At 40.4% G+C, this 72,089-nt stretch overlaps 2 protein-coding genes and 1 pseudogene across 3 annotated transcripts in view; all 3 read right to left on the bottom strand.

The window, feature by feature from the left end:
* Positions 1 to 30,498: 30,498 nt before the first annotated feature.
* Ggh (gamma-glutamyl hydrolase) lies at positions 30,499 to 50,584 on the bottom strand (the record flags this gene model as incomplete). The annotated part of the gene is made up of 8 exons (XM_051160862.1): positions 30,499 to 30,851; positions 32,052 to 32,189; positions 36,613 to 36,703; positions 36,798 to 36,904; positions 40,335 to 40,473; positions 41,836 to 41,920; positions 45,095 to 45,145; positions 50,475 to 50,584. Coding segments are annotated over 8 exons (843 nt in total), but the record flags the coding sequence as incomplete, so codon positions are not given.
* On the bottom strand, positions 33,180 to 34,406 carry LOC127202112 (suppressor of cytokine signaling 6-like; annotated as a pseudogene).
* A 14,877-nt stretch (positions 50,585 to 65,461) lies between the features above and the next one.
* Positions 65,462 to 72,089, bottom strand: part of Ttpa (alpha tocopherol transfer protein) — a 21,897-nt gene continuing 15,269 nt past the window's right edge. For both annotated transcript variants that reach the window (XM_051160808.1, XM_051160800.1), the window contains exons 4-5: positions 70,253 to 70,363; positions 65,462 to 66,148 (exon numbers count right to left, since the gene is read on the bottom strand). In XM_051160808.1, the coding sequence (XP_051016765.1) occupies positions 65,975 to 66,148; positions 70,253 to 70,363 (285 nt within the window). In that variant the 3' untranslated portion in view covers positions 65,462 to 65,974. The remainder of the gene's footprint in view (positions 66,149 to 70,252; positions 70,364 to 72,089) is intronic.

Raw genomic sequence — 72,089 nt, 5'->3', positions numbered from 1 at the left:
TTTTCCCATTATTCCCCTCCCCTATGACTGTTCCTGAGGGGGATTATGTCCCCCTATATATTCTCATAGGGTATCAAGTCTCTTCTTGGCTACTTGCTGTCCTTCCTCTGAGTGTCACCACGAAAGCCTTCACTTACCAGGAAACTGGGACAGAGGGGAAGGCATCCTATTGGGACTCTAAATGAGAGACGCATGGGAGAACAGCAAAATAAAAGGATCCAGAGGGTCCTAGAAATCTACAAGTAGAACAATATGATAGGCAGATTTGGGCCCAGGGGTCCCGCTCAAACTAAGGCACCAGCCAAGGACAATACAGGAGGTAAACTTTAAACCCCTTCCCAGATCTAGCCAATGGTCAGAATATTCTCCACAGTTGAGTGGAGAGTGTGATACGACTTTCTCGCGTACTCTGGTGCCTCACATTTGACCATGTCCCCTGGAGGGGGAGACCATATCCTTTTCCTAAGCTCATTGCCCATACAACAAACTATAGAGAGCTGCGAGATGCTGCGCCCCGATGTGGTGCCAGTTTTCGCCTTCCGCCACCCCGACGGCGAGCGCTCTCGGGAATGTGTGAGACCTTATTATGCAGAGTGTGGTGCTGGGGCCCTTAATAAAAAGGGAAGGGGGAGATGTTGGGAGCAAAGAGACCCCTGGTTGAGCCGGACTCCAGCTGGCCTCAAGCCTACTGTGGAAAAAACTTATCAAACATTCTGCCTGGCCCTGAGAAAAAGAACATTCAGCGTACCGTGACTTCTGAGAAACCACAGACATTCTGCCAGGCCCTGAGAAAAGGAACATTCAGCGTACCGTGACTTCTGAGAGAAGCCACCTATTTCCTCCCCTCCCCACACATTATCTCAGGGTTCTTACCCCAGAAGATTCTGTACTTTCCCACTGCATTCCTTCCTACCCCCGCCCTTTCAGAAGCTTACTATAAATTTGGATACCCCCGTACAATAAACGGCCCTCGATAAGCAAAGTTTTTCCTGGGCTCGTGTCTCTCTCGCCTATTCTTTATTCACAGGTCGCGACCCTCCTCGCCACTCCACGAATAACTGAACCCGCGGGTTGGGGACAGGTGACAAACATGGGTCCGGTTTCATTTTTTTGCACATAGACCTCCAGTTAGACCAACACCATTTGTTGAAGATGCTATCCTTTTTCCATTGAATGGATTTGGCTTCTTTGTCAAAAATCAAGTGACCATATGTGTGTGGATTCATATCTGGGTCTTCGATTCGATTCCACTGATCAACCAGCCTGTTGCTGTGCCAGTACCATGCTGTTTTAATTACTATTGCTTTATAGTACAGTTTGAAATCAGGTATGGAAATTTCTCCGGAGCACCTTTTATTGTACAAGATTGTTTTAGCTATTCTGGGTTTTTTGTTTTTTCATATGAAGTTCAGAATTGAACTTTCAATGTCTTTAAAAAATTGTGTAGGTATTTTGATAGGGATTGCATTGAATCTGTAGATTGCTTTTGGTAGGATGGCCATTTTTACTTTGTTAATTCTCCCGATCCATGAGCAAGGAAGATCATGCCATCTTCTCAGGTCATCTTCAATCTCTTTCTTCAGAGTTTTGAAATTCTTTTCATACAAGTCCTTCACTTGCTTAGTTAGGGTAACTCCTAGATATTTTATATTGCTTGTGGCTAATGTGAAGGGTGTGGTTTTCCTAATTTCTTCCTCTGCAAGCTTGTCATTTGTGTATAGGAAAGCTACAGACTTTTTTGAGTTAATTTTGTATCCAGCCAATTTGCTGAAGGTGTTTATCAGCTTTAGGAGTTCTCTGGTGGAGTTTTGAGGGTCACTTATGTACACTATCATATCATCTGCAAATAGGGATAATTTGACTTCCTCCTTTCCCATTTGGATACCCTTGATCTCCTTTTGTTGTCTTATTGCTCTGGCTAGAACTTCCAGTACTATATTGAAGAGACATGGAGAGAGTGGGCAGCCTTGCCTTGTTCCCGATTTTAGAGGAATTTCCTTGAGTATCTCACCATTTACTTTGATTTTGGCTATTGGCTTGCTGTATATAGCCTTTATTATGTTGAGGAAAGTGCCTTGTATCCCTGATCTCTCTAAAACTTTAAACATGAATGGGTGTTGAATTTTATCAAATGCTTTCTCTGCATCCAAGGAGATAATCATGTGGTTTTTTATTTTCAGTTTGTTTATATGGTGGATTACATTGATGGATTTCCGTATATTAAACCATCCCTGCATGCCTGGAATGAAGCCTACTTGGTTATGATAAATGATATCTTTGATGTGTTCCTGTATTCTGTTTGCAAGTATTTTATTTAGTATTTTTGCATCTATGTTCATAAGAGAAATTGGTCTGAAATTCTCTTTCTTTGTTGAGTCTTTGTGAGGTTTAGGTATCAATGAGACTATGGCCTCATAGAATGAATTTGGTAATTTTCCATCCATTTCTATCTTTTGGAGTAGCTTGAAGAGTATCCGTATTAGCTCGCCCTTGAAGGTCTGGTAGAATTCTGCACTGAAACCATCTGGCCCTGGGCTTTTTTTGGTTGGGAGACCATCGATGATTGCTTCTATTTCTGTAGGGGAAATGGGACTATTTAGCTAGTTTATTTGTTCTTCATTCAACTTTGGCAAGTGAAATTAATCAAGAAAATCATCCATTTCCCTTAGATTTTCAAATTTTGTGGCGTATATGCCTTCAAAGTAGGATCTTATGATTCTTTGAATTTCTTCAGTGTCTGTTGTTATGTCTCCCTTTTCATTTCTGATTTTGTTGATTTCAATACTGTCTCTCTGCCTTTTAGTTAGTTTGGCTAATGGTCTGTCTATCTTGTTGATTTTCTCAAAGAACCAGCTTTTGGTTTTGTTGATTCTTTGGACTGTTTTCTTAGTTTCTAATTTGTTAATTTCAGCCCTGAGTTTGATTATTTCCAGGCGTCTACTCCTCTTGGGTGTTTCTGCTTCTTTTTTTTCTAGGGCTTCCAGTTGTGTTGTTAAGATGCTTATGTGCGATGTTTCCAATTTCTTTTTAAAGGCACTTAGTGCTATGAATTTTCCTCTTAGCACTGCTTTCAATGTATCCCACAAATTTGGGTATGTTGTTTCTTCATTTTCATTGAATTTCAGAAACTCTTTGATTTCTTTCTTTATTTCTTCCCTGACCCAGGTGTCATTTAGCAGAGAGTTGTTTAGTTTCCACGTACGTGTAGGCTTTTTGTTATTTCTGTTGTTGTTGAATTGCAGCCTAAGAGCATGGTGATCTGATAGGATACAAGGTATTATTTCAATCCTCTTGTATCTATTGAGGCTTGCTTTGTGACCTACGATGTGATCAATTTTGGAGAAGGTTCCATGGGGTGCAGAGAAGAAGGTGTATTCTTTCTTGTTTGGGAGAAAGGTTCTATAGATATCTGTTAGATCCATTTGACCCATGGCATTGGTTAATGATGTTATTTCTCGGCTTAGTTTCTGTTTCAATGACTTATCCTTCAGTGAGAGTGGGGTGTTGAAGTCTCCCACTATTATTGTGTGGGGATTGATGTGTGGTTTAAGCTTTTTTAGGAGATCTTTTACAAATGTGGGTGCCCTTGTAATGGGAGCATAGATGTTCAGAATTGTGATGTCATCTTGGTTGACTTTACCTTTGATGAGTATGAAGTGTCCTTCCTCATCCCTTTTGATTAATTTTTGTTGAAAGTCTATTTTGTTCGATACTAAAATGGCTACACCTGCTTGCTTCTTGTGACCATTTGCTTGGAATATTTTTTCCACCCTTTTACCCTGAGGTAATGCCTTTCATTATGGGTGAGATGTGTTTCTTGAATGCAGAAGAATGTTGGATCTTGTTTATGTACCCACTCAGTTAGTCTGTGTCTTTTTATTGGAGAATTGAGGCCATTGATGTTGAGAGATATTAATGACCAGTGACTGTTAAGAGTCTTAATTTTGATGTTGTTTCCAGTCGAGCGTTTGTGTAGTTGTGTTTTTGCCATGTGATAGCTATCTATTTCCTGGGTAGTTTTGGTTGCAGCTTGACCCTTTGGAATGGAGTTTTCCTTCTAGTACCTTCTGTAAAGCTGGATTTGTGGATAGGTATTGTTTGAATTTGTTTTTGTCATGGAATATTTTGTTTTTGGAGATCCATTTTTATTCTTCATAGGTTGATACCCAATTGTGCCAACACCCTACCTTGTAGCATTTGTTTTTTCTCCATGTGTGTTCTTCAGTATCTTCATCAAAATTCGCTGATTGTAAATGCATTGACTTATTTCTAATCTTGGCAAGAGTTCAAAGAAAAAAGCCTCATATGTTATCTGTGTAAATAACAGTTAATTTAGCCATTATGGAGAAAAATGTGGAGCTTCCTCAAAAATTAAAAATAAAAATATTATACTAGTCAGCAATCTTACATCTTGGAACGTATCCAAAATAATTAAAATTAATGTCAAAGTCCCTGTGCTTTGTGAAGTTACTGCAGTACAGTTCCCAGGAGCCAACATATGGCATCATCCCAAGTGTTGATCAGGACATAAATAAATACACAAAATTTAGTATATATGAAAAATGTAATAATATTCCATTATTGAAAAATGAAATCCAGTCACTTGTGACAATATCCTGAAGGATGTTATGCTAACTGTAAAAAGCCAGATGCAAAATACAAAGACATGGACAGTCTCAGGAATGGTGATGGACAAGTTCTCTAGAAGAATGAAATTGATAGAATGTGTGCATAATTTATAAAATAGGATTTAGTAGAATGACATTCAGCTAACAGATAGGGACTGGACAGTGGCTTACTGTAGGGTTTGGGAGCCCAGTAGTTACTCAGTCCAGAAAGTTGAATGTCTCAGCTATTCTAAAAGGCTTAAATGATTCCTGGAAAGCTCCTGGACTGTGGCCTGTGTTGGAAAGGTGCAGAAGTTAAGAGTTTGATGCCAGTATGGGACAGACATGCTCATAGAAGGGAGTGAGAGCAGACAGGTAAGCATACAGCTTCTTCCTTAGACCCTTTTTAACTGGGCTGCCTGCCAGTAGGTACAAACTAGTGTGGGCGGGTCTCTTCAGTAAATTAATCCTTCCTGGAAACACCCTCGTGAACCCACCTAGAGGTGTATCTCTCAATTGATACCAAATCATGTCAAGTGGCAATCAAGATTAATGTTACTGAAATCTTTAAAATGTCAAACTCACAAAAGCAGAAACTAGAATATGGATTATTAGAAGTAGAGATATCAGAGCAGAAAATGTGGAGATTTCTTTTAAATGGTAGAAAGTGTATCTTAGGAAGGAGAAATAAATTTTTTTAGGTTTATTGTATGGCTGAGTGACTACAGATAACAATAATATGTATTTTGAAATATGTATTTTGAAAGAGCTAAAAGAGTGAATATTAAATTTCATGCCACAGACAGGTAAATGAAGGATGTATGTAATTAATTTGACTTAGTTATTCCATATTTTATACACATATGAAAAATCACATTGTATTTCTGTCTTAGTCAGTGTACTCTTGCTGACTGTAACAATGGCAACTCTTATAAATGAAGGTATTTAATTGAGACTAGTATAAAGGATCAGAGGTTGAGTCCATTATCTTCATGGCTGGGAGGATGGCAGAATGCAAGCAGACATGGTGCTGCAGAAGTAGCTGAGACTTCTGCACTTCTATATATAGGGAGCAGGATAAGAGAGAACCACTGGACTCTCTTTCAAAATTTCGAGCTTTTGAAATCTCAAAGCCCACCCCCCAGTGACAAGCTTCCTCCAACAGAGCTACACCTACCCCAAAAAAGACAAACCTCCTAATGCTTCCAAATAGTGCCATTCTCCAACAAATAAGCATTAAAATATATGGGCCTATAGAGACCATTCTTATTTAAACCACTACATAATCCATGTAGACTCCATAAATGATAGAATTATCATTTGCAAGTTATAATTGATATTAATAATTTTTAAAAAGAGTTTATTTTGATACCTTGTGAAAATGGTGCCTTCCAAAGAAGAAAGCCACACCAAACGCAATCAGAATAGTTACAGAAGGACTTAAGGTCACACACAACTCTTGTGAAAACTATTGGTAACCTTGAAAATGAGATATAGGAGGTAAAAAACATCTAAGTCCAATGAAATATATCTGCAAGAATATGGTGGTAGTAAATTTTCAAATAATATGTATAATAACACTTTCAAAAGTTTACTTGTAAAATAGAGAGAATGTAGGCAACAGGATTTGGGTTTGGTTTAGTTTGGTTAGTTAATTAGTTGGTTAGTTAGTTAGTTAGATATGTAGACTTGGCTGGCCTCAAACTCAGATATCCACCTGCCTCTGCCTCCCTAGTGCTGGGATTAAAGGCCTAAACGACCACTACCCAGCAGTCAACAGGATTCTTAACAGTTGGAGATGATGGCTGGGTGCAGTGGCAGAAGCCTGTAATCCCAGCACTGGGGGAGGCAATGGCAGGTAGATCTCTGTGAGTTCGAGGCCAGCCTGATCTATAATGGGAGTCCAGGAGAGCCAAGGCTACACAGAGAAACCTTATCTCGAAAAACAAACAAACAAATAAACACAAAATTGGAGATGATACACTAAATATAATGGATCACACTGATTCTGAATCTAAGGAGAGATGGTAGTACAGGAAAATCATATGCTAGTGCGGTGCTGTATGTTGCAATATATGAAAGCTGAGAGGAAAGGCAGGGAATGCAGTGAGTGTGCAGGTAAAGGCTTGCAGGCATTCCTTCTTTACTTTCTGATTCATCTCAATAGATAGAAGCAAGAGCATCTTTTTTTATTGTCACTTCCTGGTTTTTTAATATATATTTTATTAATTTATTCATGTTACATCTCAATCGTTATCCCATCCCTTGTATCCTCCCATTCCTCCCTCCCTCCCATTTTCCCCTTACTCCCCTCCTCTATGACTGTAAGTGAGGGGGACCTCCTCCCCATGTATATGCTCATAGGGTATCAAGTGTCCCCTACCCAGATCTATCCAATGGACAGGACATTCTCCACAGTTGAGTGGAGAATGGGGACTGACTTTCACAAGAACTCTGGTGCCCCATATTTCACCACATCCCCTGGATGGGGAGGCCTGGTGGCACTCAGAGGAAGGATAGCAGGCTACCAAGAGCATCTTCTTAAAAGAGGAAAAAAGAACAAGGGCTGGAGCTTTGGGAAAATGAGTAGGAGATAATTTACTAGGGCGTAGAAAACACTCAATGTACTAGCAATATACATTTAGAGTGTTCAGCATCATTGAAGCCCCCCTATTACAGGCCCCACCTGCTCTCCCTCCAGAAGAACATGTAATGCAATAACTGGTTGGCTTTCAGATACTGTATTATGCAGGAAACAGAGAACTTGAGGTGTTTCAACATTACAGCTTCTCCATTCATTTTTTTGCTAACTTCTGAGTTTAGAAGCTAAATGGCTACATGAGATGACTGCGGACTCACACCTATAATCCCATTACTCCAGAGGCTAAGGCAGGAGGAGTACAAATGCAACCCACAAGCTATCCTGGGCTGCATAGTAACTCCCAGGTGTGGGGTGAGACCCTGTCTCAAACAACAAATGAATCAATGTATGAACAAAGCAATGAACAAATGATATCCTTCATTTTTAACACAACCATCCATTCGTCTTCTAAGGATCATGGTTGTACACCCACATTTTTGAATTCTCTATGATTCTTTGCTCTGAGAAGTCTGTTTACACAGATAAATGGAATGCTTAGCCATTTGTATGCCTAGTGGGATAGATATCTCTTGAAGAAACTAAATAAAAGGAGGATTGGGGGAATTACAGAAGTCAAAGGCCTGGCTTTGGAATCTGCTGAAGATTTGGAATGAGGAGAAAGCTCCCACAAAACAACTCATAGTCTCACAAGTGTCAGGTCATGGAATATAACCACTCAGGAACAGACTAGTTGAAAGGAACTAAGCTGACATGAAGTTAAGTGCAGCTTGGGGTTCTGAGTAAGATGCAGAACTCAACATAAGTTTCTCATCTATCATAGAAAAAAGCAGCTGGGGTAAATGATCAAATAAATCTATTGATGATTACAATTATGCACTATTGTGTAACAGAATACCTTGAAATGCTTCTTGATTTAGAGGGAGAAGAACACATCAACAATTTAATTTTAAATGTTTTTCACTTATAAATACACACACATATATGTATGTATGTATGTATGTATGTATGTATGTATGTATGAATGCATATGCATGTGGCAGTTGTACATAGGAACCTAACAAGCTTACAGAGAAGATAAGAATGTCAATACAAATGTATATAATACTAATACTTTGATTGGGTAGATTCATTGTCCTTAGTCATCATAGAAACGAAAATCAAAACAACTCTGAGATTCCATCTTATACGCATCAGATTGGCTAAGATCAAAAACTCAAGTGACAACACATGCTAGCGAGGATGTGGAGAAAGGGAAACACTCCTCCATTGCTAGTAGGAGTGCAAACTTGTACAACCACTTTGGAAATCAATCTGGCACTTTCTTAGAAAACTGGGAATAGGACTACCTCAAGACCCCAGCTATTCCACTCCTTGGAATATACCCAAAAGATGTTCCACCACACAAGGACATATGTTCAACCATGTTCATAGCGGCCTTATTTGTAATACTCAACATCTGGAAACAACCTAGATGTCCCTCAGTCGAAGAATGGATAAAGAAACTGTGGTACATTTACACTATGGAATACTACTTAGCTATTAAGAGCAAGGAAATCTTGAAATTTACAGGCAAATTGATGGAACTAGAAATGGTCATCCTGAGTGAGATAACCCCGACCCAGAAAGATACACATTGTATATACTCACTTATAATTGGATACTAGCCCAACAGGGATGTGCCCTGAAAGTCTTCACTTAGCAGGAGATTGGGATAGATGCTGGGACTTCCTAATGGTACTATAGGTGAGAGAGGTAAGGGAGAATGGGGAAATAGAAATATCCAGAGGGCCCTAGAAACCTACAAGAAGACCATTAAGGCTGGCAGATCTGGACCCAGGGGGCTCTGCTCAAACTACTGTACCAACCAAGGACAATGCATGCAGTAAACCTAGAACCCCTATTAAGGTCTAGCCAAGGGACAGCACATTCTCTACAGTTGTGTGGAGAGTAGGGACTGACTCTGACATGAACTCTGGTGCCCCCTATTTGACCATTTCCTCTTGGTGGGGAGGCCTAGTGGCACTCAGAAGAAGGGTAAGCAGACTACCAGGATGAGACCTGATAGGCTGTGATCATATGGTGGAAGAGGAAGTCCCCTTCTGTCACAGACCTAGGAGAAGGGAATAGGGTGAAAAAGGGAAGGAGGGGGGAACGGGAAGATACAAGTGAGGGGATAACAATTGAGATGTAATCTGAATAAATTACTTAAATAAAAAAAAAAAGAAAAAGAATTTTTGTGTGATATCTCTAATTTCTCTATGAAATAAAATTATATTAAAATAAAATGTTTAATTTTTTATAAAAAGTAAAATAAATAAATTTCATGTCATAATGTTAATAAATACTACAGCAAAAAAACAAGTCAATATAATCAATATTAGCTGTCAGGCTTTGGAATGTAAACACATTCAAATGCCCCAGCCAGAGGCCTGGAAATCTGGAGGTTTCTTGAGGCCCTAGTTAGAAGGCATGAGGCCTGCACTAGTGAGACCTTGAGATTTTCTCATTAGCTCAGCATCAATTCTTTCTCTGAAGTACTCTTCAACAGTAGGGCACCTTTCACACTTTGCTGGGTACCTGGAGGCTCTAAGGAACTTTCCAGGCCTTTCTGTCTGGAAGCAAAGACAAAGGCCCAGGTCAAGTGCATTAGCAGAGCAGCAACTCTCCCCAGCACCTGAGGCCATAGTTAAGTAGCTGCTCTGAGAAGACACACACCAGAAACTGAGAGCCTGCAACCCTAAGTTGGTTCATTACATCATGTCAGTATGCAAATGACTCAGTGCTCCCTTAATGAAACCTGAATTCCTTATTTGTGCTAAAGACTCAGCACACAAGTTTATTATATTATAATATATTATAGCATATAACAAATAATAATAGACTATGTATATGTGCATGTACACTCATATGTATTGTGACAATAAGATGATAATTACAATAAAGGATATTATATATTTATGTATAAAATGAATATATGATAAAAGACCAGTCCTTTGACATCATAAATAGCTCAATAAAATGAACAAGTATAAAATCCACAGACAGAAATCAATAGAATGCTGGTAAGACAGCTCCTACCCCTCTATTCTGAATAAAACCTGTTGTAAATGTCTTGAGAGGTCTCATTTTCATGAGCTCAAGGAAAGTAATTTAAAACTTTATGTTGAGTAAAGTAAGTTTCATTGAGAAATAGCATTGATAATAAAATAACCCATTGCAGTGAAATACAGATATGAGATGTTTCACAAAATTAAAAGTATAAAAATTATATATTGTCCTATCAAAAAGATACATTTGTTTTGTGGGTATGGCAGCAGGCATGGACCCCAGAAGCACTCAGGAAACTGAGACAGGTAGGTCGAATGCTTGCAGTCAACCTAACTATAGGGGAAGATTCAACCAGGCACAAAATTACGAATAAATCATAAAAATGTGAGGTTTTTTTCTCAGCTTAAAGTACAAGTCCATTGAATATCTATTAAAATCCTTTCTGCCTTTAGAGACTTGGAAAGGGTGGAGTTTGATAAAACCATTGGAAACCTGACCTTACCACATCACAACGGGTTTCCTTACTCTTATTCTGTTTTGTTATGTTTGGGGTGTGTTAAACGCAATTGGCAGTCAGTTCTTGTTTCATATTCATAACCCATTTCTCTAGTGTCAATATAACATATTCTTCCCTTCCTTAATTATACATAAATGCTTCCCCAAGAATGAACTAAATTATTTTAAGTACTTAGAATATTTTAATTTGTTTTTATTTTAATTTGTGCTTAATCATATGTTAGTATAGTATCTTTATAATACAGACTCCAATTCTATTGCGTGTGTATATATGTATATATATATGTATATATAATTTTGAGACACTCAAAACACCACAAGCTATTGATATCGTTCCTGGATCCTCACCGTGACTAAATGGTAAGATCCTATTGCGAAGACACCACTCACCTTGGACTTGGAACATAAAAAAAAAAAACCATGAACAACCAGGAAACTCTCCTCTGCTGAGGAGCATACACAATTGCCAGAAAGTGCTAAGGAGGAACTCTGCTCCCTGGCCTGCATGGCTTCCTTTCTTATATAATTCAGGACCACTAGCCCAGGGATCAACCATCAATCTATAAGTTCTTCATAGACATGGACAAAGGCCAATCTTGGCAAATATGATGTAAGCAGTTTCTAAACTGTGATCACCCCATCCCAGGTGACTATAGTTTGTGTCAAGTTGACAAAACTAAACACCAATATATATTTATATATTTATAGGGGAAGAAGAGATGAACTTGAGAGGAGGCTGTGGGAGGCATGAGAAAAGTTGGACAATGAAAAGGGTGTGGATATGTTGAAAATGTGTTGTATTTATGTATGAAAATAATTTTAGAAGCAGAATACCACAAGACAGTAAAAGGTCTCATTTCAGTTTTGCTCATTGGCTGCCTAGTGTCCTCCCTGATGACCTGGCTCCACTCCACCCCCAACACTGAGAGGAACTACAATATGTTTCTCTCATTTTGAGAGCTGTAAATAAGGTAACTTTAAATGAAATTATTTTTCTATCTACTGTTCTCCGCTTACCTAAATAAAAGTAGAAATCTTTATTTACTTAATTTATTCAGATTACATCTCAATTGTTATCCCATCCCTTGTATCCTCCCGTTCCTCCTTCCATCTTGTTCTCACCCTATTCCCCTCCCCTATGTCTGTGACTGAAGGGGACCTCCTCCCACTCTATATGATCATAGGCTATCACGTCTCATCTTGGTAGCCTGCTATCCTTCCTCTGAATGCTACTGGGCCTCCCCATCAAGGGGACATGGTCAAATATGGGGCACCAGAGTTGGTGTGATACAAGTAGAACTTACATTAAAACAATAGCTAGTGGGCAGAGAGTCTGCATCCAGATGGACAAGTTTATGATAGTTCTGTCTCAACATTTTGAGGGGGACACAGCCTCCAAAAGACCTAACAGTGACACAGAGGCAGTTCATTGGTACAAAGTAGAATAGTTGCCTTGAGTGGCCAAAGCTCCTGTGGGCTTGCTCTGGGAAGATCTGGGTCTCAGGCTAGGCACACATATGAGTATGTGCCTGCAGCATAGAGGCCAGGCCTGCCGAGCTCATCCACAGCAGCAGGAGTCTCTAAAGGATTGCCTGAAACATTGGAGCAGGAAAGAGTCATGATATCACAAAAGCTTCTGTAATGCTCTCTGACACTCTAGAGGTGAGCACTCCCAGCAGAGGAAGCATTGCAGATCTTCTCCTTAAGAGTGAGGTCCTTCCATCTGGAAAGAATGTGCAGGTGTATCAAGGCATCCTGAGGTTGTCTGAGAGGCTCAGCCCAAGAAGATGCAATGGCAGCAGTGTGTAACAGATCTCACCTTGCAAATGACTAACAGAGCCATGATGACAAGAAGATGCAAAAACGTTTGCTCTTATAGGCATTTACATCCTTAAAAAGTGTCATTATTCTACCATCCTTCCCATACACATAGGAGGGGACTAAAGTCCAATCATGATTGAATTGCTCCTCAAAACTCCTTTCCCTCCCTTCCTCCAAGTCTAATACCCAGGCTCATTCACAGCTCTATAGAAGACGACCTATTTGCCTTCTCTTTCTCTCATATCCCTATCTCCAACGGTGACACAGAACTGACCTTCCAACCTTCCTTCCCCTAATTCCTCCATTATCTCAGCATCCGAAACCAGCAGGCATTCCCTGACAGCATGGCTGCATAAAAGCAACACAGGAGGAGTTGTTTTGTATCTATATTCAGCAGTTACAAGGATAAAAAGAAAGAAAAGCATCTTCAGAATGAAACCTATGTTGGGTGAGGTGGCACACACATGGATCTCAGCAGGAGCAGGCATGCCTCAGTGAGTGCCACACCAACTGAAGCTACATAGCATGACTTTGTCTCAAAAAGACAAAGCCTTCACTTACCAGGAAACTGGGAAAGAGGGGAGGACATCCTATTTGGACTCTAGATGAGAGAAACATAGGAGAATAGCAAAGTAGAAGGATCCAGAGGGTCCTAGAAACCTACAAGTAGAACATTATGATAGGCAGATTTGGGCCCAGGGGTCCCACTCAAACTAAGGCACCAGCCAAGGACAATACAGGCAGTAAACTTTAAACCCCTACCCAGATCTAGCCAATGGTCAGAACATTCTCCACAATTGAGTGGAGAGTGGGATATGACTTTCTCACGTATTCTGGTGCCTCACATTTGACCATGTCCCCTGGAGGGGGAGACCTGGTGGCACTCAGAGGAAGGACAGCAGGTTATCGAGAAGAGACTTGATACCTATACAGGGGGAGGTAATCCCCCTCAGGAACAGTCATAGGGGAGAGGAATAAGGGTAAAATGGGAGGGAGGGAAGAATGGGAGGATACAAGGGATGGGATAACCATTGAGATATAACAAGAATAAATTAATTAAAAAATTTTTTAAAAAGACAAAACAAACAAATATACAACATAACATTTTTGTGTGCTTTTATACATGGGTCTTGGCAAATCATCATCCTACAGGGCCTTAACATTTGGATGTATTTGTTTCATATTTTGTATATATAGAAAAACATTGAAACAAATAATGTCCAAAGTGCCTTTAAGTCCCTGGCCTTCAAGGACAGGGAAACAGATAGGCTTACTGCCTAAGTTGTTCCTCTCCCTCCTCTCCTCCAAATCCAATTGCCTAGTCTCATCCTTTCTTGGTAGCAGGCCACTTGCTGTGGACTCACCTCCCTACCTGCTTCTTCTCCTGTGGGTCACACAGATCTTCCCCTCCAATCTTTGTCCCCCGTACTCCTTGCTTCATCCCAGTCCCCATCTCCAGCCAGCATTCTCTGGGAACCCAAAGGCCACTGGGTAGGGGAAACTGCAGATCTTCTCCAAATCTAAATCCCTGAGTCACATTCAACCCATCTCCATTGCAGACCAGCTGCTGGGGCTTCACCTCTTTGCCTCATCTCCAGCAAATCAGATAGATACTCTCTTTGAACCTCCCTCCCAACTCACAACCATCCCATTACCCAACCCCAGCAGGCATTTTCTAGAAACTCACCATCCAAGCTTGCCAGAGAAGCAAGGAAGCCAGCAAAGCAGCTAGGCTAGTTTCAGATCTTTACTCTTCTTCTTCATGTCCATATCCAGTGCCCCGTTTCATCCCCACTACTTGCTGAGGCCTTGCCTCACTATTAGCACCCCACCCCCACTTCTTAGGATACTGAGCAGATCCTGGTGGAATACCTTGTTTTCCTTCTTTCTGTGGATCACCTCGGACCACCCACTCTTAGCCCATCCCCATTCTTAAGTATCAGGTCCCAATACCTGGAAACGCACTTGACCCAGAAACCCAAGTGGCCAACCTATCAGGATACCAGAAGAATGCTATGTCAGGCAAGACACAGTCACCATACTTTCCTAAAACCAGAGAGGTCAACAGAAACCAAGGAAGAAAACACCTACCAGACAAGAAAAAGCCAAGGTATCAGCAACTAGAATTAAAATCTTCTGAAACCCAAATGGCAACATAAAACCTCAATCAATAACAATCATAAAAATATGTCTCTGGCAGGAGTCATGTTGCATCTCCTAGAAAAAGTGCATGTGCACGAGTGTTCTGTGAGTGACCTCCTCGAGGCAGGGCCCTTGGGGAAGACCAGCCAAGTACCAGAGGGAATGATAGCCAGAACAACTGCATCAATCCTCAGGAGATGGGTCTATGAGTCTTGCTTACTTAAAGGTTAAGTAAAGCCATGATTGAGTAAGACCTTTGAAAAAGATTCCTTAGTAGGTGGCCTTAAAAATTGATAGGAACATATGATGGAAAAAGAAAGGGCTTAAGAATGTCAACTGCTTCTTCTGAGGACATAAGTATGCCAATTCATTGGACTAAGGGAAAGTTCAAAAACAGCTAAGAGAAGATAGGGCCTAAAGAAATAGAGCCTATAGGTCAACAGTAAAGAGTTCATCCTCAGGATAAGTTAGTTCATTTTTAGGACAAACTAGTAAGTAAATTTCCTGTGCTCATAAAAAGAAATATAAGTTGGATAAATTCATGCTTGCTTTAAATAAGAGCTTATATATAAAAGGGAAAAATGGTAGCCTGCTATCCTTCCCCTGAATGCTACCAGGTCTCCCCATTCAGGGGACTTGGTCAAATATGAGGCATCAGAGTATGTGTGAAAGTCATACCCCACTCTCCACTCAACTGTGGGGAATGTCCTGTCCATAGGCTACCAAGAAGAGACTTGATACCCTATGAGCATATACATGGGGAGGAAGGCCCCCTCAGTTACAGTCATAGGGGAGGGGAGTAAGGGGAAAATGGGAGGGAGGGAGGAATGGGAGGATGCAAGGGAGGGGATAACCACTGAGATGTTATATGAATAAATTAATAAAATTAAAATAGAAAAAAAGGAAAAAATGGTATGGATTGATTAAAAATGTTAACTGTTCATTTTTGTTCAATGGAAAAGCTTTATAGGATAAGACCATACTGTAAATTAGACAGCTAAAAATGGTGTATAAGACAACTTAAAACCTATTGTGAGCATATCAAATTAGACTGTGATAACATACAAATGTTATATTGCTATTAAAGTTTTCACTTGGATTTTAATTGCTTTTACTTTGTTTGAAAAAACATGTCTGCTACCAGCCTGCACACAAATCAGACTGGTTGTGCCTGCTGAGATATTATCATTTAGCTTGATATATTTAGGTATGCCTAGATCTGACATAATCATTTGTATTATAATACTATACTACCTAGATATGAGTAAAGTTTAATCCCTGACAACAAAGGAACAAGAGAAACTTAAAAGTGCTTATTGAGAATTTTGGGTAAATCTGATACTGATTATCTTTGAATGCTTTAAAATTTTGTATAAATAAAGATGGTTCAAGCTATTTGGGGCCCACTTGCTTGAACTCCATCATGGTCAGAGTCTTCCTTTCTGCCAGCTCCACACCTCCATCTCAGGTTACTGAACTGACCTGATACAGAGTCCAGCATGTCTCCACTAGAGCCCAACAATAGTCAATGCAGTTGAAGCACAAGGAAAAGACCTTAAGACAGTCTTTGTGGATATGATACAGGTCCTTAGAGAGGAAAGTACCACAACCTTAGAGAAGTCTATCAGAGCACATACAAAGAGTGGAAGGAGATGAAGAAAATGTTGCAGGGCTTGAAAGTGAAAATAGTATCAATAAAGAAACAGAAACTTAAGTAAATGGGGAAATGAAAAATCTAGGAACTTGAACAGCAATCTCAGAGACCAGTCTCACCAACAGAATACAAGAAATGGAAGAAAGAATCTCAGGAATGATAGAAGAAATGGACACCTTAGGTAAAGAAAATTTTAACTCTACAATTATCCTTGCAAAAAACATCCAGGAAATCTGGGACACTATGAAAAGGCAAAAATCTAAGAATAATAAGAATAGAGAAATGAAAAGAAACAAAGGTCAAAGATGCAGAAAATCATGGGAGAAAATTTCACTAACATAAAGAAGGAGATGCCTATCAAGGTACATGAGCATACAGAACACCAAATAGACTCAACCAGAAAAGAAAGTCCCCTAGATACACAATAACCAATGCATTGAGCATACAGAACAAAGAAAGATTATCAAAAGCTGCAAGGAGAAAAGACAAAGCAACATACAAAGACTTACCTATTAGACTAACACAGGACTTCTAAATGGAGACTTTAGGGAATAGCGTGAAAGTGGGAGGGAAGGGGGAACAGGAGGATACAAGGAATGGGATAATAATTGAGATGTAATCTGAATAAATTAATTAAATAAAAAATAAAATTAAAAAATAAAGAAAAATGAATTAAACAAAACAAAACAACAACAAAAAAGAAGAAGAAGGAGGAGGAGGAGGAGGAGGAGGAGGAGGAGGAGGCAGAAGGACCATGATAGATATTCTATAGATTCTAATGTTCTGGTTCAGAAATAGTCAAATACTGACTACCATTCAAACACCAGACTCAGATTGATGGAAGTTTATTTGAATGCTGAACAAGAAATGACCAGTCAGGGCCACAGCCTGTAAACTCAGACTATGACATTGGAAACAAGAACTGACCAGTCAGGGCCATGATCAGAACTCAGATATTAGACTGTGAAATTGGTCGGTCTGCTTCTAAGGCAGGCTTTTTATAAGAAAAACTGTAACCAGGTAACCAGGTGGGAAGCAAGGAGCAGGACAACACTGCATCATTTTGATTAGCTAAACACAAGAAGAATCGATTTTGTTCTGAGCACAATGTACCCAGATGGCTAAACAAAGCATTTTAAGATGATTGGCTTAGATTTAGGGTAGGGGAGCACTTAGGGCTTTCCAGCTCTCTGGGAATAAGAAACATAGGAGGATGAGTAAGGAAACTTGAAGGATATTGCAGCCTTAACTCTAATATGACATCATTTATCTTTAACCCCAGTGGAACATGCATTTATCATCTATTGTTTTCTTCTAAGCATCAAGCATTGAGCACTCCTGGGTTCAGGTACTTAGGTACTGAGAACTTGAACTTAATTTCACCTTATAATCAAAATGGAGAGTTGGAGTCAAAATGATTTCTAATATGTTAAGAGCTGGTGTTGGCAAAGGAGCTACAGTCATGCTAGGAACTAAAGTAGATCTTAATGGAGGAGCTGTAGAGTTTAAGCAGGTTACAACACCAAGAGAACACTAAGATGCCAGCCCAGTCTACTATACCCAGCAAAACTTTCTATCACTATAGATAGATAAAAATAAGACATTCCACGATAAACCCAATTTTAAGCAACACCTATCTACAGTTCTGGACATACAGAAGGTAGTAGACCTAAAGAGGTGAACAACACCCAAGAAAATACAATAAATATCCCCAGACCAACAAACCAAAAGACAGGAAACATAAAGAGAGAGAGAGAGAGAGAGAGAGAGAGAGAGAGAGAGAGAGAGAGAGAGAGAGACCAACAAACAAAAAGACAGGAAACACAAAGAAAGAGAGAGAGAGAGAGAGAGAGAGAGAGAGAGAGAGAGAGAGAGAGAGAGAAAACAACAACAAAATAACAAAAATCAACAACACTGCTCATTAATACCTCTCATTATCAACTATGTCAATTCCCCAATAAAAAGATCCAGACTAACAGAATGGAAATGAAAATAGTATCCAGCATTCTGTTGCATAAAAAAACCACACCACAACATTAAGGATTAGCATCACTATAGGTGAAAGGATGAAAAATGGTATTCTGGGTAAATCAACCCAAGAAGGAAGCTACTATGGCCATTTTAATATCTGAAAAAATAGCCTTCAAACCAAAACTAATAAAAAAAATTAGTGAAGGACAACAAATACTCACAAAAAGAAAAATCCACCAAGAAGACATTGCAATTCTTAATACCTATGCACCAAACACAAGGACACCTAAATTCATAAAAGAAACACTATTACAGTTTAAATCACATGTTGACCTTCACATACTAAGAAGGAAAGACTTCAACACCACACTTACCAGTAGACAGGTCATCCAAAAACTAAATAGGGAAATGCTGGAGTTACTTGATGTTATAAACAAAATGTTAGAAGAAGAGTGAGGGGAGGATAGAAGAACCTGGAGGGGATAGGAACTCCACAAGAAGACCAACAGAGACAACTAACCTGGGCCCAGAGAGGTTTGCAGAGACTGAAGCACCAAGCAAAGACCATGCATGGGCTGGACCTAGGCCCCCTACACATATATAGCTGGTGGGCAGCTCAGTATCCATGTGGGTCCCCTAGTAAGGGGAGCAGGGGTTGTCTCTGACATGGACTCTGTTGCATACTTTTTGATTACTTACCTCTGGCGACGCTGCCTTGCCAGGCCACCATGAAAAAAGATCTGCTCAGTCCTGATGAGACTTGATGTGCTGAGGTGGGTTAGTCAGAGGGATGGGGGGACTCCTCTATTCTGGGGTGTAAAGGAGGGGTATAGGGGGAAGAAGAAGGGAGGGGACTACAATTGGGATGTTAAGTGAATAACTAAAGAAATAAATTAAAAAAATAAACCAATGTACCTAACATACTTACAGAACATTTCAAACAAACACAAAAGAGTATTCCTTCTCTGAACCTCATAGAATTTTCTTCAAAAGTGAGCACATACTTGGATACAAAAGCAAGTCTCGACAGGTACAATAAAATTGAAATAACTCCCTGCATCTTATCTGACCACCATGGTTGAGTTAAAGCTGAAAATAAACAACAACAGAAGGCTTGCAAACTCATGGAAACGAAATGGAACCACTTACTACAGAGTGAAAGGTGGGTAAAGATAGAAATTAACAGAGAGATCAGAGACTTTCTAGAATTGAATGATATTGAAATAAAAACAATATGCCCAAACTTAGTTCATACCACTAAGTTCTTATTCAAAATTTGGAGAGATCTCATACTAGTAACTTAACAGCATACCAAAAATCTTTAGAAGAACAAGAAGAAATCACACCCCAAGGGGGTAAATGCCAAGAAATAATCAAACTTGGGAGAAGCTTTTTTTTTTTAATAGAACATCTTTAGAACAGGCACTAATAATAACAATTAATACATGGGAACTCATGAAACTGAAAAGTTTCTCTATGTAAAACGACACTGTTATTTGGACAAAAATGGGGTACAGATATAAACAGAGAATTCTCAAGAGGGGAATCACAAGCGGCTGAGAAGCCCTTAAAGAAATGTTCAACATTCTTACCCATCAAGCACATGCAAATCAAAAGTGCTTTGAGATTGATTTTGTCTTACACCTGTCAAAACAGTGTAATTGTGTCAGATCAATAACACATATGCCAGAAAAATCAATAAAAACCATGTGCTGGTGAGGATGTGGAACAAAGGGAACATTCCTCTGTTGCTGGTGGGAGTGCAAATCGGTACAGCCACTGTGGAAATTTATGTGGCGGCTCCACAGCAAGTGGAAGTCAATCTACCTCAAGACTCAGCTAGACTACCCTTGGGGATATACCCCAAATCAGCTCATCCTACCACAGAGACACGTATGCAAACATGATCATTGCTACACTATTCACAACACCTAGAAATCTGTAACAACCCAGATGTCTCTCAACAGAAGAATGATAAAGAAAATGTGATACATTATTTATAGTGAAATATTACCAGGCTGCTCAAAATAATTAAATTTACAAGTAAATATATGGAACTAGAGAAAAAAAAACTCATCCTGAGTGAGATAACCCGGAAAGACAAATATGATATGAATTTGCTTATATGTGGATATTAGCTTTGAGTCCATGATAACTATGCTACAATCCATATATCCACAGAGGTTAGGTATAGAGTAAGGGACTATGGGGGAGTAGCATATACATCTCCCTAGGAAAGAGAAATAGAATAGTTAGCTACACATAGATATGCTGGGCTGGAAAAGGAGAATCAAATGGCAGAGGGATGGAAGAGGATGAACAGGCAGGGGATCTGGGGGAGAGAGCTAAATCGAAGGGCCATTTGAGAGGTAATATAGAAACACTACAGTAGAAGTTTCCTAAAATATACACATATATGATGGCAATCTAAATGATATTGCCAAATAATTGGTCAGACAGAACACTAACTGGCCATCTTTTGTCACTGAAGGAAGCTTTCGGTTCCAGGATTCTGTCATACGTAGTTGAGTTCTTAGCCAAAGTTGAAATCCCCAAACAACCCAGGGTGTTGCCAAGACTATAAATTGCTTTCCACAAACTGATGGCAAGGCCCCACTGGTGAAGACAACGTGTATACAAGGCAGTGAACACAGAGAAGATAAGCTAGTATTTAAATAGACCCTTCACCACTCTGTGCTACTCTCTTTGGTACAGTGAGGTACTCTGTAAACTACCGAAGTAAAAATGTCAACACCAACCCAGCCACAAACCCAGTGATCTATAAGGTTGCCTGCCAGATATGACAGTGCAATGGTGGCATTAAGATTGCAGGAGTAACCAACCAATATCTGATTTGACTTAAGGCCCACACCCTGAGACTGAAGCCACATCCAACACTGCTGGGATGACCAAGAATCTGAGAATAGTTAATCCAGGACCTAAAGTAAAGCCAAATACTGCTGTTCTAAATATATGTGTGTGTGTGTGTGTGTACATATATGTATATATATACATATATTATAGATAATATAATATATAATAACTACTAATGACATTTCCTCATATAACAGTGAGTACTTTGCTCATCCATAATCAGAGAAACTTTCTCCTGCAGCAGATGGGGGGATATAGAGATCCACAACCAGAAATTATGCAGAGAATGAGAAACACAGGAACATTCAGACCTAAATGAGATGTATCCATCAAATCCCTCCTCTCAGATATCTGTGAGCCCTGCAGAAGAGGAGGCAGAGAGAAAGGACGAGCCAGAGAGGGTGGAGGACATCAGGACAACAAGGTCCTCCAAGTCAACAGGATCAAGGCACATATGAACTCACAGGGACTTAGGCAATACACACAGGGCCTCTGTGAGACGGAGCCCTAGAGTTGAAAGAAGTAGACACAAGCCCCCATCCCTCACCCAAAAGCCATCTCCAATTGATAACTACTTGTAGATGAAAATTTCATTTTTTTTTTGGAAGGAATCATACTGGGGAAACAAACTACTCTTAAGTGTACGCACATGCCCAGCCGTAGATGGCCAACGGAAAAGGAACCCAATGGAATCTTTGGAAGTTCCGTGTCTCATAATGTCATGTCAAGGCTTTTCCTTTTAAAAAACCTGTCTCTGTCTCTCTGTCTTTGTCTCTCTCTGTCTCTCTGCCTCTCTGTCTCGGTCTCTGTCTGTCTGTCTGTCTGTCTGTCTGTTTCTCTCTCTGCTTTACTCTACAGGTCCTTTGTTCCTTTACATATCTATTATGGCTTTCAGTTTAGTGTTTTGGGGGGATTTCTAAGTGGGAAAATGCATTGTTCTTGTCCTTGATCTGTCCACCTATATTTGTTTCTCGTACCTTTTCTTGGGCTCTTTTTCTTCTGTTTATTTGTTTTGTCCTATCCTGATATGTTAGCTTTCACTTTATCTTATCATTTACTCTATATTATTATATTTATTGCCTCGTGTTATATTCTCTTAGCAGTCTGTTTATTTTCTTTTTTTTTTTAATTTGGACAGTAGTATTTTATTATAGTAACAATGTACTAACAAAAGAAATGACACTTTTAGATCTTTAACACATAGAGGACCTTACAAAATATGCAATACAAACATTCTTCTAGAAGGAAATGATTAACAACCCCTCCCCAACAGAAACACCTCATCCTTGTCTGAAGGATGGCTGAGCACGATTGAATTATGAGAATCAGCATCAAGGCACTTACTTGGATTAAAAGGCCTACTATAAATACGTCCCTAATACTAATCAGCCCTGGTAAAGGTGTGACAGCTGAACATTTTTGGTAAAGACTGAGAAGTCAAGTCCATTCACCTGTCTCTATATTGTCTGCATTTGTTTCCATATTGTCTGCATTATTTTCTAATGAGAAACAGAAAGTTGATGTGTCTGGGTGGGAGAGAAGTTGGGGAGAGATGGAAAACCATTAACAGGATATATTATGTAAGAAAAAACTACTTTCAATAGAAGGAAAGAAAAACTTCATTGAGAGTCATACATAGTGTAAGCACACTGCCTAAATGGGTGCCGTCCCTCTTAAACTTGCCAGGTGAATGCTGGCTTGGGCGATCTTTTTTTATTGTGAGGATATTCAGCTGAAAAGCAGCAGTGGCTGGCCCCAAGGAATCAAGGCTGATGGTGGAACTTGATCTCTATAGCCTTCAGTGAGCACAAAGCTAGAGTAGCCCAAGACCACTTCACCCAGAAGAATGTGTTTGAAAAGGATAAGCCACCCAGATTATCAGCTCCTTCTGAAAGCAAGAAAGACAAGAGTAGAACATAGAGCAGCTGGCAGCCCACAGCAGTATAATACTGACTCAGAAGATTTGTACGGGAACCCACACCCACCAGGATGCGAGGGAGGGCTTGAAATGTCAACCTGTACTTTTTTTGTTTGTTTGTCTGTTTTGTTTTTGTTGTTGTTAAGATATGTTTATTTTCATTAGTGTTTTGCCTGCACGGATATGTCTATGTTCAGATGCCACAGGCCCAAGAACTGGAGCTACAGGCAATTGTGAGCCACCATGTGGGTGTTGGGAATTGAAACTGGATCCTCTGGAAAAGAAGCCACTGCTCTTACCCACTGGCCCATCCCTCCAGCCCCAAATGCTCTTTTTGTTCTGGTATTTTTGAGAGAGAATTCCTCTGTGTAATAGCCCTGGCTGTCTTAGATTTGTTTTGTAGGCCAGGTTGACCTCAAACTCACAGAGATCTCCCTACCACTGCCTCCCGAGTGCTGACATTAAAGGGATATACTACTGTGCCCAGCTGTACTGGTTTTATTTTATTTTTTATTTAATTAATTTATTCAGATTACAACTCAATTGTTATCCCATCACTTGTATCCTCCTATTCCTTCCATTCCACCCGTTTTCACCCTATTCCCCTCTCCTAGGTCTAAGACCAAGGGGAACCTGCTCCCCCATTATGTGGTCATAGGCTATCAAGTCTCATCTTAGTAGCCTGCTTATTCTTTCTTTGAGTGCCACCAGGCCTCCCCAAAGTGATCAACTTCTATGTCCAAAGTGGACAAATTCTTGTAGTTTTTCAGGTGAATCATTTTGAAGTTATTGAAAAATAAACTAGTCTAACTAGTGCTTTGCGACTTTACCTCCAGGAGAAGAGATGTGCCCCTGTGATGGTTAATGTTAACTGTCAACCTTTCAGAAACAAGAATCACCTGGGGAAAAGGCCTCTGGGCATGCCTATACTAAGTTACCTTGATTTCTTTAACTGCTGTGGAAAGACTCCACAGACTGTTGGTAGTCCCTCTGCAGAGTAGCCAAACTATGGAATATGGAGAAAGCGAGCTGAGCACTAGCAAGCATCCACTGCTTGGTTCTTTTTCTTTTTTTTTTTTTTCTTTTTTGGATTATGGGAGCTATTGTTGGCATGGGCACCCCTGCGTTGTGAGAACCTGCTTGCACTTTAAGCTGTCTCTACTATTTGTTTGTTTGATTGATTTTTAAATTTTTATGAAATATATTTTTATTTTTATATATTCATTTATATTATTACACATATATACAATAAACTACAACAAGAAGAACCATGACACAATCAGGAATTATATAAATGTTACATTCTTAGTGTTTTGGCTATTTGCTGTCTCTACTTTAAATCCCCAGTTTCTGGTTCTGACGTGCACTTAATTTGATGGGTCCTTTTTGCACTTGAACTTTGGATTCCACATGTGTGCTTTGGCTTGTATCTGCCTCATTCCTCAACTATGAACCATGGAAACGAGAATCCCTGCCCTGGCTGAACCCCTCCACCTCCTACACTGGCCAATCCCAACCTGCTCTGCCCAGCCTGCATAGCTCAGTGCTCAAGTCATCCCAAAGAACAGCTAGGCTGGCAGTGCGGCAACACCAAAACATAATCTTCTTGTTGTTCCACTAAAAGCAATAGAAATGGCATAAATTGTATGCACAACTGTGTGTAAACATGTCAAGGGGAAGAGACAGAAGGGTGCTTTCAATTCGGTTTTTAAAAAATTATCATTATTGTATCAGTACTGTTCTAAAGTCTATTTTAAAATAATTCAAAATGTGTTTTATGTAACTATTTTCACTCAAAATTGGGGTCAATCGTTATCTTTAATTATACTGATGGATTTGCATAAGCTCCTTTTGCCTTGTAAAGAGCAAGTTAGATTCCTTTGAGTAGAGAAGAAAAAGAATGCAAATGGCCCTCCTCACTTGAACTTACTTGGAAAAATTGAAGGAGAAATAACAGGTTCTTCTGTGGGAAAAGTCAAATGGCTATTCTGATCCAAGATGAAAACTTTTACCCTCCTGCTTGGCTTTATAGAATGTGTACTTTTCCTGGATTGTCAGGCACGATGAAAGTATCTATTTGGGATTTAAGCACTATGCTCTGAGCCAAACAACTGCCATCTTTGTAACACCAGCAGCATCTACTTGCAAAGCACCATTATAGATGAACTTGCTGCCCCACATTCCCTGCTACAAGGAGAGGTGGATCGTGCTTTGAAAAATGCCCAGCAGAGTATCCAGTTACACCTGCTGACAGTGTGTGTACAGTAACTGTCTTAACTTGCATGGCCTTGGAGTCTTGAGAAGGGAAGACAGGGAGAAGAGGACTTTATCTTCTTCTCTACTATGTGGATAGCACCTCTGCTAGGTACAGCTTTTCAGTGGAGCTATTTTGGGGGTACCTCTTTCTGCTGCCCATAACCTTTCCCCTATGTTCTGTAAGTAGCCCAATAAGCACAATGGTCCCCCAGGGTGAACTTCGGTAGAATTGAGCTTTGGTTTCATTGAGGCCTTCAGAGAGGTGTAGGTGTGGATTAGTTTCCCTGACCAGGACAAATTAGTCAGGTCAAGGGTTTTGAAACCTGTAGGACAGTTTTAAAGAAGCAAAGGTTCTCAGAGTATAAAGGGTTTTATTTTGTTTTTGTTGTTACTGTTGTTCTCTGTGTGTGGTATTTTGGAACAGGGTTTCTCTGTGTACTCTTTGCTGTCCTAGACTAGCTTTGTAGACCAGGCTGGTCTCAAACTCATAAAAATCCACCCTCGCTTCAGAGTATAAAGGTTAAGGGTAAAGCTATGGTTAGAAAGAGTGGAAATAGAACATGGTCTATCTATCCTGGCTCCGAGAACTTTCTTTCCTTCTTACCCTCTGGGAAGCTACAAAGGTAGCTTGAATAAGACCTGAATAAGACAGAATTGTCACCTGTAGTCTGTGAGTGGTTCATTGTAACCCAGAGCTAATGTGGTTAAAGGGGCACATACTGTTTAGGTGTTATTGGTGGGAATTGCATGTTCCAATTGCTCTCTGAGACAATCTATTTTCTCTTCCATTTTGATATTTTTTTCCCAATCTTTCTGGGTCTCTTCCTGAACAGCTTTCAGAAGAAATCAGCTTGAATTAACTCCAAAACAAGGCGTGTTAGAGTAGCACTGCAATTTCTAAAGATCAATTTCATTATGAAACAGGCTGGCTCTAAATTGAAGTTAGTGAGAATTATTACAAATGTCAGAGAAATGGGGGCCTAACATCCTGCCAGTTTTACTCATAGGGAACAGGCCACAAGGAACAAGAAGCAGTAAAAGCTTTGCCATAAACTTGACATGACAACTTCTGACGACAAGTTTTACCCTCTAGAGAAACTAATACAAACAAGTGCCCAAGCTTGCTTAAAGTGTCACCCCTACATCTTTATAGGAGATGAAGGGGTGTTCTCTGGCTGATTTTGAGCCCTCCCTGCAGGCCTCCACTTCCCCAAGAGCACATTGCATAGGAGCAGCCATCTTGTACTACTCAGAAAAACAACTTTGGTCTATATTTTGCCTGGGGAAAGAGAATATTTTATTTTGTTCTGCTTCTTCGGTTGATTGGTTTGAAAAGGGTCTTGTTATAGAGACCTGGTTAGCCGAGAACTCACTGTATAGCCAAAGCCAACCTTGAAATGGTAGCAATGCTTTTGCTTCTGCCTCCTGAATGCTAGGATTACAGCCATGTACCACTCCTCCAAGGTGAAAATTTAACTGTATATACACAGCCATGTGTGTAAAAGCTCTGTCCCTTAACAAATGGTTTGTTTTGTTTTGACTTTAGCTTAGTCAGAGCTCCCTCGTAGTTCAGATGGGAAAGTTCCCAGTATAGATGTAAGCTTATGTGTATTCAGCTACAAGTAGCTCAAGAATCATAACTGTGCAGTAGCTACTCCTTGAGTTCTAGCAGTTTCTCCACATCTACAACTGGTTAAATTCCAGAGGAGCTGGTTCTCTCATGACATCTAGTGTTTCTTGTGTATTCCTACAAGATATCAGTTAAACTACTGTCATTATGAAAATTATATATGAAATAAACACTGTATACTCTTTAGTATAAAATGATTTCAATAAGACAAACACAACTCCAAGTTAAGATAGTCACGAAGTTGCTGGTTCTGAGGAACAAAGGACCTTCTTTCCTTCATTTCTTAACATTCTTTTTAATATAATACTTTAAATATTTGGAATTTTCATATATACATATCATATTTTGATCATATTTATCCCCCACTCTCTGCCTTTAATTCCTCCTAGACAACCACCCCACATCTCCCTCTGTCCTAGTTAGGGTTACTACTGCTGTAACAAACACCATAACCAAAGAAACTTGCCTTACTCTTCCACATAATTGTTCATTATGGAAGGAAGTCAGGGCAGGAACTCAAACCTGAAGGCAGGAGCTGATACAGAGGCCATGGAGGAGTGATGCTTACTTGCTTGTTCTCCCATAGCTTGTTCAGCCTGCTTCTTTATAGAACCCAGGATCATTTGCCTAGGGGTGACCCACACACACACAAGGGGCCTTCCAACATCAGTCACCAATTAAAAAAAATGCCCTATAGGCTTGCCTGCAGCCTGATCTTATGGAGAAATATTTTCTTAGTTAAGGCTCCATCTTCTTCACTGACTTGTATTAAGTTGACATAAAACTAGCCAGCATACCCTCCCTTCCAATATCTCCTCCTCCTCCTCCTCCTCCTCCTCCTCCTCCTCCTCCTCCTTGTTTAAACTTACTGAGTCTAATTATATATACTTGGGCTATTAGGCCATCTGCTAGAGCATGGTCAACCTACCAAGAGCCACACCTTAATGAAAATTGACTCGCCTCAAAAGCAGCCATCTACTAGGGTTGAGAGCTTGTTCTAGTTTCCTTTCTGTTGGTGTGACAAACACTACGACCAAAGCAACTTAGGAGAGGAAAATATTTATTTGGCTTATAGGTTATAGTCTAATTTTTTAAGAATGAAAATATTAAGTGAAAGCTTTTGTGGGACATGCCACTTGGGCTAGTATGCAGATATAAGTGAGTATATACCAGTTGAGTCTTTCTGCTTCTGGGTTAACTCACTCATTATGATCATTTCTAGCTCAATCCATTTATCCACAAATTTCGGGAATTCCTTGTTTTTAATAGCTGAGTAGTATTCCATAGTGTATATGTACCATAGTTTCTTTATCCATTCTTCTACTGATGGACACTTAGGCTGTTTCCATGTTCTGGCTATTATGAATAAGGCTGCTATGAACATGTCCCAGGAAACTGGGACAGAGGGGAGGACATCCTATTGGGACTCTAAATGAGAGAAGCATGGGAGAATAGCAAAGTAGAGGGATCCAGAGAGTCCTAGAAACCTATAAGTAGAACATTATGATAGGTAGATTTGGGCCCAGGGGTCCCGCTCAAACTAAGGCACCAGCCAAGGACAATACAGGCGGTAAACTTTAAACCCCTACCCAGATCTAGCCAATGGTCAGAACATTCTCCACAGTTGAGTGGAGAGTGGGATATGACTTTCTCATGTATTCTGGTGCCTCATATTTGACCATGTCCCCTGGAGGGGAGACCTGGTGGCACTCAGAGGAAGGATAGCAGGTTACCAAGAAGAGACTTGATACCCTATGAGCATATACAGGGGAAGGTAATCCCCCTCAGGAACAGTCATAGGGGAGGGGAATAAGGGGAAAAGGGGAGGGAAGGAAGAATGGGAGGATACAAGGGATGGGATAACCATTGAGCTGTAACAAGAATAAATTAATTTTAAAAAAAGAATGAAAATATTAATATTTTATTTACTTCTTGTATATGGGTTGGTGTTTAAACTGTGTCTTGGGGTTAATAGTGCTATGATGAAATATCATGGCCACAAACAGTTGGGGAGGATAGAATTTATTACAGTTATACTTCCAGGTAACAGTCCATCACTGAGGGACATAAAGGAAGGAACTCCAACAGGCCAGGAACGTGAAGGCAGGAGCTGATACAGAGGCCATATAGGAGCACTGTTTGCAGGCATGGTCCTCATGGCTTGCTCAGCCTTTATTTTTTTTTTTAATAGAATCCAGAATCATCAGCCCAGGAGTGGCCCTACCCACAATGGACTGGACTCTCCCACATCAATCACTAATTATAAAAATTCCTTACAGACTTGCCTATAGCGCTATCTTATGGAGACATTTCTTAATAGAAATTACTTCCTTTCAGATTACTTTGTGTCAAATTCAGATAAAATCTAGTCAGGACAGCCTGCATTGTGTGGTGCCTATGTACTTGGTGCTCACAGAGGCCAGAGGAGGGCATTTGATCCTTTAGGATTGGAATTGCAGATGGTTATGAGCTGCAGTGAAAACTGGAACTCAAATCTTGGTCTCTGGAAGGAACACCAGTGTTCTTAACCACTGAGCCATCTCTCCAGCCCCATCAGTCTATTATTGAGGAAAACAAGAGCAGTGATTCAAGCAGGAGCCTGGCAGGAACCACAGAGAAGCAGCTTATTCAGTGGCTCATGCCTAGTTAGCTTTCTTACAGCCCAGCCCAGAGAATGGCACTACCCACAATGAGCTTCCTACATCAATTAAGAATCAATGTTCTCCCCCAGACAAGCCCACAGACCAATCTGATCTGGGAAATCCCTCAGTTGGTACTTCCTTCTCCTCTTATTCTAGGCTGTGTCACTTTGACAATTAAAGGAACTAGGACATGGCTCACGTGCCTGTCCCTCAACCCAGGTAGAATGTTGACTGGCTTGGTCTTATACAGCTCTTGGGTAGGTAATTACGACTACTGTTAGCTCATCAGTGCAACAATCCTTTCATGCAAAGAAGACACTATTTCACCCTAGTGCTTCCCACCTATGTTTCAAACGTTTGAGGATGTGTATGGGACGAGAAGTGGTTGAAGAGAGTAGTTCACGCAAAGGAATATATCAGAATACATCAGAAATAAGTGCTGGAATGCTTTTCAATTATTTTCCATGGGCGAAAAATGCTCATTTTACTAATAGCCACATGTATTTCTTGAGAGTTTACTGTTATATGTGGCAGATAAAAAGTGAAATACACAGACTTTGATTTCATAATATCAACTATTAACCACAGGCTAAAACAAAGCAGAAAAACATCTGTGCATCTTTCTACACACACACACACACACACACACACACACACACACACACACTCCTACTCCTAACACCCATATAGGGAAGACATCACAAGGACATGGAGGTATAACTCAAGAAGACTTTTGCAAAAATAACAGGTAAATTTGAGGTAACATTTCCTCCTGGAATCAATAATAAATCCCTGAAAACGTATATTTTCAAAAATTATATTTTAATAATCTTTAGGCATAAGAAGACTTTTTTCATGAAAAACACTATGATTGTTTATCTTTTTCACTGTCAAGTTATCAAATCTGATAAAAATAATCATGTACTAAGTGAAGAATCAGAATGAGGCACACAGCAAAGGCATCTGTGTGGCTTTCTCATATTGCCATGAGCAGTGTTAGCAAGCCATAGAATTACGCAAAGTTGCTCTGTTGCCATATTGAAGACTTTCAGTCAAACATGTAACATTGCTGAAATGAAGAAATATTTCCAGTATAAAGTGGATAGGTCTGATAAATCAAGGATTCCATCTCCTCAAATACGTTCTCAAAGTGGTGATCATTTTTCCGAGCTGCAAGAGAAAATAATGTTCCTTTTTAAAAAGACTGGTTGATGAGTTTTCTAATAGACGACTTTATGATCATTCTTCCTGTGAGCAGAATTATTTACCGGGGAGGCATGGGCAAAAGAGAAGTGCCTCAGAGAATCCCCTCCCCAGTACAACAGTGCCAGTGACAGCACACGTGCTGTGGTTATAGCAGCTACTCACTCACAGTATTATTCATTACAAGGCTAAGTGTGCACAAGACTTGAGAACTTAGAGCCAGGACATAGACCCATCCCTGGAGAAGTGTATCCTAGCAGACAAGCAGAATTAAATGGTGGACTATCTTCATAGGACACCCGCACTGGGATGGTGCATGAGTTAAAGGGGTGGAGACAGTAAAGTGGATGACAGTGGAGGAAACAGGGCAGGAGGAAACAACCCAGGAGGCCAATGAGAAGGCTATACATGGGCGAGGACTAAGGTTTGAGACTGATGTCAAAGGAAGGCTCTCTGACATTTTGATAAGGAATGTTGGCAGGTAAAGAACCAACTACCACAAGATGAAAGCTGTAGCAAAGCCTGCCCTGCAGCTACTCACTCCCACCCAGAGGGAAAGTGCTTCTTAGGACCACCACTGCATATGGGATGGCTTTGCTCTGTAAAAAATCTTTTGTTTTTGGCTATTTTTTTTTTCAGGAATTCCTCCATTCTGTCCCTTGCACACTGCCTCTACTGCTCCCACCCATATCACTCAACTAAGATACAAACACCTGCCCAAACTATGTAACCACAAGTGCAAAATAGGATGAAAATCTATGTTCTTGTCATCAAATAGACAAAATGTAGTAACTTTTATCCAGTATCTCAATGCCTACAGACAGACAACCATAAATTCACAGACTGTGATAGGATATAACTCAATTTACATCATTGACTTGAAAAACAAACATAATGCTCAAAGGTTGTTCTTGCACGTTCGTCAAATTGCTGATCAAGAATCTGGTCTATTGGCTCATGGATGACTGTTAAATAACTGCTTTGATCTTTCTTGAATATGAATATACTCAATTTCAAGGATTTAACGTTGTTTAGAATTTTCTAGTTAAATCTATAGACCTTATGGAACAGCTGTAGAATAAAAAGGTATACAAAAGCCAAGAGAAGGGCATGCACTCTCCTTCAAAAGTTATGACAGAGCGATGAGATTATATACCCATATATTACCTTCAGAAACAAAAAACTCTGCTAAGTAAAATGCAGTCTTCACAGCATTTGGTGCATGGGAAATGCCGTTCAATGACTTCCACTCATACGGGGCTTTCTCAGGATGCCACTGCACAGCATATACTGGATACTTACGTCCTGTATGGAGAGCACACACCAGTAAGCAGAGAGTGGCTAACCATGATGTTCCTACATTGTTTTATGCCACACAGGTGCCACATAAAACATGTTGCAACTCACCAAAATCAGAAAATGTAAAAGTTGTACATATTCTTTCACACAAAGACCTGTTTATAGTCAGGGTTATAGTGTATCTCATTGACTTGCACTCTCTCACAATTGGAATGTGAGTTGATTTTCTAGGAAATCAAAGTTAAAACAAACAAAAAGTTTGGCCTTGGAATACGTTCCAGCACAAGAGCCAAATGAGTAGTTTCTTTGGGCTGTGAATCTACCCTAAGGCCACACCCATGCTACGTATTCATTCCATCACAAAATGCACACTTAGCTGTTGACACACATTTCTATAACTTTATCTTGTGTCTCTTAATACATGTTCTCACCACACTATAAAAACAAATCATGTAAGCATTTTTATATTCACCAATGTGCCTCAGCCTATGCAATGATTTGTGATTTTGGAGCAACATCTGTTAAAATAAATTTTAGTAGTTTAAAAACATTTGTATTCTTGGTGATTATAATTAAATCATTTTTAGAATTCAGATATTATACATACTCTCAGCTAGATAAAATTATTTAATCCCTAAGGTTGGATTGAAAAATAATTCAGTATGGGGAGAAAGTTATATAAAAGAATTAAAAAAAAAAAAAAAGAATTTCCATTGCATGATGACTGGTTAGGATTTTTTCATATATTATTCTTATTTTTCCCATATGCTTTAAAAGTTTCACAACTTTTTTTAAAAGTGAAAATATAGTCTCTGAAAATTATTAAGCCTTCTCTTGTACTCACAAGTGAAATACCTCATTTTAATAGAAAGCACCCCCTCACTTCCATGTTTTGGAATGGAGACCATGATGGCTCCCAGAAAGTGTTTGTAGAACAGGCCACCAAGGAGAAGTTGTGTCCTCTCCACCTCACTCACTAGTCTCTCCTACTTGCACAGCATTGCCAGAGAGCAAACACTTCATCCCAATCTTCCTGCAGTCCACAGAAGCAAAGCCTACCAGCAAGCAGATCTAGACAGAGCCCCTCTCTCGATGATCTTGTTCTAAGTTCATGTTATAATTTCTACAGTTGTAAAGAAATGTCACTGGTCCTTTAATAACGGTGTTCTAAAGAGTTATCCTTACTTGTTTCTGAACATCAGTGTTTGTATGTATTTGTGTGTGATTATCAGATAAATCCTCATTTAGGCATTTTTATCCTTAGCCATACTTTTGCCTGTGGGTCATCCCAAGATGGGAAAAAGACAGTGCCAAGAGGGAGGCTACTGAAGTTCCTTTGGATTGGGTTAGTCTGCATTAGGTAGCAACGTTGAGAGGGGAGGGGTGTCATCATGACCTGCTCTAGGGCTCTGCAACTTGAGTCCTATGGTGCTAATCAACAAATTTTCCACCAGTGAATCCACAAGGATCCCTGGGCATATAACTAGGACCTGGGCCACCTGACTGTTGTCTTCAGAGAAGGCTCCTGGCAAGGGCATGGCAACACCTCCAAGGGAGGTGTATCCAGGCAGCAGCTGCATGGCCCTTCCAGCAGGCACATCTCGTCATCTAAAGGCATGGTGTAAAGGCAGTCCTGAGACTTAAGTCTGGTAACTACAGGCACATGTTCCTCCAGGTGGAGGGAGGCACAGGTCCCTGGGTGAGCAGGGGCTGCAGCAGCTCACTGGGCTGCAGGTCTTGCAGCTCTTGCAGCTCTTTGAGCATATGGCTGACTGGGTCTGGGCTAGCAGCATGCACCAGCATCTTCACCCACATCTCCATCTTGATGCAGGTCTCCTCCAAGCTGGTGGTACATGAGGCCACTAGGCACCAAAGGCAAGGAGAAGGTGTCCTCATCTGTAGGCCTCCCTGTGCCACCCTTACCCTTACCCTTACCCTTCTGCTTGGCAGACAACTGCCTAGACAAGGTGTCCATCAGGCTCTAGCTTTTGGACCTGTTCTTCCCTTTCTCATCCTCACTGTCAATGGCACAGCTGGCCATGTCTCTGCCATGGTAGCTTCAAAGCAAGGAGTCATCTTTCACAAAGTCACCTGCGAAGGACTGGAGCTGAACCACCATGGACTCAGTTTCATCTTTGCTTTTATTTGGGTTGAAAGATTTCCTGAAGGTTTTCAGACTGGTTTTCTTCATTATGACCAGTTACCTTACCCAAATGGGTTGATTCTCTCTGAAACAGCTGTCCCCAAATATCAGGAGGGACTGTGTGCCTAATGGGTGAACCCTGCCAGGCTTCATTTAACCTCTGAAGCTACAGCAAATCATATGGAAGCATTTTCTCAATGGAGTTCTTCTTCCCAAATAACTAGTTTGTATCCAGTTGACAAAAATCTGACCAGCATACTACTATTCCCTGTACAAAATGAAAACCTCTGCCTTTGTAAGGAGATAGTTTAAACACAAGTTCAGACATTACATACAACCTCGTTATTAAGCTTCTGTCATTAAGCTGCTGTATAGAGATGCATGAATCTACAAGAGGCACAATGCGATCAAGTTCACCTGTTGAAAACTTCAAGACGGCACTGATACCCTTAGGGTCTACTGATAATGTTACTATTTGCCACTAAGTTCTTGAGTGACATCTTATATTCCACCAGCTCGTTCTTTTCTTCTCTAATGCCCAACAGTTGGCCCATGGCCACCGGCTCCCCCTTCCCTCCTTTCTCCTCCTCTTCCTCCCTGAATGGAGCACTCTGCCAAGGCCCAGGCACAGTGCAGCTGCTGCCTTTCTCTTGTTTTAATATAACTTACTAATTCAGTTGAATTCCTCAATCTTTTCACTTACGGATTATGTTTCTTTAGGTCTTGAAAACTCCTTTTACACAAGATCACAGAGACTTTCTCCTTTATTTCTCTAATTTACCTTTCCAGTTAGGCATTTGATCCACCTGAATATGTGTAGCCTTGGCTGTCCTGGACTCACTTTGTAAACCAGGCTGGCCTTGAACTCACAGCAATCCACCTACCTCTGCCTCTATGAGTGCTGGGATCACAGGTGTGTGCCACCACACCCAGGTCAAAGTATCTGTTTTAACATTAAAAAATAATCTCTGCCCCTCTTCCTCTGTTCTCAAAGCCCAGTCTAGTGTTAGAATGCCTTACCTCTGGCCTCCAGATCCCCCTCTCTGTGCCACCACATTTCACAGCCATCGAAGATGGATTCCAAATGCTTCCTTTACATCTCCCTTCTAGTCTAGCTCATTTTCTAGCATTAACCTCTCTTTGAGACTTCATTTGAACTTCTTTCATTTTTAATAAAAGTTAGTTCTTTTTAAATCTCTCTTACGCGTCCCCCTGACCAGGCATGTTTTCTTTGTGTAGGCAAAGCTATATCCAGGCCAGCCTTGAACTCAAGAGATCCGCCTGGCTCTGCCTCCAGATTAAAGGTGTTTGCCACTGTACCTCGGCATGTATTTTCAAATGTTCCTTATTTCTTTAAAACAAGGTATTCTACTGAATATCATAATTCATAATAGCTGAGGTCTGTGCACAGCTGACTATCTGCTGTTTCTCCAAGTTCACACTTATGATACTCTGCTTCCTTGTGTGTTATTATCTGGAACATGAATCATTCATACTCCATCAAACTTCATCTATAGAGAAATCCTGAAGCATAGAATGAATGAATCTTGACCATTCCAAGACAAGTATTTTGATTTGCTTCTGCCATGTACATGTGTGCTACCAGAAGAAACCGATAAGTAAACATTCCAACCTGCTGCCCTCTGTCTACATTCCTAGCTAGTATAACGTAGGTGACACTCAACCATTCAGTCCCTGTGAATGCTGAAGGCTCACTCGCCTCATCTTCCTCACTCTATGCAGTTAGCATGCTCACACAAGCAATTCTTCCTGAAGTTCCATGGTCGGGATTCCAGGTATCTTTTGAGTTATCCTTGCCTGGCAAGCACACAGTGTTCTTTCCATACACAGGCTTTGTCTCTGTACATGCTGCTTTCCAATACTCTCAGAACTGCAAGCTTTAATGTGCTTCTTTCCAATACTCTCAGAACTGCAAGCTTTAATGTGCTTCTTTTCTTGCCACCTAGTAACATACTTAGAAAGCTGCTTTCCTCCATCAACCTGTTTTTCACATTTGTCAGAAAAACTAGCCAAGGTGTTTAACGTGGGAAAACTCTAGACGCTGAGTGGCCTTCTCCATCTAGTTCGTCATCGTAACCTGTCCACCCTAGGTCTAAAAACTACCCAGGTAAGGCTAATCTGATTTGGAACGTGTCACCTGTTTTCGAAAACAATCCTACTTCTGTTTTTGAGCTCCAAAGCCACATGACTTCCCTCACAAGAAAAGAGGCCTATAAAATTAAAATGAAAAGAAATTAAGTTTAGATACTCTAAAGCTGCACATACCTTCCATGGTTGAGATGAACTCAATACTGCCATCTGTGTTTGTTGTTAATATATTGAAAAACTTTGTTAAGTTTTCATTTTCTGTAAAGTTCTAAAATAAGAAAATAAAACAGGGCTCAGTTCTGCAATTATCCTAAATGCCTTCATCTTGTTAAGGAGATACTGATTGTGAAACCATGTGATACCTTCACAGAGAGGCTCCACTTGTGAAAATTTGCAGTCAGAGGTTCTAATGCTAATGACATCAATAAGTCAGCAGGAAAATTCTGGAACATTCTGCCCTGTAATACACCTAAAATAATTTAAGAACAGAGAAATGACTTAAATGTATGAAAAAAGACCACTAAGTCACTTACCTTCAGCCAAACAAGAGCCATTATTAAGATATGATCAAGATGAGTAAATGGTGAACAAAGCACACAAAAGTGCCAATAGTCAGGCCAAGGCGTGTCTAACACAGGTGCAAATACGCTCCAGATGTAATTGCTTTTTTAAGATTTTCAGTATGAATAGCTACAAATAGACTATTCAGAGAAGAGCAGATAATCTTAACTCTGGCTCCTCAGAAACCTCCGAAAAATAAGAATTCCCAAATATATATGTTTGTGTTCCCAGAAAAGAACCTAATATTTCCAATGTATTTTCAAAGGTATATAGGAGAGGGCATTGAGTGGAGATTACCTGAAATAAAAGGCCATATGGGAACCTACTACTTTATAAGGTAATTAAAACCTAAAAATTAAGGGTCTGGAAAGATGGCTCAGCAGTTAAGAGTACTTGCTGCTCTTAAAGAGGACTTAAGTTCAATTCCCAACATCCATGTACAGGAGCTCACAAACACTTGTAACTTCAGCTCCAGGGGATCCTACTCCCTTTGGGGGGGGGGGTATACACAGAGATAAAAAGAGACAAATCTTCTTTAAAATATGTACATTAAATATAGAGAGAGATAGTCTGCATGACTAGGCAATGCTGCCTCTACAAATCCATGCTGGTGTGGGACACAGCCTTATGAGCCTGACGCACAGCTGGTCAGGGAGGCCAGTGAGACTCCTACAACAATGTAAGCTCTTGCCATTCCTCCTGCTTGCCCACCAGAACTAGATGACAAAAACCTATGGCAGAGGATGCTACACAGCTTGGTGTCAAGATCTAAAGAACTCAAGCTGGAGCTGAGGTGGACACTCCTCTATGCTGGATAGCTTGCATGTTGCTAGAAAGTGCTATTCAAGTTGCTGAGGGAGAAGAGGCAACAATGGTCTCACCTAGGTGTGAACACTAGATACTACAATGCCAATCTGGGCAGTGTGATAGGCACCGTGGTCCAATAGTAGCGTGAGTGTTATGGGAGTAAAGCAACTCCTCTCAGATTAGATTTTAGGCTCTCTTCACATGAGAATATATGCCTGGGACTATGAAATCCATAAAAAGCCCATGCACCTAGAATAATTTAAGCACAGAGACATGAATTCAACACCTGAAAAAATAAAGCCCACAAAGGCACTTTCCTGCAGCCAAAGAGCAGGTATTATTAAGACATAATCAAGGTGAGTAAATGGCAAGCAAAGCGTATTTCCACAGAGATGCCTGTGGCCGGCCAATGCACGTCTAATATGGATGCTGGGAAGGGCAAAGGCCCTAAAATGGGAAGATCATCATGGGCCCTAAAGTGGGACTCACCACTGTTGTTTAGCTAAATGGACATGATGCCAAACCTCATTGTACATATTTGTGCTTACACCCATAGACAAATGCTAGTCCCTCCTAGTTACAAGCTCCTCTTGCAATGAACGGCAGTGAATGTAGACCCATGGCTCATCAGAGTCATAAGAATAATTGATGCTTGAGTGTTCAGCCCTAAACAGGACATATATACCACTCTAACTGAAGCTCAAGGAACATGGTGGAAGGAAAAGGGAAAGTATGTAAAAACCCGACAACAGAAAGGATATGAAATGCCTTTCAAAATCCATGGTCACAGAGACCCCTAGTGAAAACCAGTGAATCACAAAACAAAAGTAAAAAAGACATAAATGAGGGAAAGGCGCATGTAAGGAGGAGGGTAGTTAATGCTTAAGAAGGAGAAGAGAGAGGTAAGAGAGAGTATAAGAGTAAACACACTGTATCCATGTGTGAAACCAACAAAGTAAATGTAATCAACTGAAGGTTAAATGTACCAACCAAGGAGAAAAGAGCATTAACTAAGTAAGCTTTAAAAAGATCTACGCAGCAAACAGAGGAAGGAAGCAGTGTTGCTCCACGGATTACCTCAGAATGGGGCTGACTACCAGAAAAACTAATCACATGATAAGAGAGTTTTGAAATAGCCCAATGTCTGGGCATGGAAGAGACACAGGCGACCGCAGTCAGGCACACAGAGTGGAGTATGGACAGCGGAGTGAAGACACAGTCCTCATATGTTCCAGGCTCTGATGCTAAGCCAGGCCTCTCATTCTTGCTAATGGCTTCAGTGAGAGCTCGAGTACCACGAATCATTGCTTTGTTGTACAAACTGGGCTTTTGTTATATTGCAACCCCAAAAGCCTAACCTAAAGTATATCCTTCCCGTAAAGTTCTTGCAGTGACTGAGGTCATGAAAACAAGCCTTTTGAAGGTATGGCACCACCTGTGAATTCTATCTGTGACCACCATTTTTCCCTCCCAGAATCTTTAATTAGAACACCCATAGTTGGTAGCACTTGGTTATGATGATTCAGAAACTATATAGAATTGGTTTTAAGAAGCCAACTAAAGGCTTCTTAAACCACTGAAATGTCTTGAGTGATGAGAGCATGTTATAGTAATGAGATGATTCCTTGTTACCCTCAGAATTCCTCAGGATGGGCTGACCACCAGAAAGACTAATCACGTGATCAGAAGGCGTAGAAGCAATGCAACCTCTGGGAATGGAAGGGGCACAGGAGACTGCAGTCATCCCTATAAGCACCAATTCAATCATGCTTTGCAAGGAAATGCCAATAAAAATTCTGGAACTCTAGAAACCCAAACTCACGGGAGTTCCAAGATGGAAAGCAAATGCAAGTACTTTCCCGAGCTCTGTGAACTCAGAACATGACAGCCATGTCTTAGGGATCCCCAAACCTGTAGAAGCTAACATGAGAGTGGATGCGGGTGGGTAACTTGCAGGTCTTTAAGTAGCACATGAATACACTGGTCTTGTTCAGCACCAAGCTCTTTTAATTTGTGAGGTCTTGTTACTTCCAAGTGTTTAGTGCCAGACTAAAACCGTAACCTCATAGACTCAAGACAGAAGCAACATATGTAGATATGTAGACAAAGAGGGAATGCTGGCATGATAGCAATGATGCCTATTTATAAGATCGGTATTTAAAAAATACTACACATACAAACTGGAAATCATCATCTTGATTAATTGTCAGGAAGAATTCTCAGAGGTAGAAATGTTTACCGTGAAAATATATGAGGCTAAGAGACACTGGATGCTTCTCAAAGACCAATGTGAAAAAGCTAGAACTCAAAACCAGAGCTGGTTTCAGAATTCTTAATTACATGATCCTGAGACCACTAAAAGTAATGCATTATCAAATATAAATATTGTCATCCTCACAAATGAATACCAGAGGGCTTTGTTATTCATAGTTTTAGTCTTCAAATAACCCAAAGACTATTTCTGGCTTGATATTTAGTGTTCACTAATGCTGTTGAGAAATATGTTTAGAAGAATTGGGGCTTATTCTTACCTGCAGTGAAATTCAAGGGCAATGGCACTGAGACAGTGTCTGTGAGTGTTAGTAAGTTCTTTCCACTAACCAGAAACGAAAGCTCCTCAAATCCAAGACATGTTCCCCACACAGGAAAATAGTCTCCATTATCATAACTCTGCAGGATGATGAAAGAGAAAATTAAGTTGATTCAAACTTCAACACACACACACACACACACACACACACACACACACCAGCTTGTTATTACAGCTACACAGATTTCTATAGAATTCTCCAGGATTCCTAAGTAGGCTACAACTTAAGCTGTATTCAGAAAACGTGGAAAGGGGAATTGTGGGCACATTATGTCTCGACCTAAAGACCCATTAAATTTGTTAGTCTTGCTATTAAAAGTTATTAAGCAGGTATCTCAAGAAAGTAGTTATCGAGGAAAATGTTTAAAGGAGGCTGGCAAGATCTGAGTGCCAGCAACAATAAACGAAAAATTGCTGACAATATTTCAGGGGAGAAACCGGGATCTTAGAAGCCATGGTAGAATTGCAGAATTTCTTCAAGGTCCAAGATGAAGCATCGTACTGTAGCTAGAGACTGTGCATGGTAAACAGACAAGGCCTAGAGTATGTGTTTGGAAGTTTTCTGAAGAAGCTACTGACTGACTGACTGATTAGAACTGTGTGCCTGTGAAGGGACATCATGCTACAGATATGAGCTTTCTTCAGTCTGTTTTAATAGGCATTTATTACCAACCTCTGTGTCTGACCTGACATCTTTATTAGTACTAGATACAACTTTTTAAATGTATAGCTGAGCTTAGCAAACTCCTGGCTTCCCCCAACCCTAAATCTAAAAACTTTGAAAAGCTAGCACCTGAAACTCAACAAAAGACCTGTCCACTCTACCACAGTGTGTCACCTGATGGTCTCATCAACTTGGTAAAGCAGTTTTAAACTTCCTTTTGTTCTGTAACTCATATCTTTCATTTGTATTTGGATCAGAATAAAATCTTTCTAGCAAGAACTGTGCCTGGTGTCAACAAGTAGCTGGAAGAAGAATGAGGTTGGATGGAACAACAAAGAATAAGAGAGTTAGTAGCACAGGAATGCTACCCAGTATATGACGGGCCAGCGGGAGGCATCAGTTCTACTGAGCTATGATGAGGGTGTGCTCCACACCTAAAATCCCCAAATTACATGAGACAAAAGACAACCAGTGGGAATAGACACTTGACTCCTGGAGAGCAGATGTCTGACTGTTAAGGAGAATAAGACTGGGGTAACTGTGAAGGAAGCAATAGTAGACTTTAAAAGAGAGAACTGAAGGCTGGGCGTGGTGGTGCACACCTTTAATCAGGAGGCAGAGGCAGGTGGATCTGAGTTAAAAGCCATCCTGGTCTACAAAGCAAGTCCAGGGCTCTGTTACATAGAGGAACCCTGTCTTAAAAATCAGGGGAGTGGAGAATAGTCCTTGTGGAAACAGAAAAACTCACTTGGAGTGATAATCAATAGAAGATATTTACCTCTATGGCTTTGTTGTAAAATATTTTGGCCACGTGGGAATAATCTGAATGTACTATGCTAACACCTCCTCCAGGAAAAAGTATTCTGAAATAAAATCAATTAAGATATAACATGTATTTTCTCCTTTAACAAGTAAATAAACATTCTTTGTTTAAAGAATAATTTTATTATATAGTGATGTGTACATTTATAATATTCATAATCCTAGACATATAATATTCATGTTATATATGAATATGTGAATACATAAAATATTCATACATATAAATACGTAATGTATAATATATGTGAATGTATAATATTCATTATCCCAGACAGTCAGAAACTACTGTGGTTAAGAATTTTGCACATATTCTCTTAAAACTTATTCAAAAAACAAGCTCATTGAAGGAAATATAACATGAACAAATCAAAGGCAAAAAAAAAAAAAAAAAAAAAAAAAAAAGGAAAGAGACCAAAGAGTGAGAAGAGACAAAATTCCAGGTGTGTATGGCTTTGAACTAAGGTGGTCAGCAAAGTTGATTGTTAGTACACAGCTATTTTAGCTCCCAAATAAGATATGAAAGTACAAAGCCCATAATAACATAACAATTATTTCTATTAGAATTAAACATCTGAAAGAATTTGCTTCTTCAGAGTTCTCATATTTCTTAAGAAATAAACACAATATTAGGATATCCTGAAAATCAACACAATTATCATCCTAGAAAAAAGTCTTGGAATATTCACAAATATTAGGTTCTCTTTCATTTTACCCAAAAAGGTAGGTAAAAAAAAAAAAAAAAAAAAATATATATATATATATATATATATATATATATATATATATATATATATATTCTACGATCTTATATCAAATTTTCAGATTAACATTAAAATTTAAATTCCTGAACACATCTTGAAATAACAAAGGATATTCAAAAGCAGCCTAGCTTCTCTGGCCAACAAAAATTTGGACTACATATATTAAAATTCTAAAAATATTGAAATATGAGTTTGAAATATTATACTGAGACTATTTCATTCTTTAATTTGCATGTATGTGTATATATGGCGCAGGGGGGAGGGGAGTAAGAGCAAGCACATATGTTTTTTCTTCCCATGTGGGACTCAGTTCACAAGGCTTGTGTGACAGGCACATCATGAGGCATCTTACCAGCCAAAGGCTACTCTTCATGTAAAAACTACACCATGCTTCTTCTGTGAACCAGGGTTGGTATCAGCCTGTGACAATGCTAGTTTCCACTCTTAGGAAACTCGCAGTCTAAGGAAAAGGTTTAAACAGCTATCTGCTAAAACAGCTACCACAAAGCCACAGCAGAAAGTGATGGGTTACTGAAGAAGACCAATTAGCAGGTCTCTCCCCACTGACTCAGTACTTCAAAGCCCACCTATGACCAAGTCTGGTCTACGAATCCTACAGTTCCTTTACACAGTAAAAGTGGCCTCAGACTCTCAGATGACAGTCTCTAGTAGGTGCCACAGTCCCAGATGACCAGTCATTTGGTGGAGGTTCTCCCATAAAATAGTGTGGGGTCCTCTTCACTGTACCGCAGCAAAGCTACTTTTTGAACTTATATTATTGTACTTTTTTTTCCTGTTTCCATTCAGAAACAATAAATTCCAACCCCGATTTTCACCAATTCAGAGCCCCACTCTCAGAGCCTGTGCTGTGGAGAGAGTGCACCAGTCTCTGAGAGGCGATCAGTATCAGGGAAGATACGGGAAGATTCAAAAAGGACTCTCTGGTCAATTTAAGAGTCATAGCTGGTTTGTTTCCATGGCAACACCCTGGGCATCTAGACAAGCTGCACCGAACTATTCACACCTGTCTACGTGACATTCAGACTCTCTGACATCAGTGCCACTGGGAGAGGGGTCAGAGGGGTGAAGTCATTCAAACATGCATGTGAAGGCTTCTTTCACTATACTTTGGCCCGGATTTATTTATCCTCATCTTTACCAAATACTTTGAATCTCTAGATATGGTAAAAGTTTCACTAAACTCACCCAATCTTACAAGCAATAGTTATTGATCCAAACTAACCAACACCAATTTATCTTTGAACATCACTGACTTCTATCCCACTTCCATTCAGAAGCGGCTACTACTAACATCCACTGTGCTGAGAACAGAAACACACCAGAAAACAGCGGTGCACCATCGGTGCCACTGTGTCCCTGCACACCAGCAAACAGCAGGTTTTCCTTTTGTTTTTGTGCCTTGCCTTCTCATGTAGCAGTGTTGGCACAAGAGCAGTGTTTCAAACCGTCTACAAACGTCATCGGTTGGAAACTCCGGCATAAGGTTCCGTTGAGCACACGTGAAGATCACACTGGGCTCACTCCCACCTGCACCTCCAGAACAGCCTCAACACTCTGGGACTTCCAGCAAATGCTCGTGTTTGGGTCCAAGGCTGCATATTCGTCTGTACGAACACCTATTTGCATGGTAAGATTTCAAGCTCCCAGTCAAAGAGTATGTCTGTTTCTAAGTTCAATAAGTTACTGAAGAATCTCCCCCCACAGATTGACTTCTCACTAGCACCCTCAAGGAGAGCACTTGGTTGCCCTCTTCTTCACAGTGTATTAGCAAGTGTTCTGACTTCCGCTAGCTTGGTTCTTGATTTCTATAATTAACTGTGCTTTCTTAAGCTAAGAGCAATAATGGGTTTTTGTCATGTAAATTCAAATCCTGTTCCACGATATAACTTCTCACATAGTTGATGGTGAGACAGAGCAGAATTTTTTTTTCTAAGTTCTATTCAAATTACACCCTGAAAGATAAACAATCTGTAGCTTTAGACATAGGACTTGGAAACTTCAAAATATTTAAGCATTTAAACTAAGATTAAATTAAGAGATAATGGGCCTATGACACAGCAGTTACATATTTCCTAACTTGGTTCCTATTCAGTACTAGGACCGAGCGTCGAGTCAGGCTCGACCACGCTCCGTTCCGCTTCTTTCCTTCTCAGGCTGGTGAACGTTTTGCTCTCTTCCCCTCCACATCCTAAGAAACTGGAGCTACAGTGTGGGCTTGAGCCCTGAGACCTCGCCCCGCCTCCCACTCTATACTGGAGGTTTACATCTCCTTTCAAAAGATTTCAACAAAAGCACTTGGGAAATTATTATCAGACAACCTTTAAGAGAGATCTACAGAAACATACAGTATTTACATGTATATTTTGCAAAACTTTGATGGGCACACACAGATATGCTGTAGTAAAACTGAAAAAAAATGTCAAGCCAACTTACCCATTAATAGATCTGAAAATTTCTGCATACTCTATATGTGTAAGATCAAGCCTGCAAACAATTTAAAAGGAAAAGTTTTACCAAAAAAATTCAGTTCTGAAGCATAAGAAAAAAGCTAATAATCAAAAGAAGTCACCAGATTATTTTTTAAACATTAAATGGAAAATACGTTGTTTGAGGTACTGCATATTGAATCCAAGGCTTTGCACATGCAGGGCAAGTGCCACAGCACTTTTGCCTAAAATTAGAGAATACCACACCACTACCTTAGAGGCATCCTTGTCAAACTATGAAAATCACAAAATTACATCATGTTTTGCTGATCAGAAATGTAAGTCTATTTTTTTCTGGGATTTAACGAAATTCAGTATTTTAAAGTAGATGCTTATATAGCAAACCCTGGCCACTAGTAATATGCTAGCCAAGAAACCTAAAAAATTAGCCATTTTATAGAAAGAGACATTTTTCGAAAAGCTTTATAGGGCTGGGGAGATGATGGTTCAACAGTTCAAAGTTCCAGCTGCTCCTCCAGAGTTGTCCACGTGGGGCACGCGTCTGTGCAATTCCAGCTCCAGGGCTCTTCCGCCCTCTTGTGGCCTCTGTGGGTACTGGCACACACCCAGGCACACCCATCCTTCTACACCTCTTCACTACCAGGGGACCTACTGGCAATTTGGTAAAATATAAACAATATGAATGGATACCACACCTCAACGTCTCATCCTTCCAAGCAGCTGCAAAGGTCCGACTCTCATACTTGAAATCCAGATGTAATGACAGACTCCTTACGGACCAGTCCCACTGGCTCAGGTTTTCTCAAGCACCCTTGATCAAGCACCCTTGCAAGCACTTCCTAGCAATCCCCACGGTCCCGAAGTTTTTTTTATCTGTTTTCCACAGAAAACCCAAAGAAATTAACCCACGACAACTGGCAGGAACCTTTTTAATTCATAGTGATGTCTGTAAAAAGTGTGTGAGCAGCCCTCTGTTTCCACAAGACAGCAGCAAGGCACACACACCCTCTCCATCCATACAAGTTCACAGTCTTTAGTAGAATATAAACATATCTGGCCCAGGCGGACCCCCAGTCAGTTTAGAACATGGCTTCTGTTGTTGCTAGGCAAGCTCCAATCCCTAGCCCTTGCCTATGATCTGCCTGTGAACCTCTCCAGCTCTCCTCTAAGTCCCAGGAAGCTTGGAAATCCACATGGGCTGTACAGAAATTCTAGGTAAACTTTTGGGCTCAGAGCCAAAAGCAGTCAGCAAGATCTCTACAGAAGGACTAACCTGACAGGTGACTGTGCTCAGAGTATTAAGGTGGAATGGGAGTACACATGTTCTTGGTATCTTGCCAATCTAATCTCTTCAGGTTGTACCAGCCATCTCAAAATCTTCCTCACAGACCAGGATAAGCTGCACACCACTACCCCCGCACCAGCTAAACAAATAGGCTCTACAGCATTTGTGACTATATGTTTTAACCCTATCTCTCACTACTAATAAGCCACATAATTGCTGACTGTGACCTGAAGATTCCTGTCTCAAGAAAATACCGGAAAAACAACCCATGACAATGAATACAGAGGGCATCTGCTTATTGTCAGATGTTTCTTAACACAAAAGCTCTTCTCAGGCTGCCCACTGGAACCACATGGATAAACACCCTGTTGCTGAAGACACCATACACTTAATTGCAGGACACAGAGGAAATCAAGATAGAACTTAGCTGAATGCTTATCCCCTGATGGTTAGATTTCATACTGCCAGAAGGTAGATACAGGTAGCTAGAGAGGAAAAATCATACCCAGCTGAGAATCTTATATACTACAACACCAGCCTGCTAGGCAGTATGTGTCAATTGGTGCAATCATGGCTGTTTTGGAGATAGCCAAATGCTTTCTAATTAGATATCATACTTTTTGTTTGTTTGTTTGTTTTTGTTTTTCAAAACAGGGTTTCTCTGTGTAACCTTGGCTGTCCTGGATTCACTTTGTATACTAGGCTGGCCTCGAACTCACAAAGACCCACCTGCCTCTACTTCCCAGCATGATGGGATTACAGGCTTGCACCATTATGCCTGACTGATATTCTTTTCTAAAATAAGTTCATCCCTGGTACTACAGATGTGACCAAAGACTCATGGCTGGGGAGATCACAGGCCCTAGGGGTAAACCTACTTCTTTTGTTTGACTAAATGGACATGTAGCCAAACTGTCCCCTAAATATTTATGTTTGTACCTATAGACCAGTGCTGCTCTCAGTCTTGGCCAAAGCAGCTTGATTTTTATAGCAAATGGTAATTAATGAAGAGACTCATGACCAACCAAGGTAATGAGAATAAGCAAGTGTTGAACACCCAGCTCTAAACAGGATATTGGTATCACTTCCACACACCTCCAGAACTCAAGGAATATTGCAGAAGAAGACTGCTAAACTGGTGCCTTCTGGGAAGGACATGGCCTCGGTACCCATGACCCCACAGCAGCTGCAGCTGTGTGCTCAGATCCTGCACAAGATCGGGCTAATGAACACTCAGCTAAGTATGGAAAAGGGGCTCATAGGGCCTCATCCCTTTCCCTGGGAACTACTGGCAGTTATGGTTGCCTAGGGAAGGGAAGTCACTGTCTTCAGTGCTGTAGCTATTATTGATTTGTCCAGTCTCCAGGGGCAAGCTCCATACAATATCCACTGGTTAAACTCAGAGGGTTACAAAACAAAACAGACATGAAGATGGGAGGTGGGGTTCTCTGGGATGATAGAGTGAAGGGGATAAGAACGGATAAGGCTGCTTCAGACATTACATACATCCATTGCAGGACACAAAGAGACCAGTCTTGAGCTAACCAGGAAACGCTCTCTGACTGGCTGGCTTTCTTAGTGCTAGAAGATGCTATGCAGGCTGCTGGGGAAGAAAAGACACCAAAGGTCTTACCTAGCACTAGACCCTCCATGGTGCAATACAGACCTGCCGTGAAAGATTTGCCCACTGGTGCAGTAGTGGCAGGGCTGTCTGTAAGAATAACCAACCATTCCCCCCAGTGAAATGTGAAGCCTGTTCTGCAAGAGGGATTTCATGCCTGGTGCTGTAAACATAGATAAGACCCATGGCTGAACTCAGGGTAGCTGTGGTTATCTGAACAAAGCTTGCACAAGACCAAGCCAGTTTAAAAACAAACAAACAAACAAACAAACAAAAACCTCTGGCAGATATGGGGGCCCACCCCTAGCCGGGAAGTTACTGGCAGTTGATGGGTGCTAGAGAGAGATAGTCACCTTTCTTCTGGGGTACAGGCCCTGGTAGGTTGCCTGTGCCCAGTGGATATGGATATGTGCAGCCAATTGGATGCACTGGCTGAAAAAATATGTATTTTTATGTGTTTGGGGTGGAGTGGGAGTACTAGAGGGACCTGGAGGGGTGAATAAGATCAAGATACATTGTATATATGTATGAAATTTTCAGAGAATACATTAAAAATACTACTTTTAAAAAGTGTAGGAATGAATGTGATCATAATTGATTGTACACATGTATGAAACTGTCAAACTTCAGTCTTTTACAAACTCTTTTGACTTTGGAATGTTCAAAAATATTTTAAAGGTTTTGTAAATGAACTGAACTTATTCTTAAAATAGACGCTGGCAACTCAGGCTGCTGTATTCTGCCTTTCAGCACGCTGTGTTTTCTAAAGTCCACTAGCAGGGGATGGCAACCTGAAAGCACCAAGTCCTGAGAAAGAAGGTAACCAGAAAAGGCAGGATGAAACCAAAGTCAGGTGCCACCCACAGCACAGTTCTACCCAGGTCTCTCACCTACCTCCTCCTCCTCTCTGAGCCAAAAAGTGGCCCAGCAACCAACCTACCAGGAATGCTGCAAGTCTCATTTTACAGGTAGAATTTATATAGATTATTAAGTTTCTACAGGATCACATGATTCCAATTTCAAGTAGTAAGTCTCAAAATGAACTTTGATACCAAAGTTGGAGCTTACCCTACATGCTGTCAATCAGGTTTTCAGCATCATGTCATAAATGCTAATAATATTCCACAAGTCACTTGGTTTCAAAACTCCTCAGGTTTCCAGACTTGCACCTACCTATTCCCACCTATTTCCTCTTCTGCAACCTCGAATTTGATGAGTCATTGTTTTTACAGATGTGTTAAAGGACATAATTCACAAGTGCTCTCTCTTTCATTTCAAGCCAGAACTCTCCAGATGCCTCTGAACTGGGCTGCCCACTGTGGTGGCTCTACAATGTCTTACCTACATTTTCAGTAACCTACTAAACAGCTTGCATTTAAAAACTTCCATCACCAAAACTTTGAAACACTGTGGCGGAGACTCCCAAGAGCCTCTTCCTCAGATCTAATACTGTCACATGAGACTAAATTTACTACTAGGAAATTAAACACTAATCTTATGGCTACAGACAGTGAAAGGCGCAACAAGGCAATCTTTATTACTCTAAACATCAAGATTATGTTTCCACCAAACTCTAAATCATACTTACATTTTGATCGTTATAATATTATAACAAAGAAAGTCTTTGTAATTATTTGCAAAGTAGGTTGTAATAGTTGCGTTTTGTCCATAAAATTACATAAAAGATTATACGAGAGTTCTAGGTTATTCCCATTAACCAGTTTTAGCTGACAACATGTTTAAAAGACTTTGTTCAAGTGAAAAAGTATGATGAAATTACTCCCTTCAAATTGGTAGTATGAAATTAATCAGATTATTTTACTGAGCTGTAGTATCATTTAAAAATGTTAGCACCTTTATAAAGGTCTCTCTCTCTCTCTCTCTCTCTGGGTGTGTGTGTGTGTGTCTGTGTGTGTATGTGTGCATTACATGTGTGTTAGGTCCCACAGAGCTTACAGGAACCAAACTTTGGACCTCTGGAAGAACATCAAGTGCACTTAACCAGTGAGTCATGTCTCTAATCCCAAACTTAACACCTATAAAACTGCAATACCTATCATTCACGCTAAAGTAATACTAATACAGTCACTAGATGTGCACGTGCATCTTCAGTCATCTTCTAAAACGCCTCCCTCATTCCCTACGCGTTCCCTTCTGACAGCACTAGGCGGAAAGCCAGCTAAACTGGATTCTCTGTTACGATGTTCTTCTGGCGTCTGAGAGGAGTGTCTCTCTGGGGTGAGGAAAGCAATCATGTCCTTGCTGTTAACACACATAATCACACTTTCAATGACATTACTGACACACGGCTTCACGGAGACCATAGACAATAGGTTTGTGGCTGAAGTTGGATGCAATATCCCTACTTGTCATGATGTAAGCATAGGAAAGGAGGCATTCATTTCAGAGATGAAACACCAATCTTTACATCCTAGGTGAAAATCACTGAAGCTTACGTACCTTATGGGCACGACTCTTGCACCAGCGGACTCTATATACTTCACATAGGATGAAGCAATGTAGTACTTTCCCAACTTTCTCATTTCCTTTGATTGACATTTTTGCATTAATATTCCTAAATGGAAAAAAAAAAGAAAAGAAAAACCTTTAGCTTCAAGAAAATTCATTCCTTTCTTACTGAAAGCTGAATCACAGCACAGTACAAAATGTCTCAAGTTTGGCTTTTCAGTTCACAGACCTGCATTTTCTGCAAGTCTACTGACAGACATTGGGAACGCAGTAGAGAAGGATGATCTTTGAGTTTTCCCACACCAAGTAGGTTTAGAATGGCCCTATATTTCTTGATACAACCTTAGACTATTCATATACAACTCACTAAATGTAGAAGGTGCAAACCCCTTTCCCCACAAAGAAACAGTTGTATCCCTGTCAGCAAAGCCAGAGTAGAAATAACTTCCATCTCCATCTTACCTAAAAACATCATCATTTAAGTAGTCAGCATTCACCAAACCCACCCCAGACTATTAAAATTGTCTATCCTTTCTTAAGAAACCTTCTGGCTCCAGTTTGTCCACAGATATAACGTTGACTACATCACCACTCCCTCATTCATTCAATATTGTTTAATCATACTGCCTGCCAGGCACTGAACTACGTGCTGAGAACACAGTAATAAAGGGAAAAAAATCCCCACCTTGTAGGTTTTAATGCTAGTGGGTGGGAGAGAAAAGAGGGAAGACAAACAACAGAGATTTATTTTTAGGGCCAATTATGATGACTGGTGTGTGTGTTAAGAAGCCAATGAAATAGGTGTTGCATTTATAATGTCCCTTACACAGGGTGGGAAGTCTCCCTGGGAAGGTAGAACAAGACTTCGGAGAGGTGAGCAAGTTCAACCTGGCAAGGTATAATGTGACACTTAAGCGAAGGTATCAGTGAAGTGGGGCAGTGAGCCACACACCTACATCTGGAAGAAGAGCAATTCAGAGCAAAGGAACAGTACCACGCAAAGGTTAGGAGCCAGCCTGCCACTCTGCAAGAAGTCCATCAGACTGCAAATGTAAGAGAAAGCAAGAAGGCAAGAGTTAACAGAACAGAGAACTGCAAACACGCAGAGGCGACCATCTGCATTACATAACTCAGTGGTTCTACATAAGCTCTGTGACTTCATGTTCTGTCGCACTCATTTCTCTCATCTCCTTTTATCAATGGAACCCAAGTCTGCTTATACCCAACATACATCAAAGCACGTCAGCATATGCTCAGCATGTAAAGCAACAACAATAGCAAACTATCATGTCTGCTCATTGACTATCTGTGCCTCTGTGAGTGGGTATGTCACCTTAATTGTCTCAGTGGGATATGGTCCCATCTATAATAATCACATCTGAATTCTCAGCTTCTTACAACAGTTGACATGAATCACTACTAAACATCAAATGTCAAAATACACCTAGTAAAAAAAAAAAAATCTCTCTCTCTCCTCCCTATTAGATAAGATGGTCTTCACAATGAAAAATGAAATTTGAACAAGAAAAGTACACAGGGGTATCGTAAGAAACAGAGTGATACAACGGCAGGAGAGGTGGTGCCCAGCCCATTCATTTTTTTTCCCCTCATCCTTAGGCAAAAATCTCAGATTGCATGCCCTGTCCCTCAACACATGCCCCAAATGATGGCATTTGCACTTTATGGTATCTCACAACTTCTGTGGCTTGTTTTTGAATACTTGGTGCTTCCTAAAGTAATATTATGTGTTCAATCGACTATGTTAGCTTAGTTTGACTAAGCTTCAAGAAGGCTTAGTAGTAGGTAAAAACACTTGCTGCTGAATCTGAAGACCTGAGTTCGATCCCCAAGACCCACACGGAGAAAGAGAACTGAAATTGTCTTTTGACCTCCATAGGTGTATGTGACAAACATGCACATGCATGTGCACAAGCATGTGTGCACGTGTGGAAAGTGCGCACACACACGTCATAACTCTACGTATGTCTACCCATAAATTTCTTTTGCCAAATTTTAACTACAGGCTGGTTTCTCCTTGGTAGCATTTCAAATGTTTGGCATGAATACAAACCAATTTTACCTGTTTGAAGCACAAATATGTCAGAAAGATCACATGTTTTATTTGAAACAGAATTGACATTCATATTCTCAGAGCCACTGTTGTTACTTGATGCTAAAAACTGCAAAGACCAAGACGCATTTTAATTTCTTTACCTACTTCATTTTTATATTTAATGTATTGTATCATCAAGTATGTGTTTGACCAAAGAATTGTAAGTTTAAACCATGTGCAGAATTTCTGGGGCAGGAACACTGGTGGGGACATGGGACATGAAAAGTACCCCTCACAGTGAAGTATGATTTAATTTTTCACCAGCTAACACTCAAGAGTAAATTAACATTTTTAAAGGACTTTCTCCCTTCTCTGCAATTTTCTAGGCGTTTCACTGGACAGTAAAAGACACATCCTAATGCCATGTGCATTTCTACTAGCTACTGGTTTTATCTTACCCAAGGTGCCTTTGCATCTTCCCCATAACCTTAATTATCATGATGGAACAAGAAAACAGGAATAGAGCGTGTGATCCTGTTGAACTAAGAAATTGACAACTAGGACATTCCATTCGGAGGTGGGCTATTCTGAGAAGCCCACACCATGCCTTCTCCTGCGCTTCCTTCTTAAGCCAAGCGCCTCTCCTCTAACGTTTGCTAAATCCCTGCGGTTTCACGCGGGCTCTCCCTGAAATTCTTTTTCCGCTTGGAAGCTTCAAATGCTGGGTCTGCCTGAAACTGTGGCTCCTGAAAACTACGGGACCACCTCAAGCTGCTTCAAGTGCCAGGTAGTGGCGTGGAGCTGAACCTTTATCCCGACATCGGGGACGCAGATGTCTCTAGACGGCAACCAATACAAAGTCCCTCTGACGAGCGCCGTGACACGGGCATCGTTAAGTCCGCGAAACAGTGAGAGCCTCGCGGGCTACCCCTCCTCGACACCTGCCCCTAGGCTGAGCGCGGCGTCGCCACGGTCCCGGGCCTCCTTACCGATGATGGGTTTCCTGGGGTGGTGCCTGTAGAATGTCGACAGCCGGGGACTCGCGGGCTCGCACAGAGGCAAACCCAGCACGCACAGCAGCAAACCAAGCAAGCAATGCAGACGGCCCAGGCTCGCCATCGTGCCTGGGCCCGCGCCTCGGGCAGCCGCTCAAAAAGGTTCTGCGGCGCGGCGCGCGCGCGGGAGGTCCGGGGGCGGGGGCGCGGCCCCGCTGCCTGGGCGGTGCTCGGGCCTCGAGGGCGCGCACGGCCGCGCCGCTCGGGCCTATGGGAAATGCAGTCCGGGCGCGCGCGTGCGGCGGCCGCGGGGCGGGGGCGGGCGGCTCAGGGAGCGTGGTCGGCGCCGCCCCATCGCCCTGCGCGCGACCCGCGACCCGCGGCCCCGCGAGTGGCACGCGCCCGAAGGCCGCTGCTGAGACTCTGGAGATGCGGCGGGTGGACCCCCGCTGGCCTCCGAGTGCTGTGAGTTCTCCCTGTGAACTATTATGTCGCCTGGCGAGGTCACCCACACTGGGCCAAGGCGACCAGCCCAGGACCTGATGGCGAGCTCGGGTCCCCCCTGGCCCTGTGCGGTAACAAAGCAGCAGAGACCCTCGAGGTTCTAGAAGTCGCCAGAGAACTCTGCTGCATAAAAGCGTAGGTTCCCTAGCTGGGATATGCGGACATTCCACTGATCTCTATTTATTTGGGCACACGGATGTACGCAGGGAGTGAAAGGCACAGAGGACACCTTCGTGCGCGAGAGTCCTCTCGCCTTAGAATAGGGTCAAGCAAAGAAAGGGGCTGCTTCCTGACACCTAGCCCAAAGGGGCAAGACCAGGCCACACTCAAACAGTAGATAATCCTTGAATGAGTCGCTCTTAGCACCAACACCAGAAAAAACACTAGTTATCTTATAAAATGATGACAAGGGCTATAGCTAAGCAGTTAAAGGCTAAGATTGACATCTGGAGTTTGAATGTAGCAATGCATGCATGTGTTCATAGCCAGCACACAGGCTCAGCCAAACTCCAGATTAAAACTGAATATCTATTGAAGATGAAAAGGTGTATCGAATGGTGTCATTTCTATAAAAACTTTACAATTTAGAAAAAAAAATGCAGAGCGTGACTTCGGGTGGGAACAACAGCAAGCTTCTGGCATGTGCCAAGAAAAGGCAATGCAACACATTGCTTAGTTTAGTAAGAGTACTGTAAAAGGGTATGGTGAAAGATACTAAGAAAATGTCGAGCAGGATTTAAGCCTACCCGAGTTGATACAGATCTATTGCAGGAATGCATCTGTGCTTCTGGAGCAATTGACTACCATTACACACAACAATAAACTCCAGATGGAGAAAAGATGTACATGAGAAAGGTGAAGAAAGATGAAATACTGGGCTTTGGTATAGGTATATATTGTATTCATAACTTTGATTGTCAGATGTGTTCATAAGACAACTGGATTTATAAACATAAAACGTTAAAAAATCAAATATTAATGAAAAATGAATGGGTTTTGGCCATGTTAAAGTTTGATGTTTCTGGTAGCTTGTCAATCATTTAAATTGTTTCAGGAAGCTATTAGGCAATTTTCTGACGGAGGTGGATAGCCGCATATTCTGTAATCTGCCATTTCTTGGATGTAAGTATAATACCTGCCTACTACATCGTATCACTGAACTAGGTCACGGGGACTCCACCCGCAGAAATAGATTGATGCTATCTCACAGGCGTTGATCAGGTGTGGTAGAGTGGATAATTCCCTTAAGGGGGAGGGGTTACTGTACATGGAACAAGACTAGCCCCCTTTGGTTCTCTTGTCTTCTTGTACCATGTGAACTCACCCACTTTCTCACTTCTGTGTGTGACGCCAATGGCCATGAGGCTCTCACCAGAGACCACCGAATGCTAGTGCCTGTTAGAACAGAGACCTAAGATGCCAGACCCCACAGCCTAAAGAAACCAGACTTGCACCCTTTAGCTCTCTCCTTGGGACAAAGTCAGGAAGTTAGTCTGTGCTGTGGACCAACAGCAGTCACTAACCTGTGTTCCTAACCACTTCCTCGCTCCTCCATGCTCTTTGTCACATATCTTGTCCCAGACTAACGTGATATACAACTTCCTACCACCCAATAAAGTTTAATTCCAGCACCCAAGAAGGAGAAGCAGGCGGATCTCTGTGAGTTCAACGCTAGCAGAGGCAACACAATGAAATGTTGTATGTGTGTCTCTTAAGTATGAAAGGCACATACAGCGCGCGCGCTCTCTCTCTCTCTCCCTCTCTCTCTCCCTCTCTCTCTCCCTCTCCCTTTCCCTCTCCCTCTTCCTCTCTTTCCCTCTTACTGAAGCACCTGCCTAGGAATTAAAGGAAACTCTATCACTTTGTGGCCCAGTTATGCTGTCATTTGGCCATTTGCCTGGAAGTTATAGAGATCTATCTGCCCCTCCAGGGCCAGGATGAAAAGCATGTACCACCATTTCTGGCTCCATGGTAACTTTAAATTCCATCAAGTTGGATATTAAGATTGAACATCAGAAGACTTAATGAAATTCCAAAGTTCCTGAGAACAATAGGAACTGCTGATCACACACAGAGATGGCCTACAGAATGGGATAAAGTCTTGCCCAGCTATATACCTCAAAGGACTAACCTAGGATAAAACAAAAACTCAAAAAAAAATACCACCAAAACCAAACAACCTAATCAACAACTTCAGTAATAAAATAGATAATTCTCAAAAGATGAAATACAGATAGCTAATAAATACAAGAAAAAATTCAGCCCCAATAGCTATTAGAGAAATATGAATTAAAACTACATTGACATGCCATCTCACCCCAGTATGAATGTGAGGCTTTAAGAAATAACAAGTGTTAATGAGATATGGGCAAAAGGGAACTCAGACGCTGCTGAGTGTAAACTAGTCCATCTACTACACAGATCAGTGTGAAATTAAGGATTAGAAAGACAGTTCAGTAGATAAAGGTGCCTTTCAGCACCTGTGCTGACCTAAGTTCAATTCCCAGTACCTGCATGATGAAAAGAGGATGTCAACCCACTCAACTTACCATCCAACTATATACGCATTGTGACATTGGCATGCTCATTTCTCACACAAAGAATACATAAAATGTAATAATAATTAATTTAAGACCAGGATGAAAATAAATCTGTCATACAATCCAGCTGCAGCACTTCTGAATATATACCCAAAAGACGACTGCCATCAACATATCACAGAGATTCTTGCACACTGATGTTTATTGCAACACTGTTTACAACTGGTATGTTGCATAACCAACCTACAGATGTGGCAGGAAAAGAATAGATAAAGAAAACATAGTGTATATACACAATGGAACTTTTAAGCCATAAAGAACAAAGTTGTGCCACTTTCAAGAAAATGCATCAATGGAAAATAATCATATTAAGTGAAGTGAGCCAGTCAGAAAAATAAATATTGTATAATTTCTCTCATGTATGGTTTCTAATCTTTATATACAAAATCATGTGTACATATGGTATAAAGTACAAGTGCAATTTTCTAGAGGAACAAAAAGAACTTAAGAGATGAGGAGGGGGAAGGGAAGGATTGGGAGTAGGGTGGGGAATACATTGAACATGCAATGTATACTTGTATGAAAATGTCCTTACATGGTGCAGAAACGTGAGCTACCACTGCCCAAGTCATAAAATACTTAAATGGAAATTTAGTAAATACCAGTGGAAACGTAAAAAGGAAACAAACCCAGGGAACTAAAACAACATGAAAATGTTAGAAACAAGTGTGAGAGAAAGTGCAGGATATGGGTGACAGCACAAGAAGCCCATCGCGTGTGCATTATTATAATCTAGAAAGAACAAGACAAAGCATAGAGCAGGAGGAGCGCCGTACTCCAGCAACATCTGCACATGACAGAGTACTGGAAGAAACTGACCTAGAGTGACCAGTGCTGCACATCTACCCAAGTTACAAGACAGTCGGGAAAAACCTTTTATCTAAGCCACCAGACAAAATCCATTTAATTATGAAGGTAAGCCTTTGGGATAACCTCAGACTACAAGAACAATATAAAAATTGAAGCAGTGTTGGCAAGACGGCTTGGTGGGTAAAAGCACTAGCAGCAGAAACCTGGTTGTCTGATTTCAGTCTCTGGAACCTGTAGTAGAGAGAAACATGTTTTTGTGTTGATCCCATGTGTGGGATGGGGAAAAGACTTGTGAGAGAGCAGAATGTTTTTCAACTTAGAAGTCGAACTACTTTGTGGGGAAGCTTGGTGAAAAAATACTTGAACAGACTGAGAGGGTTTGTGTGTGTGTGTGTGTTTGTGTGTGTGTGTGTGTGTGTGTGTGTGTGTGTGTGTGTGTGTGTGTGTGTGTGTACATACATATGAGCCCAAAACAGGAGGCTGGGAGCTTTTTGTTGGAATTTGCATTTTGGCTGTTCATCCCTGCACTTAGAGACGCTCCTGAAGAGAACTGCTCCAAGGAAGGCTTCAAGGCTTTGGGCTCTGGCTGAGGCTCCTAGTTCTGGTTGCTCCAGGGTCCAGCAGCAACTTTGGTGGAATTGCTAGTCTGCTGAAATCCTGCTGACTACACCAGGTGAATCGTTCCTAGGAACTGATACCCAGGTTTCATTCTTGTTTTTCCTAATCTCCTTTTCCTCTTATTTAGGCTAGTTGGGATATAAGGGAGGTATGCTCATTTAATAAGTTCATAATAAAGTATAATTGTTAAGAAAATTGAGCCTACATTTTAAAAAGAAAAAGCCAGATGTAGTAGCACCTGTCTGTACTCCCAGCAGTCCTGTGCTTAGCTGGAAAGCAGAGACTTGGCAGGAAGCTCATGGGCCAGTTAGTTTGGAGTGCACAGCATGGCAGAAACAAAAAAGAGCCTGCTTCTTAACAAGGTGGAAAAGAGAAGCAACTGTTAAACTGTGTGCTGTGCTTGCATGCATCTCACTGCAGTTAAGAAAATCAAGACAATAGGACCTTTTAAAACTCAAGTTTGTTCTTAGTGTTATGAAATATAGCGCAGCAAAGGGAATGTTGTGATGGGCCCATGTCAAGATGTGCCCCTAAAATATGATGCCATGTAACAGTCTAGTGTAAGGAGGTTTATTGAGGGAAGGGAGAGGAGTGAGGACTTGGAGAAGGCATAGAGGCAGATGAGTGGATGTGTAGACAGGCACATAGGCAAGAGCAGAGCCATGGGGGCACAGAGGAGGTGGGGTGAGGCCTGCATAGGAGAGAGAGGGAGAGAATGTCAGGAACAGAGAGAGAGCTGGGGTTATGGTGGTCCTCTCATCAGGCCGCACACACCTGTCCCACCTGGTGATGGTGGCAGGTGAGGTCCCTGAGGGCCTGTACAGTAACACTCACATGGCCAGATTGTACATCCTGACCCTCTGCTACGGGCTGGGTTGATACAGGCTCTGCAGGATAGTGAAAACAGTATATGCATGCAAGGTCACCTTCTGGCAGGAAGGCTGCTGCACATTCAGACAGGGATCACAAAAGAGAGAGTTAGGAAGAGAAGGCTCCATAATTGTGGCAACATAGCACAATTTGATATAGAAAAGGCACAGAGCAGAGGGAACAGTAAGCTCAAAAAAAAAAAAAAAAAATCACAATACAAATCACACCTCACTCCTTTCCTGTTTTCTATTTCTTCCTCAAGAAGAGTGAAATTTTCAGTGCTGAGGCACCAGAAGTACCCAGAAGGGCAAGTAGATTGAGGAGTTCTACAATGAGAGGATAGGAAAGGAGATTGGGCCTGGAAACAAAGGGGCTTGGATGTCTATCAGCAACTTAGCCTGTGTGCAATGCTGTTATCCTCAAAAGTGAGGGCATAAAATCTTAAAGTGATAATTCCAGTAGTATGGAAAGAATGGGTGGAAGAAGGAACCATGAGAAGCCTTCAGTTCAAGAGGAAGCTGTTGCTGTAGCCTAGATGAGGTGTGTTTAGCACAGTGGACCAGGGTCGGATATGTCAAAACGGGATGGATGGAATGTGTACTGCTCACTATGCAGAAGTAGGTCTACAAAAAAAATGATGCCACGATGTCATGCAGTATATGGACTTCCATATATAATTGGACTTGCAGTTTCAGAGGGTTAGAGTCCATGATGGCATAGCAAATGAAGTGAATTCAGCCTGATTCTATCATTGGCATTGTGATTCTACACAGATGACTCAGTGTCTATAAATATAATACTCTATAATATTTAGTGTTGGTATCCAAGGCCTCCCATATTAGGACTTGCATGGACTTCCAAGGGACTGAACCATCACTCTCTCTAATATCCCTCTTGAAAAAAAGGTGTGGCTATTTCTCAAAAATGCCCTTCTTGTTCACACCCCCAGAATTTTGCCCATGTTACCTTTTAAAAAAATAATATTTGTCGTACTTTAAATGAGAATGTTCCACACAGGTTCATATGTTATAATACGTGTTCCCCAGTTGCTGGGGAAATATTTCAGAAGAATTAGGAGGTGCTGTCTGCTGGAGGAGGTGTATCACTAGGGCTAGGCTTTTAGTTTTCAAAAGAACATTCCCTGTATGTTCTCTGCCCCCTCTTTACTGTTCAAGATGTGCACTGTCAACTGTTCTTGCTGCCTTGCCTTTGCTATGCCATCATGGACTCTAGCCCTCTGAAACTATAAGTCCAATTGTATGCTTCATTTTGTAAGTTGTCTTAACTTACAACAGCTTCCTATTTCCTCTGAGTTGTCATTGCTACTTAGGAAAGTTAGTTCTCCTTGGGGGCTGCCTTTGATAGTGCCTCGCCTAAGAATGCCTTCCTCCTAGTGGAAACTCTCTTTCCTTTAGTTAATTCTCAAAGTCCTTATTGGAACTAACTCAGATTTCCTTTACTATATAATGAACTATTTCCTGGCAACTTTTGATGTGCTGATTTCTCTCTCTCTAAGTAGTATCTGTATAATATTTGTAGTGGTTTAAATTACAATTGTCCCATGGGCTCATATCTTTAAATGTTTGGTCACCAGAAGTGAAACTGTTTAAGAGGATTAGAAGATTAAGAAATGTGGCCTTGTTAGAGGAAGTGTGTCACTGGGAGAGAGGGGTAGGCTTTGAGTCCTCTGTCTGTCTATCATCTATCTGTCTATCTATCTATCCCTCCCTCTCCCCTCGTCCTAATCCTGTTACTTCTCTCTGCCTGCTACCTGTAGATCAGTATACAGCTTCCAGCTACCTCTTCAGCATCTTGCCTGCCTGACTGCTGCCATGTTCCCCACCATAATGACAATAGACTCATCTCTGAAACTTGCCCCCAATTAAATGCTTTACAATACTTGCCTTGGTCATGATGTATCTTCATAGCAATAAAACAGTAAGACAGAAGTTGGTACCAGGGAGTGGTGTATAGCTGTGATAACTGTGACCATGATATTTGTTGAAGGAATATGAAAGACTTTGGAAGTTTGGACTAGAAAACAAATTTAACATTTTAACCAGGGCTTCATAGGCCATAATAGTAAAAGCATGAAAAACAGTGGTGCTGAGGGCAATTTGGACTGTAGGGGCCCAACTCAAAAGGTTTCACAGGGACGAATATTATTGGCTGACATGGAGACTATTCTTGTACTATTTTGGCAAAGAATGGTTGCCTTTTGCCCTTGTCCTAAAAATCTGCCTAAGACTAAATGGAAGAATTTTGAATTAATGGCATTGGCAGAGGAGATTTCAAGACAGCCTATTATTGACTGTGTCATATGATTATTAGTGATCACTCTTATGCAGATCTACAATGCATGATGGCTAAGAAAACTCCATTCTATACCAGGAACTCTACCTAGAAGCTGTTGCCCTTGCCCTGAATTCCTAAAAGATGAGCTCACAGCAACCTGAACACTCCCCAGGATGGTGTTGCTACTGTTAGTTAATTAACCACTTACTCTGAATTTTTTTTTTATAAACCTGCTTATCTATATATATCCAGGCTTGAGACAGCTCTTTCATCACTGTGTAACAGGGAGTAAAAGGAACAGCCCTGACAGCTGAGGGGAGTGAAGCAATTTCTCAAACATCAGCAAATTTAACCTTAAAAAAATAAAAACTTCATATAACACCTTCTGGATGGCAAGCCTTCCATATACCAAAAAGTTCACTTAATAATTATTTGGATTGCATCTGTAGGGTTTTCTTGCAGTCTCAAAGTTCATAACAAATGAAAAAGAATAAGCAGGGCAAAAAGAAATACAGTATGTACATTTTAAGGAGAAAAGGAACACCAGGAAATGTTTTGTTGGAGCCAAGTCCAGTGCTCAAGGAAATAAAATTTTAAAGAAAAACCTGACCTAAATGGAATAAAGGAAGTAGTAGCAGCAGGGCAAGAGCTCATCCAGCCCCAGGGGATCTGGCATCCTGCCCTACTCATGTCCTATCCAGGCACCATGAACACATGGAAGCAAAACATCATTCACATAAAAATAAAAGTAATAGTTAAAAAGTGAGGGAGCCTTGTTAAATAAGCCTAACCGACTGCATGACAGACTTCATTTTCTTTACTGAGCCAGCCTAGGCCTCAGTTTCTGTTTCTCAGAAATAGAGACTTCAGGTATAGGAAAAAAACAAACAAACAAACAAACAAACACAGAAAATGGGCAACCAATCAGAACAAGCTAAGACATCTCGCCAGAGCAGATAAGGTTGCTCAACTGCCAGTTTATTTATTTATTTTGTTTTTGTTTTTGTTTTTGTTTTTTGTTTTTGGTTTTTTTTTAGTTTAAAACTCTTTTATTTTTTAACTTTCATTTTACTTTATTTTTTTCCTTTTTTTATTATTAATTTATTCATATTACATCTCAGTTGTTAGCCCATCCCTTGTATCCTCCCATTCCTCCCTCCCTCCCGCTTTCCCCCCTATTCCCCTCCCCTATGTCTGTGACTAAGGGGGACCTCTTCCCCCTGTATATGCTCATAGGGTATCGAGTCTCTTCTTGGTGACCTATTATCCTTCCTCTGAGTGCCACCAGGCGTCCTCATCCAAGGGACATGGTCAAATATGGGGCACCAGAGTTTGTGTGAAAGTCAGATCTCCTTCTCCACTTAACGGTGGAGAATGTCCTGTCCATTGGCAAGTCTGGGTAGGGGTTCGAAGTTTACTGCCTATATTTTCCTTTGGCTGGTGCCATAGTTTGAGGAGGACCCCAGGGGCTGGAGAGATGACTCAGAGGTTAAGAGCACTGACTGTTCTTCCAGAGGTCCTGAGTTCAATTTCCAGCAACCACATGGTAGCTCACAACCATCTATAATGTGATCTGGTGCCCTCTTCTGGCATGGAGGTGTACATGCAGACAGAGAATTGTATGCATAATAATAAATAAATATGTCTTTATCAACTGCCAGTTTCAGCAGGCCACTAACTCATGATTAACTCCTGACTTGGTGCCAGCCAAGCCCCTAACTCATAACTAACTCCTGACTTGGCAACAGCCAAAGCCTAATGCATCTGTATCCATGCTTCTAGTTTACACCAATGGAAATAAAGATGACCTAACTGTATCTGCAATTCCCCTAACTGGCTTTTAAAAATAGCCTGCATGCTCTCATGGTTGCCATTCGACCTGAGTGGTGATCCCTTCATGCTGGACTTCTGCAGAAATAAACACTCTTTGCTATTTGCATACTATTTGAGTCTCAGGTCTTTCCTTCAGCAAGTTTCGGACCCTAACAAAAGTAGACAATTAATCTGATAGACTTGAATAGATAGAGCAATCAGTCAAGTGCTAATGACTCACTGGGAGTAGGACGGAGTTTGTCTTGGCTGATCAGTGTTCTCCACCAGACTTAACATTATTGGCTTTATTTCTGGTTCCACTTCTGTAACTCCCAATTCCTTCTGCTTTGCCATGTAACAAAGGCAAAACATAGCATATACATACTGCATGGAGTGTTCCCGAACATACAGGGTCACTCATTGGCTGGGTTAGTTTCTTTCTATATTTTAATGTTTTTGTTTTAGTATAAGTTGGTAGTAAAATTAATATTTCAAAAGTACCTTAATGCTATTTCCATAAGTAAAATCTAGTTTAACAAATAAAATCATAATGTAGGTTGGTAGAAAATTGTTCTAAAATTAGATTATCTTTTACTTTGTTTTAGGAAATGCTGGAAATAGAACCCATGTCTTCAGACAGATAGATAAAACGGGCCACAAAGCTAATTGTATAAAGCTAAGTCATGTATACTTAAGTTGAAACTCTAAGCAAAATGAAAATAAAAGTAAAACGCACAGTGTGCTGCTTAACCAAATAATTTGTTTCTTTTATAGGTTCTTATGTCTTAGGGATGTTTTACTTTCCAAGTAAAGCTAAACATGAATTCCAAAGACTAGAACTACATCTTATGATGCAGTGTCTGTCCTTGATGTAGCACAGGACACTAAAGTAAGCTTAGCAGCAGAATAAGTGCCCTGCGCCTAAAATGAAAGGAACCAACATTCATATAGTGGATAGTGAGACGTAGTATGTTTTGTGTATTTTTTTCTGAATAGTGAGAAGTATGTTGTATTTTTTCTGAATAAAAAAGCATTTTTTTTTTTTTTGGTAAAAGAATCCTTTCTTTACATTTTAAATGAAAAAATATTAACACCATGGTTTATGAGAAAGATGTTTATTTTTAGCAATATTAAAGCAAATTATTGTGAAGCTCAGCAACACAGTAAGCACCTATGGAATTCACCTTTCAGAAAGTGCTTCTGGCACAAGTGTGGTGAAGCCACATGGAGAATTTCATGGTTCTTTGCCCAGAACCCTTCAAAACTGTCTACTCACATTGTTCATCAATGTTCTTCATACGATTGCTTCATTTTATAAACATTTGAAAGCCCCATCATAGAATGTACTTACATTGATTGACATTTTAAAATTTAGTTTATTGTTAATCACTTCACTAATACACACATTTAAAAGACATTTAAAACATGTGCCTTTATTGTAATATGCTATTCCTTCAGGGTCATGGCAAGTGATTCAATAGTCACATGTAAATAAGGTGGCATCTGAGTTTCTTTCTATGATTAAAAGCTTAATAAGCCAGAGACATTTTATTAGTTTATTACTTTAATTGATTTTTTTTATTATTTGTATTTATATAATTAAAATTTTATGATTTAATAAAGAGAACTAATTTTAAAGAAAAAAGGCAAGATATTTTTAGTAAAATTAAATAGCAAAGTTAGCATCTAGTTGCTAATCACAATTAAATGTGTTCTCTTAAGAACATCTTCACCTCCTTTCACTTTTGTCAGAGGTATATGTACAGAGAGTTGTAAGTACTGGCTCATCTGATTAGACTTATTTTCTTATAAAGAAAAACACCTTTGTGCAATGAAAAATATCCTGCACAAAGATACTCTAATATGATTAATGTTGAAGCCTATGTAGTTGAACAAAAATTCAACAGATTCTCTACCTTGCATTCTTCCAAGTTCAAAATAAAATTAATTATAAAACATTAAGTATAAAAATTATGTCAGAAATCAAAGGCTGTACTGAATATGGGATTAGAGTACAGTCTTTCTCAAGGAATAAAAGCCTTAGAAATGAGCTTCACTGTGGTACAAACAGCATACCCTCACTACTGACTGTTTAAACATGAATCATGGAACTTAGAATATTCTGAGATAATAGTAAAGCTCAAAATATGTTATGAATGATCTGGAAAAATGCTAGCTATAACTACTGGTGATTAAGAATGTAAACGCTTTCTTTCATTTGTGTAGTTCTGTTAAGTTTTCAAGTATGAATTGTCTATTTAAAAGACATGTACCTCTACTTCCCTGTCTAAACCATAAAGAGGAGCCACAGTTATAGCCTCTACTTATTTGTAAATACGAGACTGTACAAGAAACAATCAATTGTGCTAAGAATATTTTCTAAAGTTTTAAATAATTTTTATCAACCATAGTGATTTTGTTGGTTACAATACTCTGGCAAGTGACGTATATTCAAAGGTTTCTGTTGTGCATATCCTAAAATAGGATTTTCCTGAGATGAGCTATCCTGCCAGCATAAAGCTGTATTCAAATTGCAATCTGAAATGTAATCGCTGGAATGTACTGTGTTCACTATGGGTTGCTATGCACGGTACTTTCCAGTGCACTAGTCATTGATCTAGTATTAAACAATGTGACCATAAAAGTTTTCTTAAGATGAAATTTCCTGAACCATACAAAGATATACTGGAACAGGTACTTCAGATGTAGCTATGTTTGCCCTTCACCTGCAATCAGGAATCTGTTCTACCGTTTAATTGATTTAGAAGGAACAGAGCATTGTAAATGTTAAACCATTCCCCAGATAGCCATGTTGCATGTTAAAAGATCAGATAAACATCAATTCAGTTAGAAGGTTTGCTCCTGAATTTAGTGACCAGATCGGATCCTGTCCTTGAATTTTGAATGAGGAAGACAATCACTGAAAATAACTTCTCATTGGATGGTCTCAGAAATGCTGCTCAGATAATCTTCAGACTTCATTATAAAATTTGTCCACTCCTGACAAATATCCTCCATGGAGAACTCGTCACCACCGTATTCCAGAGGAAGAATGCCTGGGAAGTGCTGACATATGCTTGTTTTGTAATTGTTCCCATGCAGATGGATCTGAAATAGCCACAAAGTTTTAGAAGGTGTTGTCTCTGACATCACCATGCTAGAAGCATTTCCAATAAAAAACTAACCTCACAAAACAGGATACACTGAGGCAAGCACATAGGTATTCTTGTCCTTTAGAATCTAAGAATGTCACTTAGATTTAGATTGTGCTGCTGTGAGTCATATAATTGTATTGCTTTCTTAGATTTGCATTCTTGTAACTGTATATCTAAAAACATGATTAAAATGTACTACCTGATATTAATTCATAGTAAATAGAAGCATATATTTTGCATCCACATTAGGTTCATGAGGAGTATTTTATATGGCTATAGTCAATGGCTACAACACTATCAAGATATGACAGTTGTAAGCTCTAAATTTTCATATATTTAAAATTTTTTAAAGTTACTGTAGAATGCCAGTAAAGGCAGGATAAAGCAAGCCATAGAAATCAAACATGAATCTTGCTAGAGTTAGTAAAAGCGTCTTTCCCACAAAAAGTATCTTGTGTTGAAGGACACAAAGTCCGCGAGTTTACAGATAACACTAGAGGAACCAGAATTGTTAAGCACACAGGCATTTTTCTTCAGTAGAAGAAATGAACACCTGTTCACATGGGAGGCTGGGGTAGATGCCGTTTAATTACATAGTGATCTTATGCTATTCTGTGCAGCCAGCTCTTACCCAGATCCTCCAGACTTCTGAGCACTGTTTCTCAGTCAATATAACTCATTCTTATGAAACAAATCATAGATATTTTGCAAACTTTTTTTTTGCTATCATGCTTATTACAAATCCTTTATCCTTATACTCTTATCTTTAGCACTGTTTCTCAACTTTTTTTGTTTGCTTGTTTTTGTTTTTGGCTTTTAAAGAACAGAACCCATGGCTACTTTCCAAAATAGATGTATTTTGTGAAGAAGTTTCAATGTAGCCATGCCTGAAGCTTTATTGTAACAGCTGACAAGAGGAACTCCACCTCAAGTTTTATTGTGTTTAAATATGTAAAAGGTAAACCACTTGGGGTCAAACTCCAGAAGCTTGAGCCAGTCTGGCTAACTAAAGTCTTACTGAACCAAAAGTCATTCTTGCCTCTCTTTGCATCATTTCTCTGCCCGGGGAAGAGCTTGCAGGCATACTCACATAGAGGAAAATACTTTTTTAATTTTTTATTAATTTATTCTTGTTACATCTCAATGATTATCCCATCCCTTGTATCTTCCCATTCTTCCCTCCCTCCCATTTTCCCCTTATTCCCCTCCCCTATGACTGTTCCTGAGGGGGATTACCTCCCCCTCTATATGCTCATAGGGTATCAAGTCTCTTCTTGGTAACCTGCTATCCTTCCTCTGAGTGCCACCAGGTCTCCCCCTCCAGGGGACATGGTCAAATATGAGGCACCAGAGTTCGTGTGAAAGTCATACCCCACTCTCCACTCAACTGTGGAGAATGTTCTGCCCATTGGCTAGATCTGGGTAGGGGTTTAAAGTTTACCACCTGTATTGTCCTTGGCTGGTGCCTTAGTTTGAGCGGGACCCCTGGGCCCAAATCTGCCTATCATAATGTTCTACTTGTAGGTTTCTAGGACCCTCTGGATCCTTCTACTTTGCTATTCTCCCATGCTTCTCTCATCTAGAGTCCCAATAGGATGTCCTCCCCTCTGTCCCAGTTTCCTGGTAAGTGAAGGCTTTCGTGGGACATGCCCCTTGGGCTAGTATGCACATATAAGTGAGTATATACCATAGAGGAAAATACTTATCAATGCTTTCAGCAAACATTGATTAGAACCTATGTGTGCTAGGAAACAAGGGTTGGAATGGAGAGATAGTTCCCAGCACCTATACTGAGAAGTTTGTAATGTTAGTTCCATGGAATCTGATGCCCTCTTCTGGTCTCCTTTGGCAACTTGGGTGCGTGAGTGCGTGCACACACACACACACACACACGTGCATGCACTTTACAAAATTAAATTTTTTTAAAGGAAAAGAAATGAGGGATGATGAATAAGTATCTATACTTAAGAACCACAGATCCCAACCCATGACTTTTTGGATGAAGTTCCTACCAGTTAGCTGGGAAGAAATTCTATTTTCTCAGGAAAGGATAGATACAGAAATGTATAGTGCTGCCAAGAAGCTGAGAAGGAAAAGGTTCCTGAGTTTGTTTACTCATTTTGGCTAGTCTGCTGTGAGTTAACTTTCCCTGGCCCGCTTCATTTAACATCCCAGTTTTTAATGTTTCCCCCTTTTCATTCATATTTCCCTTTTTATTAGACTCAGTTATTCTCACCTTTCTCTTTAATTGTTCAAAGTATAACCCAGAATAGATATGTCTATTTGTAGAACTTTAAGAGTTAATCAGATGGTATCCAATGTTACTAAGTCACCATAGATGGAAAACAAACTGGCCTATATAAAACACTAGAATGCAGAGTAGCCAGAAGTGCCCAGCTTGACTAGGGCTGACAGTTTAGGGATGGTTCCTCTGAAATAAAAAAAGAAATTGGCCCAGAGAGATACGGTGGCTTGCTGCTTTTCCAGAGGACCATTGTTCAGTTCCCAACACCTGTGTCACTTGGTGCCAACCACATGTAACTCTAGCTCAAGAGATCTGACACTTTCTTCTGGCCTCCAAGGGCACCTGCACTCAGAGGCACATACCTCCACACAGACATTCATATAATTTTAAAAAATAGAAAAAAATCTTTTTTTTAAAGACAGAAATACCTACTGGGAGTCACAAATATCAACAAAAATATGTGAAAGAAAGGGAATAACTAGTTAAGGAATTCACTGGGAGTGGAAGAGAGAGAAAAGGGTTGGGATAAGAAAAATGCATTAGATCCATGCTTGGAACTGTCAAAGAATAAAGACATAAATTTAAGGAAAATGAAGAGAAATAAATAACTGGATCGCCTCATCTGTAAAGAATCTTTCTAGGGTCGCTATACTCTGACCAAGTGTTCTACTTTCTTAAAATGGAAGAATAGTTTCTAAAATCCAAGTATCTCATTATAATCAACGGCATCACTACTTATAGTTTTGAGGTTTAACTAGCAAGATTTTTTACAAACCTAATTGCAGCAGGCAAATGGTGTACCCCTGTGCACCCACAGCTGCCCAGAGAGCTGATTTGAGGGTCAGTTGAATCTGGAAGTTGAACACAAGCTGGACAACGTAACAACTCCCAGAATGACGGCTGTAAGAATGCTCCTCTACAGATTTTAGCAGGGAGGAAGTGGCTATTCTGGATAGCAAGTTATTGTCAACCCTTCAAAACTTCTAAACAACAAAATGTGTACTAAAGAACTTGTACATGAAATGAAGCTGTGGGGGACAGGTTCGTGAACATCAAGGACTCCTTTGCTGTAGCTGCAAGGCATGAAGTCATATACCCCAGGCATGATATGTTTCCATTACACGTGTTTAATACTTAAGGCAGTATGTGTTCCTATTTGTATAAATAACATATCCACATAAGTTAGAAATCAAAACAACATTTAAAACAAACAAAACACAGATTTTGCTACAAACTCTCCCCTATCATCACTGGATAGTTTGGTAATCACTCATATTTCTGTCTGTCCTGGCAAAACAAGTTTTTGTGCAAACATAATTGTATGTTCTGATTCTCCCTTTAGACAGCAAAGGTGACATGCCATCAACACTGCTCTGCACGGTGTGCATTTTACCGTGAAACATACCCTTCAGTCATGTGTGCATTTGTCAGTTTTCTCCCCAGCCCTCTGGTGGTGAATGCTTGATTATTTTAATCTTTTTCACTATATATACTTTTATTGTTATACAGCTGATGAATTTCCAGAAAAATGCTGACATAGTTTGTCATAACTATTACCACACTGCCCTCTAGAGGGATTAGAAAATATTGTACACTCCTTTGATTCAGTTTCCCAGCCAGTGATGCTAGGTTTTTCAAAAGTTAAAGTAAGTTTTAATTTATAAGAATAATTGACATGTTTGATAATTATTTGAAATATCTTTCCAATAGTTTAGCATCCAAGGAATGTGGGAATATAGTAAAGATGTCTCTAAATGGAAAGAGGTAAGAATGTTCTCAGGAAATACAGTCACTTGAATATGTTGTACTCACCCGGCCCTTAATCTTTTCAGTCAGAAATGGTTTAATCATGGAGAAGACAGCATGGAAAATGGCTGGCTCATTTATCAAGTGGATGCCACGAACTTTCAATGGAAAGGAATCCTTTTAAAAGTAAAGAAAAATAAGAACATTAATAACAAAATATAATGCTGCAGTTACATTTCCCAAAGACATCTTTTCTAGGAACACATTGTAATTTTATGGTAATGATCTCAAAGATCATTCCTTGGGCAAAGTGCTTGCTATGCAAGCATGGAGACCAGAATTCAGGCCACAAGCATCCATGTACACATGGCTGTGGCTGTCTCCAGTAACCGAGGCAGGCAGATCCCCCTCTTAGCCAGCCTAGCAGAAACACTGAGTTCTACATTGAGTTCAAGATCCTGTTTCAAAAACTGGAGTGGAGAGCAATAGAAAACACCAGACATTGACCTCTGTTCTCCATGCACACACACACACACACACACACACACACACACACACACACACACGAAATAAAGTGTGACTTCATTTTCAAAATGATTTGTTCTGTCAACAGAAAAGCCTAGTTTATATATCATTGTGAGTGCTCACAGAAAACACCTTTAGAAATTTCTTTCCTCATAGCATAGGTAGGCCAAGTATTTTAAGAGCCATCTACCCACTTTCAGCAGAAAATCTACTCCCTAGTCACACATAAAGCTTCTACTAGGGAAACAATGATAATGACATTTTAAATTATTTTTACCAAAAATAATATTTTTAGAGAAAAAATCAAACATCCATGAAAATTGAAAGAATATAACAATAGGCACCCGGTTTTAAACTCTTGACATTGTATATATCTTTAGTATCAAAGTCATATGGAATACTTAAAAGGTTAAGACCTGAAAGAAAATTAAACTCATCAGTAGTTTCCTTACCCAAAAGTTTTTTTCATTAATGTTATTGAAGACTTTTTCCTCCCTCTTTTATGAAGAATTTTCCTTCATCTTGCCATTTAAACATGTATTAATTAGGGTTTTTTTTTTTTTTTTTTTTTTTTTTTTTTACAGATTCTATGTATAATTTTATGTCAACTTAATTGCTAATATGCTCTCTAAACATCTCGCATCCGGTTCTGTCACATTGTTGCAGTATGGTTTGTGGTAACTGTTGCAGTATGGTTGTGGTAACATCATTGTGACATTGTTGAGATGGTCCATCAAATAGATATGTCATCATTTAAGTAATCATTTACCTATTTCTGGGCAAGCAAATTGTATCTAAATTTCTTGTATTAGAAGTTACGTTCCAGGCACTGCCTGTGGTTAGGAAGAGAAGTGACTGTAGAACAGCTTTCACATTCAGCTGACCTGGACTAGAACTGTTATGTCACTTTGATTTGAAATGGTCATTGTATGCCTTCACCCAAGATGACCATTAAATAGAAACACATTTGAAAGACTTAGGAAAGTATCTAGCACATAGTAAGCTATTACACTACAATGCACAAAATCCTTACTGTATTTATGATTGTCCTTTAGCTGGGTTCCAGAAGTAGAATTACTAGGTTAAAGATAATGGCTATTTTTAAAGACTTTGGGGGCTAGAAAGGTAGCTAAGTTAGTTGTCTGCTTGCTATGCTAACACTAAGACTTGGGATTGATTCCCCAAATTCATGAGGTAGGGGAACTGAGCATGCTAATTATGCTTATAGACCTAGCACCAGGGTGGTGGAGACAGGCCCTGGGGTTCATTGGCCAGAAATCAGCCTAATCAGTAAAGGCCAGTGGGAGACTGTGTCTCAAAGTAGAGTAAGTAGGAAATGGCATCTGATGAATGACACCTCAGATTGTCCCCTGGCTTT

Source organism: Acomys russatus, chromosome 2 (assembly GCF_903995435.1).
Source record: "Acomys russatus chromosome 2, mAcoRus1.1, whole genome shotgun sequence".
NCBI lineage: Eukaryota > Metazoa > Chordata > Mammalia > Rodentia > Muridae > Acomys > Acomys russatus.
This window is presented reverse-complemented; position numbering and strand designations above follow the sequence as displayed.